Consider the following 62846-nt stretch of genomic DNA (forward strand, 5'->3'; position numbering starts at 1 on the left):
CCCGGCTTCAGGTACATAGGTGCCAACTCTCACGCATTGGCCGTGAGACACACGCATTTGATTAGTTTCACACACTCACACGCCACACCCCCGATTTTCTCACGCTGAAGTGTCAACCCGGTCGGTCAGATGCCTGAAAAATGAGTTTAGCCTATCTATAGATCTACCTGTTGAGCCACGGTTATGCTTTCAGAGACGGTGAGAGGGTTCAAGAGCACCCCCTGTCTGTGGAATTTTCTAAATTTTCTCTCATTTGCGATGCTACTTCAGAAGCCGTCCCAGGCGCATTCCCCCCGCATTTCCCCGGCTTCAGGTACATAGGTGCCAACTCTCACGCATTGGCCGTGAGACACACGCATTTGATTAGTTTCACACACTCACACGCCACACCCCCGATTTCTCACGCTGAAGTGTCAACCCGGTCGGTCAGATGCCTGAAAAATGAGTTTAGCCTATCTATAGATCTACCTGTTGAGCCACGGTTATGCTTTCAGAGACGGTGAGAGGGTTCAAGAGCACCCCCTGTCTGTGGAATTTTCTAAATTTTCTCTCATTTGCGATGCTACTTCAGAAGCCGTCCCAGGCGCATTCCCCCCGCATTTCCTCGGCTTCAGGTATGCTTTGAGTATTATTGAGTAGGCTATTTTTCACGCTGAAGTGTCAACCTGGTAGGTAGGTCAAATACCTGGCAGATGAGGTTCAACTAAACTAAACCTATATGATATCACACGTCAGGTGAACGTGTGGAATCTAAGCTTTCCAATGATATTAGCGCCAAGTTGCTGTGATAAATGGTTCGCGAGAAAATTAACATTGAACCGACGTGCAATTTAGGCTAATCATATTTGCATTTTGCACACAGTGCACACCCATTACTCTCGGTTTAATATTTCACTAACCCTTCACACAACACGTGGCAAACCCAATATCACAATAAACAGCAAACCATACTGAATACGAGGATATAAAGCATGCCTCCGTGCAATAAGTGGTTCCTGAGTAATCCGGTTTTGAAATTGCAACACATTCCTACATAGCCTCTTTGGGGCGAAATTATAATGTATTCTAATGTAAACTATTTGTCAGTAGGCCTACATACATTTTTGTAAATTGCTCAGCCATAGATTATCCCACTATGGTTCTTATATTGTCAGGTTCCAGCCAATCCCATTACAGATAAATGAATATATTTATATTGGCATGCTTCCTAGTGACATTAATGCAAAAATATGAAGAAAATCAAATAACGAGACACAAATATTGATATAAAGCCTGACATAAGCCATATGCAAACATTCACATCATGCAGATATGGGTACATCCTGAAAAAGGAATAGCATGTAGGCTATAGGCTATGGCTATTACAATGACCAATATATTATCTTAAATAAACTAGCTGAATAACACAGGTGACCACTTCTGCATAATTTCATGGAGTGCTGAAATGTACACACATTTTTGAACATTTCTGAACTGTGAAATGTAGCATATGTTTTTGTGGTTGTGAACTTATTGCAATATCACCATAACTATTCCACCTGTGTGTGCATGGTTATAATTCTGAAGTGCAAAATAGCTTAGGCTACAGCACAAATATTTCCATAAAAATAAGCAAGTCTGACCTCTGAATTTATTTTGAAAGTGCACCTGATTGATGCATTTAAAAGTTAAAATATACAAACATTTCTTAAATTCTTACAAAACACCCACCCACTTTTTAAAATTGTTAGTTTGGACCCCCTCACTTTTGCCGTGCGAAATACCAGTGCTGTTTTCAGCATCTGTTTAGTGCTTCATTGTCATTTTCATTGGATTCACGGTTTAGTTTGATATTTAATTTACTTTTGGACTGTTTGATTATATTGTTAAATGTTGGTACTGATGGGCACTGAAATCTGGGGAGGTATTTGATGATCACTATTACGTTCCATGTAGTTGAAAGAGTGTCGGGATTTCAAACAAACCATCCGCTTTCATGCGTTCATTGAACGTCTGCGGTGCTGTAATGGAAACCTTATTGCGTAGCCAAGTAGCCTATTGAGTTATTTTTAAATTATGCATGATTTACTTTTTATTAATGTTGTAGGCTGGCTTTATTTTGTTATATAGAAGTATCTAAATAACCTGTTAAAATGTACCAGAATTCAGGAAATTGCATCTAGTCCAAAACATTTTTTCTGGTGGAGGACCCCCATACCCCCCCTCTGAAATGTCCCACCCACTTTCACAATGCCTCCGACGCCCATGGTCCTAGTAGTAGGCTAGATCCCTTTGATACCAATGTTCATTTAACTCTAGGACCCTGGTCCCAGGGATGGATTACTGCACGGGCCTTCCGGGCCCAGACCCAGGGGCCCAAGGTGTCAGGGGGCCCTGAAGCCCAAGCCTTTGCATGCCTCAATATTGCCTCAATATCAACACATCAGGCTATGAATCTGATTGAATTTAGTATTGGCCATCCCCAAAATGCTAGCCTGACGAGCCAGGCCCACATTAAAATGTAGGGTCTGGGCACTCACCGTTCGCAGTGCTCAGTCCGAGGGGCGGGATAAACGGTTGTCTTTCAAATTCCCTCTGCACGCAATAGGACAGCACTGAGTCCCATGCGTTTTCCCACCAGCGGAGCTAGTTGGCTAGTTCAAACTTTTGCCATCTCAAAACAAGTTTTTTGTTCTTTGTTTTCAAGTAGCAGGGAATTCAAGCCAAACCGTTGCAACTCTGCCATCAATCATTATGTTATGCCCCCCTAACGACTCTATAGACGATTTGATTGGCCTGATAGAAGCTTAATTTTTCGAGCTCACAAGCCAACGGAGAGTTGCTAGACTAGCCCTGGAAGCAAATGTAATTTGCTGCCGCTAGGGTGTGTCTAGATTTTAAGCTACCAAAATGCACCAGAATACAGGAAATCACATCAAACAAATGAAAAAAATTCTGGGGGAGGACCCCCAAACCCCCCTTCCACATATGCGACAATTAGTGGGGAGCCCTTAATACATGTGGGCCCAGGGGCCTGAAAGTTCATAATCCGTCCATGCCTGGTATCTACACCTGAGAACCACTGATGTACGTTTTTTTTTACTGTACGGTATAATGCTGAATGAGCCAAACAAAAATTTCCGCAGCAAACTTTTGGTTGGCCCCACCAAATCTCACTCCAAGGTTTTTTGAAAAGTTGGCAGCCCTGGCATTCACAGCGCAAATTAATTTAGTCTTTTACGCAGTGGAGAAAGTGACAGCGCAAGAAAGTGCGTCCAAATTCACCCATTCTTCTCAGTTGAACTACTCACGAAGTAGCCTATTCATCACACAGACATCACAAGTATCACATGAAAGAGCTTTTCTCAGCTTTTAAACGATGTTAGCCGATAATTGCTGTGTTGAACGGTTCGCGAGAAAGTTAATAATATAATTAAATGTAATCATACATTCTACTGAAGGTTTTGCGTCCATGATCTCCGTACCCATTCATCTCGGTGGAATACTTCACGAACCCTTCTTTTAACACACGACAAACCACATATCAGAATAAACAGCAGACCTTACCGAACACAAAGGTGTAAAGCAGTCCCCTGTACAGTTAGCCGTTCCAGAGTAATCCAGTTTTGAATTTGCAGTAAATTTCGACATGCATGGATGTCTCCAAATTTGGGCTTAAGTTTTACAATGTGTTTAAATTGTTCCACATGAATTCATAATGGGCCAAATACAAAATAAATGTTACAAATATCGCCTAGATATTGGTAAATCAGAGGACAGCTGACTAAGAGTTTGTGAAAGTAGCCTTAATGATCACAAAATGCTAAGCATGCATCTAGGCTATTTGAGTTTCTAAAAGCTGAGCTGTGCTACATTTAAATTGTTCAATACATGATTTCATAGCAGGCCAAATATAAAATAAATTTTATATATAGCCTAGATATCTGTTTTTATTAGATGATCAGATGATTTACAGTTATTTGTAATATGTCATGTTTCATGTTTTTGCAATGTTTCATACAGTGGTGCAGATCTACTATAGGCTAAATACAACTTTAATCATTTTTATAGCCTACTGTATAGTTAACTTTGGCCTTTGTGCCCCCCACCAAATATGCCCAACTGAAGGCCAAGTGGCCTTGCCCCCAGAATGGTGAAATTCCAAGCCTGGTTATAGCCATTCATTCATTCAGTATTGTATCAGAAGCCTGCCCGCAGTCATTGACCATGTGTGCTAATATAGCATGAAAAAGCAGTAAAACAGTAGTGAAAACATTAGGCTGTGTACATTAGTAAAACAGTAGTAAACAGTAGTGGGCAGTCAGTACTCAAAAAAACATGGACATGTAGAGGGTGGAGAGGCAGACAGACTAAGCAGAGAGGTCTATCTCTCCTCTTCCCTTTAGTGAGGCATTGAACAGTTCAATGGCCGTAGGAACAAATGACTTCCTCAGCCTTTCAGTTGTGCATGGCAGTGAGCGAAGTCTCCAGCTGATCAAGCTCTTTTGGTTTTTGATAGTGCTGTAGGATGACATTCATTGTCCAAGATGTTGATCAGTTTGTTTAGGGTCCTTTTGTCAAATATTGAAGTGATGCACTCCAGTTCAGCTCCCACTACAGAGCCAGCCTTCCTTACCAGCCTGTCAAGTCGCCCAGCATCCTTCTTCTTTGTGCTTCCTCCCCAGCATACCACTGCATAGAAGAAGGCGCTGGCCACAACAGACTGATAGAACATCCTGAGGAGCTTGCTGCACACATTGAAGGACCGCAGCCTCCTCAGGAAGTACAGCCTGCTCTGTCCTTTCTTGTAGAGTGCATCAGTGTTGGCTGTTGACTGAGGTCGTTGTTACCTCTTTGTTCGTGGTCGCCATGTGGGGGGGCAATATCCAGTGATGGTGGGGGTGAGTGTTGCACTGGTACTGAGGTGGGGTGGGGGCTGGGGGACGGGCAATCGAACCTGTTGTAAAAGTGGTTCAGCTGGTTCGCCCTGTCCAGGTCTCCCTCCACAGCGCTGCTGCTCTTCTTAAGGCCAGTGATAGATTTCATACAGTCCCACACCTCCTTCATGTTGTTATCTTGCAGCTTCTGTTCCATCTTCCTTCTGTAGTCCTCCTTAGCCTCTTTCAGCTTATTCTTGAGTTTCCCCTGTACTCGCCTCAGCTCTGCCATGTCCCCCTCCTTAAACGCCATCTTTTTCCTATTGAGAAGGGTCTTGACATTACTGGTTATCCTAGGCTTGTTATTTGGATAGCAGCGTACAGTCCTTGTGGGAACAACAATGTCCATACAGAAGTTCAGATAGTCAGTAGTGCAATGTGTGACCTCCTCTAAGTCCTCTCCATTCAGTAGCATACTCCAGTCAGTGGACTCAAAGCAGTCTCTCAAAGCCTCATCTGCTTCCGGTGTCCACTTCCTGAAGGTGCGCATGGCAACTGGTAGCCTCTGAACTTTTGGCTTGTACATTGGCTGCAAATGAATGAGGTTATGGTCCGACTTCCCCAGTGGGGGAAGGGGGGTGGCACTGTAAGCATCCCTCACGTTTGCATACATGAGATCTATTGTCCTGTTTTTCCTAGTTGGGCAGTCAACAAACTGGTAAAAGTTTGTGAGGGTGGAATCCAGTGTAATGTGGTTGAAGTCACCAGAGATCGCAAAGAAGGCATCACTGTGTTGAGTTTGGAGCCTAGCGACTGTAGAGTGAATGACGTCACAAGCTGTGTCCGGGAGGGCTTGAGGCGGCACGTAGACACAAACAACAATGGCGTGCGAGAACTCCCTCGGCATGTAGTATGGTCGTAGACTGACCGCTAGTAACTCCACATCCTTACAGCATACAGTCTCCTTCACTGTAACATGTCCGGGATTGCACCATCTATTGTTTATGTATAGCATAGAAAGATAGAAATAGATAGAAAGATAGCTCTACTGATAGAAAGATATAGCTCTAAATAGAAAGATAGCTCTACTGGCTTTCTCCTCTCTACTGTAGACACTCTCCGTCTCACACAGCACTGTAGGATAGGCCAGGGGTTCCCAAACTTTTCCACAACAAGGCCCCCCAAATACCACTAGGTTCTGGCCAAGGACCCCCTTTATGTGTTATTAAACCTATCGACAATAGTACGGCAAATGTTAAAATACATTAACCTAATCCTACAGTAATAATTATTTTAGCCACAAGCATTTTTGCGATGGAGCATACAGTGTGTAAAAATTGCATTTGGGGCTTTCTGCTAAATGAGAGCTATCACTGTACTATTATTCCTAGTCATGATCATGGAAAATATAATGTTCAGATATGCGGCACATTATTATAATGCCATTGTATAACAGCCTCCCCTCATAGTAATAGGTATATTTTAATTTGTTCCGTTTTCATTAAGCTATTGTCTACACAGAGATCATAGGCTATAAGGCTACATCTTATTGATCAAATTCAAAGCTAATTTTAATAGCCTAGAAATCTAGACGCACCCTAGCGGCAGCAAATATGTTATTGCCTAGTCTGGCTTGTCAGGCTATAATTTTAATGTTTATCACAGTGAACTACCACCATTAGCAAGCTGTTGTCTTGCAGATTCACGTGCTGTGGCCACTGAGTGAAATGAATGCCATTGTATAACAGCCTCCCCTCATAGTAATAGGTATATTGTAATTTTTTCAAATGTATTTATTTATTGCTTTTATTTTTCTTTCCAACTTGCTGAGGCCCCCCTGACACCCCCTCGCGGCCCCCCAGGGGGCCCCGCCCCCCACTTTGAAAACCACTGGGATAGGCTACCAGCTTTGGCAGAGCTGAATCAGTGTAGGCCTACACGGGTAAAAAGTTAAGCGAGTGCAAGATGTGTGGATGATTATCATGTCTGAACTCTAAAAAATAAAACTATTCTGCGGATTTTGCAACACGCAGAAACACAGGAATGGGGCTATTCAAAACAAACATGAGGTAACACTTTACAGTAAGGGTACATGATTGTCATGAATTCATGCATGAATTAATTCATAATTTTTGTATTACTTCATTCCTTAGTATCTCATGGATCATCAGGAATTGATATGAGTTAATAGTCTGTCATTCGTGACATGCACATCACCAGTTTGTTAACTACCACAGTGACGAGTTGGGTCGCGATAGTCTGTCATTTTTAAAAAGTGGGTCCCCAGAAAAAAAGTTTGAGAAACACTGACCTAAAGCATTGGGTACAGTGGGCACCCTATTATGAATTATGATTTATTAAGCATGATCATGATTATTTATTTTTCTCACATATTCACCACTTTAGTTGAGGGGCCACAGACATGATGAATTCATGAGCAATTGACCTTAAATTCATGTTATCACGATCATGCTTACATAACTAATTAGGTTTCTGGCACCATGCTTGGGTATAAGATACTGTGAGAAAGTCTCAGAAGTAAAGGTTGCTGAGGTATTCAATTCATCACTCTGTGTAATCCTGTGTGGGTAAATAATGGAACAATATAATACTTTTTAACATGAAATTGTGAAGAATTTGTGGATCTCATCATCTACAGTACATAATATCATTAAAATATTCAGAAAATCCAAAGAAATCTTTAAAAAAATCTTTCAGATGGCACTGTTTCTGTAAAGAAAATCATTACATGGGCTCAGGAAAACTTCCAATAACCATTGTCTATGAGCGCAGTGTGATGCTCCATTCACAAATGCTATAGTGTAAACTCCCGAGCTCATTTAAGATTGAGAAGAAGTGGGAAACAGTCCTGTGGTCAGACCAATCAAAATGTGTTATTCCTTTTGGATATCATGTATCCTATGAATCCTCTGTGTGCTGAAGAGGAAAGGGACGATCCAACTTGTTATAGTGCTCAGTTCAAAACTCAATGAAATCATAGGCGAGTACAGATGCATGAAGGCTATACTCTGCTACACACACGTTTTAGTGGAATCCTGGTACTGCATATGTAACAGAGGTAGTTTTCCCTCTCCCACGTTCTCTGCGTTGTGTTGTGTGTAATGAGAGACACCACAACCGACCTGGGGCCTCATTTATAACGCGTTCTTACGCACAGATTTGATCTTAGATCGTGCGTACGCTCAAATCCATGCCAACGCTCAGATTTATAAAAACCGTCTTTGACGTGGAAAAGTGCTTATCTCCACGTCAGGTTCAAACTTGACGTACGACCACGATTATGGTAATGCCGGGGTACTGCAAGTAATCTGAGGTCTAAGTGCGATGCATTTTCAAAATTCCAATGTTAAAAGTGAATACACTTTTTTGAGAGGTGGATAAACTCTAATAAGAGGTGGGTAGGCCTAAACTCTATTTCTGAAATTTCAGGTGGATAAACTGCGTTTATTCGCGTTTAGCCTACATCCTTATTTGCGCTCATAGGCCTATTCCCAGCTTCGTAACAGAAATGTAATATTTGACTGTAAGCTATACAATGTAGGCTATAGATATATTTTATATCATATATAGCCTACACAACCAGGGACGGAAGTTATCCTCTGAAAGCAAGAAATTTAGTTTGCGTAGTGCAGATTGCGCACCTGTTTGCTTTTTTTGACTGGCAGTGCCCAAGATCAGATGACAATACGTGAGTTGAATAATGTAGGATAAAATATAAAGGTAAGCCTAAAGCAAACAATAAAGGACAATGTTTAAGCCATTGGACATAATTGAAAGAAAATGATAGCAAAGATATGCAGAATGAATGAAAAATGAACGGCGAACTAGGCTACTTTTTCAGCAAAAACATAGCCTACCCTAAAAGAAACGTTAAGCCTACATGACATATAACGCTTATAATTTAGTCCTCTGTTTTGTAGGCTAAATCAGCATATTACCCTGGGTCATGTTGGAAACGTACAGTAGCCTACTGTACCATAACGTACAGGATTATATAGGCCTAGAGGTCTTTCCTTCATAAGCTATAGGCCTACCCATTTTTTTCTACAAAGTAGGCCTAAACATACGAAATGTTGATTATTCACATTACTGCAAGCAAAAGGAATGAAAGCGAGCAGAGGACAATGGACATGGATGCATACGATCTCTTTCCAGAAAGCTTTGCTGGAAAAAAACATAATTAGTTAAGCTATTCGAACTGACGCATATAGTTAACATCAGATGGCATAGGCTAGGCCCCAGGGGCCTCATTTATAAAAGGGTTGCGTAGAAACCATCCTTCATTTGATCTTAGATAATTTCTGAAATGATCGTACGTGTGATTCAGAGAAAACGAACGTACGCACAAAAAAACGTGCGTACGCCACCCTTCCAGATGTGCCCATTATAAATCACAAATGAACGTCAACTTGTGCGCAGCCGGATGGTTTTAGGTCTCCGCCTTGTAAACACCCCCTCATCAATATCATTAGCATATGTGTTAATGAAATCAATGGCCTAAAAGCTGTAGCTTATGTAAAATTATATATTGAAAACATTGTATAGGCCTAGCCTTTGCCATCTGATGTTAACTAGCCTATATGCGTCAGTTCGAATAGCTTACCTAATTATGTTTTTTCCAGCAAAGCTTTCTGGAAAGAGATCGTATGCATCCATGTCTATTGTCCTCTGCTCGCTTTCATTCCTTTTGCTTGCAGTAATGTGAATAATCAACATTTCGTACCGTGGTAAAGTTGGTTTTATATTGGACGTTGGATATTCGACACATTCGAAAAATCTATTTAGCACTGACTACGAGGGTCGAGTTTGTGTCAAACCAACTTTAATGTGTTTAAACAAGGCCTGCCTATATTACACAAAGCTTCTTTTGTCCAAAAACCCATGTTTTGATTTTATGATTTTTTTATGCTGATAAAAGATTTCAATCTATTATGCGGCTTCACCTTTTGACTTACCCATACTAAAACACATCTCCTGAACTCGCCTTACTGCCCTTTCTAGTACACAAAGCTTCTTTTTCCCTAAAACCTACTCTTTGATTTTATACAATTTTTAATGTTAAATGTTTCAAATCTATTATGCGGCTTGCCCTTTTGACCTACCCATGTCAAAACACATCTGGTGAACTCGGATTACTGCTATATATAGTACACAAAGCTTCTTTTTCCCAAAAACCCATTCTTTGATTTTATAAATATTTTTTAATGTAAGAAAAATGCTATAAATGCTTTAAATCTATTATGCGGCTTGACCTTTTGACCTACCCATGTCAAAACACATCTGTTGTACTCAGCTAATTTCCCTTCATAGTACACAAAGCTTCTTTCTTCCAAAAACTCACTCTTTGATTTTATATTAATATTTTACTATTCAAAAATGCTATAAATCTATTATGCGGCTTCCACTTTCAACCTACCCATGTTAAAACACATCTGTTACACTCAGCTAACTGCCCTTCATAATACACAAAGCTTCTTTTTTCCAAAAACTCCCTCTTTGATTTTATATAATTTCTTTACTGTAAAAAAATGTATATAAAATCAAAGAAGGAGTTTTTGGAAAAAAGAAGCTTTGTGTACTGTGTAGGGCAGTTAGATGAGTGCAGCAGATGTGTTTTGAGATGGGTGGGTCAAAAGGGGATGGCACATAATAGATGTATAAAAAAAATTACAGTAAAAAACATTATACAAAATCAAAGAGGGAGTTTTTGGAAAAAATAAGCTTTGTGTACTGTGTAGGGCAGTTAGCTGAGTGCAACAGATGTGTTTTGACATGGGTAGGTCAAAAGGTGAAGGCACATAATAGATAATAGTAAAAAAATAATATAAAATCAAAGAGTGCGTTTTTGAAAAAAAGAAGCTTTGTGTACTATGTAGGGCAGTTAGCTGAGTGCAACAGATGTGTTTTGACATGGGTAGGTCAAAAGGTCAAGCCGTATAATAGATTTATAGCATTTTTGAATAGTAAAAAAATAATATAAAATCAAAGAGTGCGTTTTTGAAAAAAAGAAGCTTTGTGTACTATGTAGGGCAGTTAGCTGAGTGCAACAGATGTGTTTTGACATGGGTAGGTCAAAAGGTGAAGGCACATAATAGATTTATAGCATTTTTGAATAGTAAAAAATAATATAAAATCAAAGAGTGCGTTTTTGAAAAAAAGAAGCTTTGTGTACTATGTAGGGCAGTTAGCTGAGTGCAGCAGATGTGTTTTGACATGGGTAGGTCAAAAGGTCAGGTCGCATAATAGATTTATAGCATTTTTTGAATAGTAAAAAAAATTATATAAAATCAAAGAGTAAGTTTTTAGACAAAATAAGCTTTATGTATTATGTAGGGCAGTTAGCTGAGTGCAGCAGATGTGTTTTGACATGGGTAGGTCAAAAGGTCAAGCCGCATAATAGATTTAAAGCATTTATAGCATTTTTCTTACATTAAAAAATATTTATAAAATCAAAGAATGGGTTTTTGGGAAAAAGAAGCTTTGTGTACTATATATAGCAGTAATCTGAGTTCACCAGATGTGTTTTGACATGGGTAGGTCAAAAGGGCAAGCCGCATAATAGATTTGAAACATTTAACATTAAAAATTTTATAAAATCAAAGAGTAGGTTTTAGGGAAAAAGAAGCTTTGTGTACTAGAAAGGGCAGTAAGGCGAGTTCAGGAGATGTGTTTTAGTATGGGTAAGTCAAAAGGTGAAGCCGCATAATAGATTGAAATCTTTTATCAGCATAAAAAAATCATAAAATCAAAACATGGGTTTTTGGACAAAAGAAGCTTTGTGTAATATAGGCAGGCCTTGTTTAAACACATTAAAGTTGGTTTGACACAAACTCGACCCTCGTAGTCAGTGCTAAATAGATTTTTCGAATGTGTCGAATATCCAACGTCCAATATAAAACCAACTTTACCACGGTACGAAATGTTGATTATTCACATTACTGCAAGCAAAAGGAATGAAAGCGAGCAGAGGACAATAGACATGGATGCATACGATCTCTTTCCAGAAAGCTTTGCTGGAAAAAACATAATTAGGTAAGCTATTCGAACTGACGCATATAGGCTAGTTAACATCAGATGGCAAAGGCTAGGCCTATACAATGTTTTCAATATATAATTTTACATAAGCTACAGCTTTTAGGCCATTGATTTCATTAACACATATGCTAATGATATTGATGAGGGGGTGTTTACAAGGCGGAGACCTAAAACCATCCGGCTGCGCACAAGTTGACGTTCATTTGTGATTTATAATGGGCACATCTGGAAGGGTGGCATACGCACGTTTTTTTGTGCGTACGTTCGTTTTCTCTGAATCACACGTACGATCATTTCAGAAATTATCTAAGATCAAATGAAGGATGGTTTCTACGCAACCCTTTTATAAATGAGGCCCCAGAACACTATAAAGGACACCTATCCTGGTCACCCCCACCCCACGTTGCCTTCAGGCAGACGGTACAGATCAATTAACGCAAGGACAAATAGACTCAAACACAGTTTTTATCCAACTGCTAACCACCCTCAATATGAAATCGTTTTGCTTTGTTTTGTTTTTAGATGGAAAATTAACTGTATTGTAAACAATAAACATTTCTCCTGTAGCCATGAGCTGCCCTGAACACTGTTTTCCATTTTTTGATATAGTGTCTGACTGGTCAGTAGTGTTTTAATTTGGACTGCTTTGTGAGATGATCTACAGACAGTGTTTGGTTCTGAGCACAGGTAACTGCTTTGAGGCGATTGTGCAATTTTGCAGAGGTTGTCAGAGGTATTGTGAATGTAGTTTGAGATTTGGGGTTTGTGTTTATACAGTTTTGAGAAAAGGGTGGAAGGTTTAAAAAAAATGTTTTAGCAATTGTAAATAACTGTATTTTTTGACAAATAAAACATTCCATGCCATGCTTGAATTTGAACTTGTGCGCTCATTTTGATGCAGAGCATTGTGGCATCTTGAAAAGCTATGCTTATCGTAGGGTTATGTGTTTGTGTAAACTGCAAACTCTACAAAATGAACAGATACCATTGTCAGTTTAACTAATTTAAAGGAACCGTATGTAAGACATGTATTTCAATTAATCATTAAATGGCCCTGATATATCACTAGACATTAAGAAGTCATGTTCATTTTAAATACTTATATCACTGACAACAGTAGTCCGGCCAGGATATTGTCATTCAAAAAGTGAAGTTGCAGCCCTCAACTGATGTTGATGTTGTGTTTTGGCCTGATGCGCCACCCTCCACCTATCTACTAATCACAAAGTCAGTAGTGTTTCGGCATCGGGGTTGGCAACCTCGAGTCAGGGGGGAGGGTGGGGATACACCGCTCTACAGTAATTTGAAAGTGATTGCAGTACCAATTTTGGCCACAATCTTACATATGGTTCCTTTAATAATCAAATTATAACATTAGGAGGAAGCAAAGAGCATGTGGCGTGAGGTTGTATGAGCAATTGTGTGTCTCACGGTCAATGTGTAATGCTTAAGATCCCTGAACTGACAGAACAGCTTGTGCCTCTGTAAACCTCACATTCAAAATTAATGCATTCAGAGCACAAGGGTTCAATTATAGGATTTTGTGCATAGTTGAATAATATTTACCACCTTGGTAAAATAACATACCTCTCTCAAATATATAAATAGAAAGGTAAATCTGGTAAATCTTAAATTAAGCACTAAAAACTAAAGGCCTTAATGCGGACTGGATTCACTATATCATCAAATGCAGTCTCATTTTATGACTTCTATAATATTGGCCTATAAAACAAGAACATTTTCTTTCTGACTCATGGCTAGAACACTTCTTAATAATTCTAGCCTACCAGAAAGACTCAGGAGACAGAAATGTAATGAAAGAATTTAATCCTGAATAGGATATGTGAGCAATATCAGAAACATCAGTGTGTAGGCCCCTGTCCATAAATCGGCAAGCAGTGTGAAGATCTCGAATCCTGCCGACTGAGGAAGGCAGGGGTGAGGAGTCTACCCCCAGCATAAGCTCAAGACAGGGACCAACTGGTGGACGTGGGGTGGAGATGGATATGTCAAATTCAGCACGCTGAAAGGAGTAGAGAGGTGAATTAGAAGCAGAGGTAAAGAAAATGGGTGGCCTCTCTACTAGTTAGTAATAATTGAATGAATGGCGTAGGCAGTGTGATTTAGTTAACTTGCCAAATATTAGTTGTAAGACTGTTGGATAATTAAGTTTCCACCAGAGGGCGACATTTGCTTCAAAATGAAGCCAATTTTGAAAATAGAGCATGTTTTATGTTGTTAGTACAAGTCTCATTTTGAGTTATAATTATAAAAATGAGTACAAGTCTCATTTTGTCAGGGCTCAAAGTAAGCCTAAACAATAGATAGTTATGGGAAGGAAAAGCATCAATTTACTGAAACAAAAAGGGGGAAAAACTAGTATGTGAACTGAAGTCAGAGTGGCTTGAGGAAATGTGACTTCATCTTACTTTCAGATCTGCTCTTACAGTTTTTCACAATTGCTAAAACACTGAACTCCATTCTCTGAACCAAATTCTTAGTTGCCTTAACATTTCTTGAATCAATCCCCTTTTGGCAAAACAGTTTTCATATATAAAACACAATGTGCACATCCCATACACTGTTTTTGCTATAACTCTAAACACATTCTCATGCAATAAGACACATTTTGCACTGTGATGCACTTGTGATGCATAATGTTAACCACAAGTGGCAAAAGGTAAACACATACAGAGCACAGATGTCATATGTTAAACACAGAGAGAGATGCTCTGGTTAAACACAACTACTCAAAATTGATCACTCTTGTTTCAAATGATGTGACACAACCAATATAAGCTAATTCAGAGTGTAAACAGGTTGCCGAACAGTGCAGGTTCAGATCAACAATGGACAGAAACTAGTGAGGCCTACATTGTAGGCTGTAGACAAACATGTACTTCTCATTTTCAGTAGGCCTACTGAAATGCCTCTCTTTCCAGTATAGAGTTTTTTCACAATTGCTAAAACACATTTTTTACAAACCTTCCACCCCTTTCTCAAAGCTGTATGTTTACTGGATTTAGTAAATGTTGAATCCACTGAGTTATGAAATCTTTTTGTTTTGTTTTTAGAAGCAAAATGCATTTACTGTGTTGTAAACAATGAAAATGTCTCTTGGAGCTATAAGGGCTGCCCTGAACACTGTTTGCTCTTTTTTGATGTAGTGTCGATTGCTCAGTAGTGTTTTAATTTTGACTGCTTTGTGAGATGATCTGAAGACACTGTTTTGAGGCGATTGTTTAGTTTTGCAGAGGTTGGCAAAGGTTTTGGGAATGTAGTTTGAGATTTGGGATTTGTTTATAGTTTTGAGAAAAGGGTGGCAGATTTCAGGGTAGCAATTTTGAAAACCTGTGATTTAAACCAGTGACAGATGTCGCCAGATGTTACCGGTCAGCTTTAAAATCATGTAATGAAATACTGTCTGTAGTTAAGGACATCCTCAGTCTGTTTATGATAATTAATGAATCACTTTCTCTATCAAATAGATTCTGTAAAACCAGAAATTTGTGAGGATACACAGTGCACTGCTGTTTTACTGTGGTTGGCATTTGGCACTTTAGTGAGTTCAATGACAAATTTGACAATAGATCCTTTGTAATAGTTTATTCAGATCTGGCATCTTTACAGGCAACTCACAAGCTACCAGGAGCTCTACAACTGTTTCTAGCTCATTAAAATGTTCTAAGACAATGTACATAAATCTGATAAAAATCAAATCACTGACATCCTATCCCATTCTGATACAAAATTATTATTATAATCAACTATAGGCCTAAATTAAACAAATTATGCTGCTGTTAAGTTAAGTGATGCCTTACTGTGGGCTTCTAGGTGACACAAACAAGCACACACCAGATTTGACCATGGACAATAACCTATTATACAATTACTGTATTTACTATAGATTACTATTATATACAATTAGTATTTACTATAGATTACTATTTTCATATATGTGTGTGTGTGTTATCCGTAGTGCCAGCATGTTGATAGAAAAAGGTGAAGGAGCTACAAACCATGTTTAAAATGCATCTCTGTTTTGGGTGGAAATCATGAATCGTGAATAAATGCTACTACTACAAATACAAACATGAGTAGTTCTCCGCCACGCTCATTTGGTCAAATTAGCTCTCAGAGGGAAAAAAGGTTGAAGACCCCGGCTGAAGTACTCTCAGACACAGAGGTTATTTTTCCAGGGCAGAAATGTGAACAGAGATCAGTCCATGTTAAGAGACGAAACAACATGCACAAAGCCTTGGCTGGAGCAACAGTGCCAGGTTTGGCTTAATAATAATAATAATAATAAATATAACCGCAAGCGGTGATTTACGGGGTCCGAGCAAAACGAACATGAGGTAGCATAGCTTTTTAGTTTTACATATGCTTTGATTGTTTGGGCACAATTGTTCAAAAGAAATGTGATCGGATTTCGGTTATCGGATTTCAGTTACCGGATTTCGGCTATCGGATTGGATCAAATCTTGAAAATGGGTTGTTCAAAAGGAAACAAGGATCCTGAAATTGGATTAGATCACATAATCTATTCTTGGTTTTGATCTGGATAAAACCTTTGTGTTGTTCAAAACTTTTGAGTTAGATTGGAATAAATTTGATCCATAAAATTAGGATTACCCTGTGCTGTAACGTTATAGTGTGCTAACCTCCACAACCCAACAGTATTCTAACAATACTTGATTCTACAGGACTATTTATTTGTTGTGGATAAGATGAAGGGTTTGATAATGGAAGGCAGTGTTTCCCACAGAATTGAATTGCATTTGTGGTGGTGGGTTCTGTGTTGGAGTCAATAAGATAAACAGCCTATAATTATACAGTTATACTTGCCTTGCACTACAAGTCCATATTGACAAGTAGCTGTAATGCTGTAATGTTATAGTGTGCTAACCTCCACAACATTCTATTCTAGTATGCTAACCTCCACAACCCAACAGTATTTGAACACTAATGCTTCAGGTGGGATTTGAACTCTCAACCTAAGGATGACCAGTACAAGGCATTATCCCACTAAGCCACTGTCAATCCTACATCTTTGCCAGTCACATTCACATGGTGAAAATGTGTATTGGTAAACACACAAGAAAAACTCCAAGTATACATTTGACAATAAAATGAAGGGCTTTCCTGAAAGAGTACACCTGAAAACTTTTGGATATTCTGGGGCAATTAGACATTTGTAGAGAAGAAGAGTAATGGATGAAATATAAATACGATAGACTTAATGATGAAGGAAAAATAGTAAACAAAGAAGTTCCCTATATGCCATAGAGTGTGTCAGCATTCTGATTCTTGGCAACTAATGAGTGTGAATGTTAATTGCCTGATGTCATTCAGGTGCTGTTCAACGGTGTGAATCTTCAATAACCAATAGCATGTGCATCTTGAGCCTAAAGCTCTAGCAGGATTCAAACTCTCAACCTAACAAACACCAGCACTAGGCATTATCCCACTGAGCCACTGACAATCCTACATATTAGGCAGTCACATTCACATGGTGAAAATGTGTGTTGGCAAACACACAACATCAAGAAAATTCCTAGCATACATTTGACAATAGAATTAAGGGCTTTATAAAAAAAGAGTACAGATCTGAAAATGTGCACTGTTAATGGTATCCACCTAATGATGGTTGTATGGTTGTTATTCAAGAAAAAAAAAATACTCATATAGGAATATAGGTGATCTAGGAAAAAAGGCCTAAGTGGTCTAACTTTATTGGCCTATATCTCTGAAATGGACCAAAATATCAAAATTCTGAGCTACGCTGCTCGGACCCCTAATAAAACTTAAGAAGAACAATAAGTGTGCTTGCAAGCACACTTAATTATACAGTTATACTTGCCTTGCACGACAAGTCCTGACTAGTAGCTGTAACGTTATAGTGTGCCAACCTCCACAACCCAACAGTATTCTTAACAGTATTCTATTCTAGTATGCTAACCTCCACAACCCAACTGAAGGAACTGTAGGGGGCGATGTGGGTCGAGGTAGAGTGAGTGTGTGGCGAGCAGGCAGAGCCTCGGTCAGAAGGCTCAATGGTATGGAGTGATAACACGGAGATGGCAGGTTTCGGTGCAACACAAGTTAACTTTATTTGAGTTTCAATTCATCTGTTCTTTTGTTCTTTACTTGTATGTGTGCTGCATCAAAGAGGAAACAAACAGAAAATGGAGTAATCAGTGAAATGGGGTAAATCAGTACAGATCCCAACTCACAAACAAACCAATTGACATTTGAACAATAAACTGAAATCATATGGCTATATAAGGTACAACTAAACAATACTTGACATCCCAAGTCAACCAACATCACCTAATCATCTCTCACATGGGACTCCAACACACCAAACCAACAAACAAAGACCTTAACTTTACACATGATGGCAGAGCTACTCTACAAACTGATAAACATCACAAAAGTCATAGTGAGGGTGATTAAAGTGATGACTTACGTTAACTCAAAGACGCACACAGAGCCGGACACACTGGAGTGCTGGGTTGAGATGAACAAAAGAGCGAACTGAGGGCGAGCAAACAATTTATCCTGGTCTGAGCCCCTGCTCCGGAGCTACAGGGTTTCCCAGCAGGTAAACTTTGGAAAGATTTGCAAAGATTTGGAAAAGATTTTTGAAAGACTACAGTCTCAGACCCTCTCACATCTAAAGACAAGTAGTAGTTTTAAGTCACAGACTATGATTTTGCAATGACTAGGGATCTTGCAGGGTCACTATTTACAAGACTGCAACACGATTCCTTTAAATTATTACCCATTGTGCAATAGATAAACAGGAACTGAAAATTATAGCCTACTAAACTCAAAGTCGTATTTTCGTGTTTCTGCAGCATTGTTTCATGCGTGACATCCTTAACCGATATAGAGTTGTTCTGTCAAGTGGAAGAGCCGACTAAATATGTATAAGAAATAACAAATATTATAAGAATAACAAATAATTATAGGCTACAGCTTATAATTATACAGTAATACTTGCCTTGCACTACAAGTCCATATTGACAAGTAGCTGTAATGTTACAGTGTGTTAACCTCCACAACCCAACAGCATTCTATTGTAGTATGCTAACATCCACAACCCACTAATGCTTCAAGTGGGATTTGAACTCTCAACCTAAGGATCACCAGTACAAGGCATTATCCCACTGAGCCACTGTCAATCCTACATGTTGGCCAGTCACATTCACATGGTGAAAGTGTGTATTGGTAAACACACAACAAGAAAAACTCCAAACATGGAGGGGCAATTAGACATTTGTAGAGATGAACACTAATAGATGAAATATAAATATGATAGACTTAATGATGAAGGAAAAATAGTAAACAAAGAAGTTCCCCTAAATGTCAGAGTGTCTCGGCATTCTGATTCTTGGCAACTAATGACTGTGTATGTTGATTGCCTGATGTCATTCAGGTGCTGTTCAATGGTGTGAATCTTCAATAACCAATAGTATTCGAGCTAGAGCCTAAAGCACTACCGGGGATTCGAACCCTCAACCCTCAACCTAACAAACACCAGCACTAGGCATTATCCCACTGAGCCACTGACAATCCTACATATTGGGTAGTCACATTCACATGGTGAAAATGTGTGTTGGTAAACACACAAGAAAAACTCCAAGTATACATTTGACAATAAAATGAAGGGCTTTCCTGAAAAAGTACACCTGAAAACTTTTGGATATTCTGGGGCAATTAGACATTTATAGAGAAGAACAGTAATGGATGAAATATAAATATGATAGACTTAGTGATGAAGGAAAAATAGTAAACAAAGAAGTTCCCCTATATGCCATAGAGTGTGTCGGCATTCTGATTCTTGGCAACTAATGAGTGTGAATGTCAATTGCCTGATGTCATTCAGGTGCTGTTCAATGGTGTGAATCTTCAATAACCAATAGCATGTGCATCTTGAGCATAAAGCTCTTGCAGGATTCGAACTCTCAATCTAACAAACACCAGCACTAGGCATTATCCCACTCTGCCACTGACAATCATACACATTCAGCAGTCACATTCAAATGGTGAAATTGTGTGTTGGTAAACACACAAGAAAAACTCCAAGTATACATTTGACAATAAAATGAAGGGCTTTCCTGAAAGAGTACACCTGAAAACTTTTGGATATTCTGGGGCAATTAGACATTTATAGAGAAGAACAGTAATGGATGAAATATAAATATGATAGACTTAATGATGAAGGAAAAATAGTAAACAAAGAAGTTCCCCTATATGTAATAGAGTGTGTCGGCATTCTGACTCTTGGCAACTAATGAGTGTGAATGTTAATTGTCTGATGTCATTCAGGTGCTGTTCAATAGTGTGAATCTTCAATAACCAATAGCATGTGCATCTTGAGCCTAAAGCTCTAGCAGGATTCGAACTCTCAACCTAACAAACACCAGCACTAGGCATTATCCCACTCAGCCACTGACAATCATACACATTGAGCAGTCACATTCAAATGGTGAAAATGTGTGTTGGCAAACACACAACATCAAGAAAATTCCTAGCATACATTTGACAATAGAATTAAGAGCTTTATAAAAAAGAGTACAGATCTGAAAATGTGCACTGTTAATGGTATCCACCTAATGATGGTTGTATGGTTGTTATCCAAGAAAAAAAAAATTACTCATATAGGAATATAGGTGATATAGGAGAAATGGGCTGAGTGGTCGAACTTTATTGGCCTATATCTCTGAAATGGAACAACGTATCCAAATTATTTTGATAACTTTTGTGAGGCTTTGTCTAAACACAGGGATTAAAGTGAAAAAAAATCGTTTGACTGAACTTTTTTCAGGCCATAAGTCATACGTTGTTCATATCTACCTATAGAGATAGCACCCCTTTTGCGGTCGCGACCTATTGGTTTTTAATGTACAAAAAGATGCAAACAGCAAAGTAAAGGGAGTATTCGCCTTATTCACACAGCGGCCATTGTTTAAACCAAAACGAGGCTACAGGGTACACTTACTATATAATTAATGCCACCTACAGGTGAATGCATAGAACATAACAATCCTATGGTTTGTGTACCCTGTAGCCTCGTTTTAGCCGCCAATGGCCGCCATGTGAATAAGGCGAATTGAGAGTGTAATTGATTGAGATTGAGTTTTCCTGATGAACAAAAATATATTTTAGTACCATCCCTGACCATTGCTGATTAGCCATTGCTGTTCTTTTCTACTGCAGCAATATTGTAGAAAGGCTTTAACACACTCTTATTTAATTACTTCAGGCCAAAAGTGTTTAAAGGGGAGATTTTTTTCTTGTTAATATGCAATTCAACACCAAGTAAAATCTATAAAATCAAGTTTGCAAGACTTCCCATTTCCTCATCAAAGTAACAAATCAGAACATTCTAGATATTGTTCATATTTCCATTTGTTGCCTCATCCGCATTTAATGAAAACATGGTAATTTTGAGTTTTACAGACAACTCAGTTTTCCAATGAGCAGCAATACTGTGTGTGCTCATGCAGGAGGTCTGCGCATTTGTAACGACAATCTGGAGACGGCGCTTTTGTCTTCAGCAACAGATTGTATAAGGTTGACAAGAGGTTGCGATATGGTTAAGGACAGGTCGTGTTGCGCTATGAAAGAACATGCATAGCCTACTTTCTAAACGTAAAAACGGTCAGCCATAGATAAACGTAGCCTACATCTGTCGTGGTGGCTAGTTGCACCAGGTAGGGAAGATGTCCTGAAGTGCACGAACGTTAACCTTATGGCGGTCTTCTGATTGGTGGCGTGCTAAAACGTTTTCCTATTGCATCCATAAACAATTTTCTTGCAGCGAACCGCGCAAAAGCAAACTCCTGGCACTTTAATTTCTTTACACCATGGCTTGTTAGTTCTCCCCCGTTTTCATCAGCTGCCCATCTGCATTTATTTTTTAACTTTTGACACCTGCCTTCCTTTAGCAACAACGCATCCATGACAGCTAGTGGCCTTGCCAAATAGACGCACACAAATCATGACGCTAATATGCGAGGTTCTGGTAGGCCCACTGGTTATGGTTTTGTGCTATAAATTAATAATATTTTATAGCAAAGTTTTAAGTTGACTATTTTAATTGTATGGTTATTTTTTGTCAACATACACTCACAACCTATTGTCGTTAAAAGTGAGGCCTAAGCAAAATAGGCTACAAGGCTGTCTGTGCGTCACAAACACGACTGACCCCCTTACTCGACACGCTCAGTCAAAACCTTCCGTCGCAAATTGTGAAAAACATTGTTGTATGTCATAACAGACGGGATAATAAATTGCATAGGCTACGGTTTATATTGCGTCGCTTTACACATAATGTTAGTTGCATTGATTAAAAACTGTAACAATAATAGTAGCCTACATCGGGTGGCATAGCAGGCTATCTGTTCAAGTCATAGGTGACACCCAAAATGAATGACCTCCCCTGACAAGAGTTCGCGATAGTAAGTGTCTACATTGATGCACGGAAAGAACAAAGCGTCCGAATTCGCACATAGAGCTCACAATATCATATCCAAAAAAGTTAAACGGATTGGCCAACCTCATCAGCTGTCTCGATTGTGTCACTATAATCCAACTTTTAGACCGTTATAGTCCTCCATACGTGTTCTTTTTTTTAAGCAAACGCCCGAGACAAGTGTGTAGCTACAACATACAAAGCGAAACTCATGGCTGACGTAGGCCATATAGGACGTATCTTCTTGAGCGGTCACGGATTGAGACACAGAAAGTTCTCAAGAACACTATTAGGTCTTTAAACATTTACCTAATATTTGTAGTTGCCTTAAAAAAGGAAAAGCAAAGGTGACAGTCCCCCCCCCTCCTATTTTTTTTCTCATCGGATCTGCATCGATCTCAAATATGACATTTCTAAAATCAAATTGACGGAAATCCGTCCTATGACGGAGAACTTTAATCCTTGTAAACATTGTCTGTGAGAATTTTGGTGAAGATTTGATAATTTTTGAAGCCTGTGAAACTTTTTATGATGTTTGGCTTTTCTCTGAAATTGTGGCAAAAGTAAACATTTTTAGAGCATAAGACCAGGGTGAAAAAGATGCATCTGAATGTAGAGATTAATATGATGAAAGAATTTTGAGTCTAGGTCAATCTGGTAAGGAGAAATAAGCGTTTTTGACAAGAGCGCCACCTTTGGGTGCAGTACCCCAAATTTGGGTTATGGGTAGTGGGGGGTACTGGTAACAATACTTGAAAATGTCAAGTTTCTAGGACTTACGGTTTATAGGAATATAGGTGATCTAGGAAAAAAGGCCTAAGTGGTCTAACTTTATTGGCCTATATCTCTAAAATGGAACAAAATATCAAAATTCTGAGCGATAACTTTTGTGAGGCTTGGTCTAAACATTGTCTGTGAGAATTTTGGTGAAGATTCGATTATTTTTGAAGAGTGTGAAACTTTTTATAATGTTTGGCTTTTCCATGAAATTGTGGAAAAAGTAAACATTTGTAGACCATAAGACCAGGGCCAAAAAGATGCATCTGAGTTTAGAGATTAATATTCTGAAAGAATTTTGAGTCTAGGTGAATCTGGTAAGGAGAAATAAGCATAATTAACTTTTTTTTTCAATAGCGCCACCTTTGGGTGCAGTACCCCAAATTTTGGGTTATGGGGTAGAGGGGGGTACTGGTAACCATACCTGAAAATTTCAAGAGTTTTGGAGTTACGGTTTAGGCTGCAGTATGACTTTTACAGAATTTTGGCCAAAAAATGAACGGTACAGAAACAATAGGGTTCCTGCAGCTACGCTGCTCGGACCCCTAATAATAATCTTTATTTATAGAGCTCTTTTGTGTTACAAAGCACTTTACAAAGGCAGTACATTAATAGAATTCATATATCACAGACATTCATAAATTCATCAGTTAAAAGAAAACAAGTAAAGGGCAATTCCACGCAAAACTGTCACATCCATAACGGCAACACAATGCCATGGTATTTAGTTGCCGTTATGGACGTGACAGTTTTGTGTGGAATTGCCCTAAAACAATCCGGCATTTAAATGGAGAAAAAGGTTATATATATACATACAGTGTGTGTATATATGTATATATATATATGTATATATATATATATATATATATATATATATATATATATATAATAAAAAAAATCTAAAAAGAAATAAAAGACAGTTTATAGGAAATTATAACTCAAGCAAAATCAAAACAGGCTCTTTCATGAAAGCATGTTTTAACAGCAAACCAGTAGAAATTTAATCACAGACAGTCGCAAATCAGTGTCAAAATTAGGATATCTACTGCAGTGTCATCGAGAACAGTGTTTCTTAACTGGTGGGTCGGGACCCAAAAGTGGGTCATTGTACTGTTCTGGGTGGGTCGTGGGGCTTGTGTTCAAAAAGAAGAAATCGCCCATTTAAAATGCTAAATTATCAGATCTAATATTGGACCTTTATTTTGATAGACTTTATTCGTATGTCAGTCATTGCCATGGACATAGACAATGTTTATGTGACATCATTTTAGCGGTAAACACAAGCTACGACCCTGAATATTTAAAGTAGGATATGGATTCACTTAAATTGAGGGCAAATGGGACAGAAACCCCAGTGTGTGGTGTGCAGTGAATTGCAGGCACATGAGAGCATGAAACCTTCAAAATGTCACATGGAAACCAAGCACCCCTGTCAAGTAGCCTACTTTGAAAGGTGACATCAGGAGTTGAAGACTTCACAAATGTAATGGCAAACATCAGCATGTTCCAAACAAATAGGCCTACAGGCACTTTGCGTGTCTTAGCATGTAGCTCACCATATCTGTTGTGTTGAACGCAAAAAAAATAATATATGGGTCGCGACTTGATGAACATGGGAAATTGTGGGTCCTAAAGCCAGACCAGTTTAAGAACCACTGACTCAGTGACGTCTATATAACAAGGGACTAGGTTGTCTCTTCGTGGCATCTTTGGTTTAACAGTGCTAATTTTACCCATGGAATCCAGTACTCCCTTAAGCAGTCAATGACTCATTTTAAAACCAGTGGACGTATACACTCACACACAACATTTCAATCACAATTGAAAAGGCAAGTTCAAACAACATAATACATTCAGACACACATTTAAGATTGGCAAGATAGGCCAGAAATAGAAAAGGTGGGGCCGAACGTACCAACATTATAACATCTGTTTCAGATGTTATTTCTTCGCCATGTGCACCTTAAAACATGACATCGTATATACAAACAGACCTCACATCACTTTTGAGTCATTGGTTGACTCAATTCAACTGTATTTGTGATTGATTAACGTTCAGTTGAGAGCAGCACAAATTACATTAGAGGGTGATGACGTGCAGTACTGAGTGTTGTTTACCGGATGCAGTGAAAGCTTAGTAAATTCCACATATACAGCGGGGAAAATAAGTATTGAACACGTCAACATTTTTTTCAGTAAATATACTTCCAGTGAGGCTATTCACATGAAATTTTCACCGGACATTAGTATTAACTTAGGTAATCCACACATGTATAAAAATCCAAACATTAATGTCTAAAAGTAGAGTTATGAGTAAAAAAGTGGAATGGCACAGGGAAAAAGTATTGAACACGCTAAGAAAAAGCAGTACACAAAGGTAAGGAATGGCAAGGAACAAACTGGAATTTATAAGTAATTAGAGAAATTATCCCTCCTATCTGTGCAAATTGATATAAGGTGGGTTAGTACATACTGGTGGGCTATAAAAAGGTTTTTTGTTACCAAGGTGTCACACAAGAAACATGTCATGATGCGTAAAAGCAAAGAGCTCTTCCAAGACCTTTGCAACCTTATTGTTGCAAAACATATCAATGGAACTGGTTACAGATACACTTCAAAACTTCAGAATCATCCAGCAAGCAGTATTGGAGCCATTATCTGCAAGTGGAAGGAACATCACTGCATCATCAACTGGCCATGCACAAGATTTCTGACCAGGAAGTCAGAAGGACAGTCAGAAGAGTAGCCCAAGAGCAAGGGCCACTCTGAGAAAGCTCCAGAAAGACTTGGCGGCAGCAGGTACAATTGTTACAGAGAAAATCATAGGTAATGCACTCCACCGCCATGGCCTCTATGCACGCTCATCCCGCATGACTCTATTGCTGAAGAAAAACATGTCAAAGCTTGTTGAAAGTTTGCTACACAGCATTTGGACAACCCTATGAAATGCTGAGAGAATGTATTCTGGTCAGGCAAGAGCAAATATTGATATTTTTGGATGTCATACTACACACCATATTTGGAGGAGAAATGGCACTGTGCAACACCCTAAAAATATCCTATCAACAGTGAGGTTTGGAGGTGGTGGCATCATGGTGTGGGCTGTTTTTCATCTCATGGTACTAACAGACTTCATACAGTTGAAGGAATGATGCATGGAGTCATTTTGTTCCGGGAGAATCTTTACATCCACCAGGATGATGAGGATGAGACATGGCTAGACCTTCCAGCAGGACAAGTATCCAAACCATTCAGCAAAGGAAACTCTCAATTGTTTTCAGAGAAAGGAAATCGAGGCCCTGACTTCAATCCAATTGAACAGTTTTGTAAGTTCAGGATTCACAAGAGGGACCCCTGGAATCTTCAATATTAAATGACTATCTGTTTAAAATAATGGGCCAAACACACACCAGAATACTGTGACTGATTAGTTTCGTCATACAGGAAATGCCTTGAAGCTGTCATTACGAATAAAGGCTTTTCCACAAAGTATTTAAGAAATTTCAGCAGGCGTGTTCAATACTTTTTTCCTGTATCATTCCACTTTATTACACATAACTCTACCTATGGACTTTAATGTTTGGATTTTTTATATGGGTGGATTATCTGAGTTAATACTAATGTCTGGTGAAAATTTCATGCAAATAGCCTCATTGGAAGTATACTTACTGAAAAAAATGTTGACGTGTTCAATATTTATTTCCCCCGCTGTATAGCAAGGCACAGCGTGCAGTTTCTGAGGACTGACACAGGAGGCGCTGGCTTCGTACATCTGCTCCATAGTCTCCAAAAGTAACCATAATGCATGAGCATCATCTCTACAGAGTTTGTTCAGCTAAACTCTACACCTACCAAGCGCATACCATGCCCAAATTAGATCCTATTAAGATTTAAGAAGTTCCATGATTGTCTTATTTGGAGATGTGATGGGTGACCCAACGGAGAGTGTGGTGATTGCATTGGCGCCTGCCATTGACTGATGGAGTAAATAAATACCAAAGGTGACCTGGGAACAAAAGTATTAGTAAGAATATTACTGTGGGCTCAAAGAAAACTGTGCCAAGTAAAAAGAGTGGAATATTTCTCATGGCTGCAGGTAATTGAGCCATTAGTTCTCAAACCATATAGCTTTCAGGCAAATGAATAGATACAAGATATTCTGATAACACATTTTTTTCAAACTGAAGGGGAATAATGGAACAAAACAATATCAATCCAAATGGAAAAAGCAGAGACACTCAGGGACAGAGATGTCTTCTGAAACTCACAGGAGTCACAGCTCTACAGCCGGGCAGACACTGCCATTCTGGCCCGATTTTAGCCCAGATTCAATCGGTCATAACTAACTTTAGAATTGGGCCGACTTACAATCCGATTAGTCGAGCAGTTTGAGCAGGCTCATGTAACATCACAATTAATGTTCCATCTTAAGGCTGATCCTATTAGATTTCTGCCATATCAAAAAATGAAGTTGACCGTCTTTAAGTGTGAGTCGTTTAAACAAAATAGTACAGTGTCTGCCTGGTCTAAGGTGTAAAAAGTCGGTCTGATACATCAGAAATCAAGTGAAGTTTCACACGTCATTCCTGACCATCAGTGCACCTACCTTCCCCTGGCGAAAGTCAGAGAGGGACTTCAGAGGTTCCTGGCTTCTGGCGCTGGTTTCCTGATCAATGCCGATCATCTGGCACCGACCACATCTGCCTGCCACCTAGGAAAACACTGCCCATCAGAGCAAGAAGGAAACTAGGCCCCCTCAATACTCACTTCCCGCAGCAACGACAGATGTAGGGTGTGATTTAGTGATAAACAATCTCACCTGAAATGTGGTGTTTCCAATCATTAAACTGGACCAGTCATCTTCCTCGAACGGATTGGTTGCCGACACAACCAAATTGGCACGGAAGCGGGCTATGAGCTGCTGCATGCTGATTGCCTGGGGGGTGCTGGGATCGTCCAGTCTTTTCCCCGATGATTGGCCAACCATCAGGGGGGAGACAGAAGTTGTAATTATAGTGTTCTACATGCACAACTGTGTCTATGCATGAATGGCATGTTGGAATACCTGCCACTGATTTGCTCCTGCAGCATGGCCACGCTGTCTCTGTTGATGAGTAGGTACTGGGCCTCATTCACTAAGGATAGGGCAGCAGGACCATCCCCCACTACAGGACATTGAAATCATGGAGTCATTGTTCCGAATTATCTATTGATAACCTAACTGATTATTTTAAAGCATAAGGTACTGTATATCTTGTTTAAACTAAAGCCAACTTCACAAAATAAATGGAGTTTTGTATTAGTGAAAACTGGATATACTGTTTGTTGTCTATTGTCCAACATTCTATATTAAAATTTCTCTCTCCCAGTATTTGACAAAACTGACAAGTACATATACCATTTTCTGAAGAAGTTTTCATCTTGCGAATAAACTCAGAGTTTTGTTTGATCAGGCGACAAGGCTTTCCAAGGAACTCCGAGAACCAGGATGCAGCTTCATCTCCACAATCTACTGTCTGCACCCTGGAGAAGGAGCGCAAAAAAACAGGTTTGACAGGTTTGCCTTACACTGTACATACTGATTTAGTCTCGCTGAGGAAGAAAAAAAATCATGAATGCATGTTGAGTCATCATACCTGTCACCACACACTTTACTTTGACAAGCCTTCTGACTGTGCTTCCGCTCCTTCAAGTCCCCAAGTGGCACAGTGATGCTGCTCATCCCTATGACAGAGATTTCACCACATTCACAGCAACAAATAGTTGTCATATTTGAACAACTGTGTAAACATAATGCATGTTTCTATAAAGGCAGGAGAAATGTAGTTATTTGTATTGTGTCTCAGCAGTGGAAATCGCTATTATTCATCCCGGGCACAACAGTGTGGTGCTTTGCTGCTGCACCTGGGGCCTTGATGTGGAGTGCATTGGAGGCCAGGGAGACTTGGGGCTGGACCTGACACAGCGTGGGCTCCCTCTTCTGGCTTAGGCACACGCCGTGCTCGTTCACCACCATCCACGTGCGGTCATACAGCAGGCCCACAGGCCCCACACCCCACTCCTTCACCTTGACAAGGCAGCAGCAGCAGCAACAGCAGCAACAGCAGCAGCAACAACACGCTTTACCAATCATACCTCGTAAGCCTTCTGCACAAGTACACATCCATGCGTTGTATCTTTTCTCACATGGCATTGAGGCATGACATCATTATCATTACCCTTAAGAGCCTAATGATCCAAATTATCCTAACAGTAGGCAAGATTGTAGGTTAACCCATGTAAGAGGACATACTCACTGAACTGCACTGCACATTATTCAAGTGTAATGTCTTATTATACAGTACTTTCATACTTCTTTTATTTTTTCCGTTATACTTAAAACGGCAATTTAGCACAGTTGCATACCTCAGGTATGCAAGGTAACATACCTCAAATGCTGCACAGGACTTGATGGGGTAAATAAATATGTTGGTCAATGTCTGGAAGCTATTTTTCTCTTCACGTCTCTTGGGCGTTCGGATCATAATCTCTCCTCCATTTGTGCTTGAGATTAAAGAGGGAGCTGTCTCCCCCTGGTCTGCCTGGTGACCAAGCTGTCCATTAGATGGTAAGGAATTGAAGTGCCCCACAGTGTTCTCAACAGGGACAGCTAATTTTAGCCTAGCCAGCCTTTCCTTGTCCACTCTCAACGGCTTATCTGTGAAGCAGTTCACAATGAAACTCAGGAATTTCTGGCAGTCTTCAAACGTGGACATGTATCCAAAAGAGATGCGCACTGATCCAGTCGGTCGGCCGTCCACAAGGTCAATATTGTCTCCACATATGTGGCCAGCCTTGGCAGATGAAACCAACATGGGGAAAAAAAACAGTGGTGTCATTTCTGGAGCCAATCTTATCATGTTTGCTGTGAACACTCTGAACATAGTGACATACCTCCAAGTTCTCTTTCACCTCCTGATCACTGATGCCCAGAAACGACTGGCAGGCCCCTGTGTTACAGAAACAGCCTGTGCGTACATGGATATTAAAGAGACTGGCAAGTTTGTCCACCTAGGCACAAGAGAGAAAGAGAGCTCCGTAATGTCACATGCTGTTATGGGGGGATTTGGGGGCATTTTAGATTTCTTTAACCTAAAACTAGTCCGCTAACCTGCTAGAAACAGACCTGCTTTGCAAACACCTTTGACACAGCACAGCACTGATTAAAGCAAGCTAGCTTCTTGGCAACTATAAATTCTGACAATATATTTTGCGACAATGTGCTGTAAACGCCGTTCTTCCGATTTCACAGGATTCCCCACCCAGAGCAAAAAAACACCACCACCAGCACAGCGTCATCTGGGTGGCTAGAGGGAATGATGGGGTATTTCATCTCTCCTTCACACAACTACTACAATCAAAATGCCAACATAAACACAACTTCAAAGGGTAAAAAAAACTACATAGGTTACTTTATTTTACAGCACTTGGCTATCGTGTTGGAGAGAGCACACCTGAGAGTAGCCGACCGCTCTGCCGTGGCAGTCCAGCACGTTAAAGTTGAGAATGGCTCCCTGGGAGGCCGGGTCCTGGAACTCATTAGCACAGTAGATGTGGGCCACCGGCCTGCCGTTGCTATGCAGCAGGCTGGAGAGCATTACGTAGGTGTAGCGCGCCAGACCGAATGTATGCTGCTGGATCTTGACCATGCCTCCTGCAGACCAAATAAAGCTGTCATTCCCAGGGAAGCGCGCAAGCTGACAGCACAAGCACACACATGCTGAACGCTGCACACACTTGCATTATCACATGGCACTCCCGAGGCTTTTAGAAGCGGCGTGTTTTTTAATGAGCTAGGCTGGAGGAGAGAGTCTGCCGTTATGACACATTCACCACCACCTCCACAGGTGGCAGGGCGCTGCATTACTCATCAAATAATGGGGGAAATATTAATAGCGTTTCGTGGGGTGTGCAGAAATAAAAGAAAAGCCCTCGAACTGAGGGTTAGGGTTGTGAAAGTTCAGTGTCTGTTTAATACCTGTTAACCTCTGAAGAGCCTCAAAGCCATGATGGACAGAAATGATGTCCAGAAAAGAGATGGTGCCATCCTCAAACCTAAAAATCATGATACAACCCTTCATTAAAAAAATAACTAAATTTATATAATTTAAGGACAACTATACTGAAAACAAAAGCTACATAAGAATCAACGATGACATTCAGAATGAGTTGGATATTCTAAGCGCTGACTGCGTGGGAAGAATCTTAATGTGCTAGCGGAGTGGGAAGAAAGCGGCAGAACACTTTTAATTAGACGGCTGTTTGGCCTGTACCTGCTGGACACACTTGACTTGGGCACAAAATAATCCTCTCCTGCGAGGTAAGCTGCTGCCGTGCCCCCGCCGAAGTAGCCCTTCCGCAAGAGCGGCGCTGCCTCGTTCCGCACTAGTAGCGCGCCTAATCCTGTTGGAAAGCCGAACATCTTGTAGAAAGAGATGGGGATAAAATCGGCGGGGCATTCCCGCAGATCCAGGCCTGAGCAGCCCACCAGGCCGGCGGCATCCAGGAGGACGAGCCATCGACCTGGCCGCTCACACGCCGGATACAGGCGCCCCGTCTGCATGCCCCTTGCAAAGCTCAGAGGGTACTTCCTGCCTGAGAAGTTGCTCTGAGCTGGGTAACAGAAGAGGTGAGGGGTCAGGGACTCGTTTGCGTTCGTCGCCTGCGGCGGCTGTCTGGCTCGGCCCTCCACCTCGTGTGGCGAGACGGGGAGGGAGGTCACGCCGAGCTGGCTGCTCACCCCTCGGATGCCCACCACTGAAGTGTGGTTGTCGGTCAAGTAGCAAAAGTGGCTCGCTGGCTCTCCGCCACAGGCAGACCTCCAGGGAAAGCAGTCAGCCACAAGCCTGAGTGCTGCAGTGCTGCCTGAGGTGAAGATGACTGTGTACTCCTCTGGACTAGCGTTAAAGTGTTCCAGTATCCTGCAGGAGGAATTAACAACACCTTCAGATACAACAGGAACTCATTTTCAAAAATGTGCCATCGGCATCGTCTTAATTATTGCATTAGCTTCTACTGTGTGTTTTCCAGTACCCTACTAGACAAATAAACAGGTTTGGTTTTCAGTACATTAGGACAAAACAACTACAAAAGAAAGGATATATTCAGAATGTGCAGCTGTATACAGCAGGCGTTATATAAGATATGATCCAAATGTAAGGATATAGAGTATAGGCCTATCCAATGGGACGGAAATGGAATTAGTCTTTGCTTGTGTTCTGATTTATGCCATTTAAGAGAAGGCAGACTGGGGCAGGGGGATTAGTGAAGCCTTTTACCTGTATCTGACATGTTCCACGGTATCATGTGTCAGTCGACTGCTCAGATTGTGGCTATGGGGATTGCCTGAAATAGAACAAGCCTGTACATTCACATGGGTTTCTGAGGACTTTGTAGGTCAGTTTTCATATAACATCAAATAATATGATTTGATAGATTAATATATCACATCACAGACATACTGTGATATTAATTAATCATTAATTCAGGTATGATAGGTGACCATTTAATTTAAAGGTTATTTACCATAGACATTTCCCGTGAGATCTTGGTAGAAGGCTTTTATCTGTGATTCAGAAAAGAGCGTTGTTCCAGCATGATCAAGGTAAGTGATACCTATTCGAGAGAAAGGACATGAAAATGTTTGATCTTGAACTCGTCACCCCGCCTCCAAAAGCTATCCTGTATCAAATTAATATCATAGCAGTTTCTCTGAGAAAGACCGTTGCCTTTAATGCAATGTAATTAAAAGTCAAAAGAGGGCGCCCACTTGCCTCAAAGGAGATCAACTTTGAGAACGCAACGTAAACTGCAAATCATTACGAAACTTCAAAGTTGATAAATATGAAGACAAAATTATGTTCCAACGCACGGACTTGGAAAATGTTTACAAAAGGTCAGATCAAGAACAACACAGGAAGAGTCAGGTATGAATAGCAGCTACGTTAAATGACACAACACGATTGTAGAAATCAACGTAAGTTATTGATAAATTAATCCAATTCCAAATCCAACCCAAGGCTGTAAAACTACATATGACAGACCTTTCATTCTGCTGAATTCCTTTTCAATCATCTCTGGCAAATCAATGTCATATCCGTAAGACCCCCAGATATCCTGGTAACTCTGGAGTGTAAACATGTGTTCAAGCTCCATACTGGCATTAACGTGAACGTTACCTCCATATCTTTGAAAGTGACTGCATTAAGTTAGCCTTATTGCAACTTTAACCTCACAACTGTCACGTGTAGCCTAGCCAACAGGTTAGTCATGGTGAAACGCCAGAAACTCTCGGAGTTCAAAGTCCCTAACACAAAGACAAAACAGTGCTGTTGACAACCTTTTCAGAAATGTGTTTAAAATCAATCTCCACAGTGACAGGACAATTCGTGTTAGTTCCTTGTGATATCACAGATGAAGGACAAGCCCAGTAGCCTAAGTAAAGTAGTCGTTTTATGCACTTCGATAGATTCCACACTCTAAAAGGTAAATCTTTCGGGTTGGACACGCAGTGTGGATGGTCATTTAGGTGTTTCGGGAATAGATACGGCTACATACAGCCAGCAGTAAGTGGATGTTTCTATTGTACTCCTAATGGCCAACCTGTCAACTTCATTCAACTTTAAACAGCAGGGCAGTATATTGGCAGATCTTTGCTTGTGGCTTAGCAGATGGCCAAAGATTGACCCGGCTGATGACGGGTCACAACTAACACCAGTGCTAGAGGGAGTTTCTTCTTTTAGACTTAAAACAAATCCGAAAAGTATGAAGAATCAATACAAATCTGTGCAAGTCCCTCTTGACGGCTTGAAATGTCTGTCATCTGGTGAGAAAAGTAATGGAATATGTGAAGAAGAAGAAAATTAACAATGCACTAGGTTGTTGTACTTAATCCAGCCAGACACTATTATTGAAGCTGGGGTGTGATGCACATCTCTGCTGTGGTAAAAGCTATAGTGCCTCTACAGAACAGAGAAAAAAGCTGCTAAATTTGTGTCTCAGATACTTTGTTGCTGTTAAGTGCCCACGCATACTCTCTCTCTCACACACACACATCTGAAAGACATGGTTTCATAGAGATGACCAGTTACGCACGGTGGAGATAGAGTGATATGAGGTCCAGAGAACCCTTTGTGTGTTCCCATCCCAAGCAGCAGGCAGTAATTAAATATGCCACTTCTGCCTGACTGACTCATTTAGTTCATAATTTCACTGCTGTGCTGAATGCATCTCGCTCTGTTAAAAAGGACCACATTGTATTCGCAGGGCTGTGGCCTCATTAGTAGGGGCATTTGGTTTGGCGTGGGGGAGGGGGAAACTGTCCACAGAAACGTTGTGTCTCTTCATCACCATGATTCCCCAAGATCCGAAAGCTAGGATCCGCATAACTTTTGTGGAATTCCATTTTATCTCAATCTATCATTTCAGATTATTGCTGGAATGGTGTTGATGATTTGCACAACACACATCTTATATTATGCCTGATCATTTAAAAATAACTGAACTGTTACTTCTAAGCACCTCTCCATGGTGAGCCTCCAAAGCATAATTCAGATGATTACAGTAAATTATATTGTGGCGTTATACGTCACAGTATGATCAGACTTTGCCCAGTTTGAGATCTCGTTTCCATACTCCAAGACTTTCGATAGGAGCCAGCCAACTTTTTGTACAGTGGAGCAAACTGTAAGTGTTAAACACAACGAAGGACTGTAAGTTCACTTCCCCTAGTGCAGGGCTTATCAGAGGCTAAGCCAGGGGATGAAAAAAACAGCAAAGCCAGTCTCCCTCTAGCACGACTGCGGGCATAAGGCCATCTGTCCATTCTCTGAATACAACTGACAACAAAAGGGGGGGGGGGACTCTTCCCTCTCTCTCTCTCTCTCTCTCTCTCTCTGGAGCACTCCGACAGACACTGGACATACTCTCTCTCTGAGGGGGACGAGAAGGACGAGAGGAAAAAAGCAACCTACCGAAGTCTTCTGAAACGGCCCAGCAGGTCAGTTATGCTGAACTCTCCATGATAAACTAAATCCTTTTGACAGACTTACTTTGCAGGCCTCCAACAGCCTTAATGAGGCTTTCGGCCCACTCTGTGTTCCGCTAGAGAGTTCTTGTCCCGTCAAAAAAATCCTTAAAAAGGCTGAATTCATATATATGTACAAATAGAAGGTTGAGAAGTGTTTGCTGTCTGTTACTTGATTGCTTAAAAAAACATGACTTGAGTTGCTACTGTATCTGATCTTGCCTACTGAAGTGGAATATGACACATGATGGACAAACAAAGACGCTTTTGAAGTATTACTTTTTGGTCTCATATTAGCATTCAATTTATTTCATCTCTTTATGTAGAAATCATTGTTAGTGCTCAACAACTCTCCTTTCATTAAAGAAACAAGACAGCTTGAGAATTGCTCCAAGTCATGGATTTAGGATTTGTGTGGTGCTTGGAATTTTTCTGATTCCTTTGCAAGATTTTGTACCTTGTTTAATGTCGATGACTGTTTTAATCCTGAGGCAAATATACAAAAATGACAAGGGGAAAAATGATGTATGTTTGTTATCAGCATTCTATCTGTATTCATTAGTGTTATATTATATGGGTGCTGTGTTTTCAAAGTGGCGAGTGGGTGCTGACATGCTGGAGGAGACAGAAGTGGGTCAAAAGGGTTTTAGCATTAGCCAAACAAATCCTGGCCTATAGGATTAGGCCCTCGGGTTGCGTTGGGTTTGATGCATTTACCTGATAGAACTACACAGAGAGAGAGGAAGGCCACACAATGAAATGGGTTCCTCCCAATATGCCTAGCTTTTATTTATGTTGACCAAAGATTAATGCATTTGGCATACATTGAGGGTAGCCATGGAAGGAAGCATAGGTATGATGTATTACTAATGGATTATATTAGTGTTCGCGCTTGGTCATAAGCCTTTGGCCTGTTGTGGGCTGCAGTGCTGATTGATTGATTTTCAAGATAAATTCTGATAGCCTATATCTTTTTGAAAATTTTTAATTCATCATATGTTGAGAGGATTATAACTGAGATGAGTCTCTATTCCAGATATGCCATGGAGATAGAGCATACAGCACGTCTTGGGATCTATGTGAGTATCATATGAGCAATCTAAAGGCAAAAAGGATGTTTTCCGTTTTTGAGAGAAATGTTTTAAAAATGAACACACTGATTGATGGACGGCCCATAGTGGCTACAGAACATGCACACTGAACACCCCTGTGTTCAGCTTCAGCTAAGCGTTGGTGAAGCTCAGACATGTGAATTATCACCAGTGCAGACAGCAAAGAGAACGCTTGTGAAACGAGAACAGTGCGACATTGTGCTCTTTTGGTGCCATATTAGCAGCATCTTATTAGATATGGTCACACTGGCATCACTTGATCCCAAGACCCAGCAGGAGACAAACAGCCCCCTTTGTGTCATGTGTAAGCACATGTTGTCACACTAGTTCTATTTATCTGGAACCAATGGAAGGATCTCGTGTGTGGATTGAATCAGGGGCAGACCCTCGCTCACTCCCATTTCCAACTAAGAAGTCAGTATCATGACCAGCAACTTATGGCAACTGTATGTATGTGGATTATTCTTCCCTTCCATGTTAAACAGGCTTAGAAAATGACATCAAGTGAGACAGAATGATGCGGTAACAATGTAGTTTGTGTTTGTGCATGACGCTGTGCTTCTGGATTGTTCTGTCATGTATTTTATTCCTCTCTCTCTTTCTCTCTCTCCCTGTCTGTCTGTCGGTTGTTCTCTGTGTGTGTGTGTGTGTGTGTGTGTGTCTTTGTGTGTAATGTTTGTGAGTGAGTAGTGTGTATCTTTGTGAGGCTGTGAGAGGAGCAACTTCGTTGTCGTTGAACATGAATATTAACGATCCTGAGGGTGGAGCCTTGGATGGCGGATTGAACGTGACCCTAACGATACGTCTGCTGATGCACGGCAAGGTGAGACCACGGAACTTGCTTTTGCCCTCTTAAACTCCAGCATGAGAAGTATAGCCAGCCCTGGTTCTCCTGCTGAGAGGATATGTGCCCTCAGAAAGAGAAGAGCTGTGACCAGACAATCATGTGACGTTTCCCATGTGGTCTGTTATTATAGAATAATTGTCTGATCATGACATTACTTTAGATTCAGTCATGTTATGACACATCAGATTCATGCCATAACTTGCAACCTGGATCAACCGTATCAAGTGCTAATGGAGCTGCTCAGCCACGTTTACAAGATATCAGCTTTTGACCTGCATGGTGCCGGGTATATTGTTAAAGTAGCGCTACGCTATCAGCTTACATACCACGCAGCATACCACATGCCATTAGAACAAGTGTGTGTGTGCTCATTGTTAGTCTTAGGCTTGTGACAGTGCCTGTCATTTGTAGGACTAGTTAATATTCAGAGAGGTCCAACATGTGAGACACCTCTCCTCGGCGTGATCATGGCACCCTATTAGCAGCTCCTGAGGATGTTTGTTATGTGTCACTGGAGCTAAATTAGTTTCGTTTAATCATCCTTAAAATATTAGCATAGCAAATCACAGTGGAGGGGAGAACGTTATGTGCCTTGGGGCCCCATGGTTCCAATGTATTAGCTGTCAAAGAGGGCAATTCCAACCTTTCAGGAAAAGAACTCATGTAAGAGGCTCAATGGAGTGAGTTCAGAGTGATTGGCGCCAGAGGTGTGTTCATAAGTCCCTCAGTCAGAGTCTCTAAGTAGTCATCATTTCCTTCTTTTCATTTTCAGGAGGTTGGTAGCATCATTGGAAAGGTATGTACAAGACCTTGTTTGAGGCAGTCATATGTTCACATCCATTAGATATAAATAAATGTTATTTATTAACTCTATTTATTACAGTTATTTTTTGTTTTCTTGTATCTTATATTGCTTTCCCCATGTTTGCTCTTTCAGAAAGGAGAAACCGTGAAAAAGATGAGAGAAGAGGTACATTTCAAATTATTTTAGTTATGTGTTGTGACAGAAAAAAGGCCTTTGTAATTCACATAACACAGAGGTAACTCTTTCTCATGTATATGCGATAGCTTTAGGCTAAGCTCATGAAATAATAAAGACGAAAGGGTTGAACCTCAGCAATTAGGCTGGCAGTCTGCGAATGCTCTACGGCTGTATAAATTTGTGCCTCTGTTGTCAGAGTGGAGCTCGGATTAATATATCTGACGGCTCCAGCCCCGAGAGGATTGTCACCATCACAGGAGCTTCAGAGGTCATCTTCAAAGCTTTCGCCATGATCGCCGAGAAGTTTGAAGAGGTAGGTCATATTCTTTATCAATTTTTCCCACTTTTTGTCCCATTTGTCCCCGGTGTCATATCATGTGCATATAATGTGCAGGTATGTTAGTAGGGTTTTGCATGTACTCCTTTGAACTGAATGGCTCGGAGGGGAAGAGCTCCCCACTTGTTCTGGGGAGTGTTTTTGGCACGCTCATGTTTCATTGTCTCATTACTGTTATTTTAGGACATAAACGCCTGCATGATAAACAGCACGGTGACCAGCAAACCTCCTGTGACGCTGCGTCTGGTCTTCCCAGCCAGCCAGTGTGGATCGCTCATAGGCAAAGGGGGCTCCAAGATTAAAGAGATCAGAGAGGTAAGCACAGTATAGATCTGTTGTTTTGCATCGAGTCATTAATTGAATCCAAAATAGAGCGCTTCTTTTGACCCTGCTATCCCGCAGGGGTTAAAAACAACCTGGGCCTCTTGTTCTCCTATTTAAGGACTGCTTCGTCCTTGAGCTGGACAGCTACTGCTCTAGCTATTCCTACCAAATAATCTGCTCACAGTCTTAATGGATGTTTAATGACTAGAATTGGATACAGACACCCCACTTTGTCTCACTTAAATTCATTGGACCATGTGCATTGAAGACCAATGTACAGTAAGGACCTTTCAGCCACTTCATTTTTTTTGTTTGGTTCAAATTGGTCCTATTTATTTCAGGATATGAGCGAAATAGTTGACTTAATGCCAGCCTAGAATGCCTGCCTAGGACACTGTGACCCAGGAGGGCAGAAATAGATGAATATATAAATAGCTGAATGGACCACGGTATGAACTGCCAAGCAGAATGTCCTGAATAGTTGCATGTCTTATTGTGGTTTAAAGCCACAGCATGTTTAAATGAACAGTTGTGGAAGGCCTGCCATATGGGCATTGTTTGGGGGCTATAAATAGACGGTGCTATAAAAATTCTGAGCGGTGGCTAGGATCACTCAACAGTGGGGTCTCAACTGGCTCCTCAGAGTCCTGGTTTCACGTTCCTGTCTGTGCTGTCTTGCAGACCACTGGTGCCCAGGTCCAGGTGGCCGGCGACTTGTTGCCAGACTCCACGGAGAGGGCCGTGACCGTGTCTGGGACTCCCCATGCCATCACTCAGTGCGTGCGCCACATCTGCACTGTCATGCTGGAGGTAAGGGAGGCCGGGCACTCCTCAAATGAAAGCCAACACGCCTGGTGCTCTCCCCCCGCTGCCTTTGATGTGTCCTCGGAGCTTGAGTGGCACGGACAGGCTTGCATGAGCCAATCCTCCACACTAAACAAAGTGGAACCCTGAAATAGCCAAATAGCTGCCCAGGTTGGCGTCACCAAGGGACTGAGCACAGGGTTGATGATCGGCCCCACTGGGACTGCTACTTATTAACTATGTGGGCAGTTCATTCAAATTGTCCACGTGAGGGAATGCATGAATTGTTAATGTTTGTTTTTGCTGCGTGGCTCTTGTTGTTGTCCAGTCCCCACCCAAAGGAGCAACGATTCCGTACCGGCCCAAGCCATCGCCTGCAGGGCCTCACACTGTGATAGCGCAGCCACATGCATCTGCAGTGAGTATCCTCATACTTTATTCAGGCACATTTCAATATTTATTTAGAATTGTGCATCTCATTTGAATAAGAATGTGTTTTCTGAACTAGCAGACCAGGTCCTGGTTCATTTCGACAGCCATTTTTGTACACAAAAACACATGAGTCTCTCCTGACACTGACAAATGTAAATAGGATTTGGGTTTAGGGTAAGGTGCTAGTTAGGATTAGTGCTAGGTTTTGTCGATTAGGTCATCCTCAAACCATCAGTCTTAAAGCCGCTAGTTTTCACTGGCCAGTGTTGTGCTGTGATAATTATAGTCATGAGGTCAGTTCGGTTGTGTTATTTACAATGGCATGTATGAACTCACTAGACAGATGGTTGAGTCACGTATTGGAAAAGCCACGGCAAATAGGCTAATTATGTTCAGGAACAAGTATGTTTTCCTGTGACGGGAATGATAAATGTCTGGCTGGGTTTGGAAAGGTTAGTGGTGTGATGAAGCATAGATGCAGAATGCTGCTGATTATAGTTTTCTTTGTCCCTGCAGAAAAAGGCAAATGGAAGCTTATGCAACCTCTCCTCTTTGACGTGACATAATACAGCTATTTCTCTGTTGGGAGAATAACTCACATCCATGTTTATGTCCAGGGGACTTTTTTGTGTATTTTCTGGGGAAGAGAGAGGGCAATTGTAACCTTTAGACTAACTGCTAGGACTCAGAGGTTAATGTGGTGCAAAGGGGGGAAATGCCCACTAGGAGAAGAGCTGTTTCCTATAGCCATGTGTAATGATTTACATGTTCATTTCTCTGTATGCTCTCATATGCATATCACAGTTTCAGAGTGACAGGTCCTCTTTAGGGATACGTCAGGGTAGGCAAATAGCCCATTTGTTGTGAGTGACACCTGGTGGTAGTGGTAAAAGTGGTCAGCACAAACCAGCTTAGAATCATTTTCACATCTGTGTGTCTTCTGGATAACGTCTGGATAAGCCTTGTGTCCCAACATTCTAGTCACTAAAAAATGAAATTCTGTTAATTAAACCCACTGTCCCATTGTATCATTGTGATCAACATTATGTCTTTTTGTTCCTCCGCAGGCCTTCGCAATGCCAGGGCAGTATGCCATTCCACATCAAGATGTGAGTGCAGTCCCCATGGCACTCCTAGTGCCCTCTGACATCCCACTCCAAAGTGTCACCAACCCCAAGCCCCAGCCAATTCCTCTCCCAAACAGCCACCACCATTACCACCACCACTTCCCCATGGCATCCTGCATGGAGTTCCACCCACAATGCTACTGCCAATGCCCCCAGCCCTGACCTTACTGACCACATGTAACTCTATAGCTTCTTCTGTTCAGCCAGAATTGGCCCAGAGAAGATTTCCCTCCCAGCCAAACATGCCCACCGAACTAACACCATACAGTCCTAGCACTCGACACTCTGTACTAACACCCACCCTCTTCATGTCATGTTTAGAGCCCGTCCTTGTTTTAACAGAATCAGATGTGGATACTGTTTCTATGGCAGACTCTGTTGGGGAGGAGGAGGCCGAAATGGGACTAACACTGTACAACCAAAAGATTCTGTTCTGTAGCTTTCAGTGTCCACTGGGATAATTCCATTTGATTGGTTAGTTTCTAACATCCCTTCCTGCCCCTGCAGTTGACCAAGCTTCACCAGTTGGCTATGCAGCATATTCCCCTTACCTCCCTTGGGCAGAACAACCCTACCTTCCCTGGTACGTACCCAAAGCTCCCTGGGGAAGTCCATATCTCCCTCTCTGTCTTTCCCTTTGTCTCCTCTGTCTCCCTCTCTCTCTCCCTCTGTCTCCTTGTCTTCACTCTGTCTGTCTGTCCACGTCAAACAAATCAATCATTTATTTGAGCTCTGGAGCTCAGGGCTTTAGCCAGAGGGCATCATGTAGGCTAATCAGGATTGTCAAAAAGATGTACTTTGTGACAACATCATGGACACAGAATTCATACAGTCCATTTGGTTGATATTTGGAGTGGTTGATATTTGCATTTCATAGTGAATAGCGATATTCTTTTGCATTATTAGTAAAACAAGTCTAAAGAGAAAACTTTACTGCCACCGTTTTACCACTTAGTCATTACTATGCATGCCCTATATTAACACATTCTAGATTTATGCACAGCAGGCAACAAAGGCATCAGCATGAAAACTGTTTTTAAAGTTCCCTTTTATGTCATGTCCTCCAAAGCAACCCTAACTTATTCCACCCCATATCCTCTACCTCTTCAACAACTCTCACAGAAATGCATAATGTCCTGGTTTTTTTCTTTTTCTGGGAAAAAATGTTCTGGGAAAATATAGATATGTATGTTTCTACAGAGGTTTTTAAGAAGGCCAGTTTTACTGAAGCTGTAATTCTGTTATTCTGGTGTAATGTAGCTTAAACTTGTGTATATATTGGCTATAGCTATTACATGCAGATATATGTATGTATTGCAGCTATTACATTAGTTCCATGTATTGACATGTATGACAGAAGGAATCATCCCATACATGACTGTGATGTGTTTATTGACTGTGTGCTTTGCCATGTATTACTGTTTGCATGTCTCTCCTTACATAGGTATGGAAGCTGCCATGCCTACGAGTTCTCATGAGCTGACCATTCCGAATGATGTAAGCTACTATCTGCATATGTTCATGCTTGAAAATATCTGTCAAATATGAATCATTACTGCCTTGTGTGTCCAGTTTCATTATTTTGTAAATCATTGAAGTGGGTCACCATCATCACTAATTCGTTTAAATCTTGTCTTTTTGAGTTGAATTGTGATCATCGTCCAAAAAATGTGTCAGCCTCTTCATCTCTCATCACATTTGCTCTCTTCTTTTCACTTTGCTGTCTATTCTGTCAGTTCATTGGCTGCATAATCGGCAGACAAGGAAGCAAAATCAACGAAATTCGCCAGATGTCGGGTGCTCAGATCAAGATCGCGGGGGCCACAGATGGCTCAGCTGTGCGCCATGTCACCATCACAGGCTCGCCTGCCAACATCAGTGTGGCACAGTACCTCATCAACGCCAGGTAGGGGCTTTGCGCGATCCAAATCTAGCTTGGGGAAGACAGTCATGCTCTGCAAGACTTGCTTCAGCTACTTAGAACAAACAGTCTGTGTAAGGTTGCTGGAAATTAATTGTTAGACCCATACTGATTTTGCTTGGTTATTACACGCATATGAGTGGTAAATGTAATGCATAAATCATTTTTGGGGTGAGACACTGGGTCCTGCATCATAGATATAGACTAGAGATCTGCTCAAAGATTCTCACCCATTTCTGTGCTCCTCAGCCTATTAATACTCATCATGGCATGTGAAACCCTTTTTTTATGAGTTTTCCTTGTAACACATAACATTCCCGTGTTGATTCTTCTTTTTTTCATTTCTCTCACCCCTTTCTCCCAATCTATCCCCCCCTTTTTTCCTCCTCTCTCCCTTTGGAATTCATCTTCTTTTTCTCCATAACCTGTTCTGTTAACCCTCCTCTTCTCTCCCCCTCTCCTCACCTCCCTCCCTCCCTCTCTCCTGATCTCCCCCCTCCCCTCCCCTCCCTCATCTGTGTCTGTTTGCAGCTTAGAGATGGCTAAACTCAGCATCCAGGCCGCTTCCTCCTCCACCACTCCCGTTGACCTGAACATGGGCTTCTCCCAGTCCGCCTCTCCCACCCCCACCTCCATGGCTGTCCTGGCTGCCTCAGCCGGGGCGGCCTCCCACGCCCTTAACGTGCACTCCCCCTCCACTCTCTCCACCATCCCCAGTGCCCACTACGCCGTCCCCGTCTCCAGCCTGCTTGGCATGAAAACCATGCCCCTGCTGGCCGTGCACGCTGCAGCCTCCTCTGGTCTGCCTCCAGGCCTCAATCCTTACACCACAAAGATCCCCACCGCCGGCTTCAAAAAATCCGACCGCCAGAAGTTTGCTCCCTATTAATGAGCACACACACACAAACACACACACACACACACACACACGCATCCTCAGTCGCTAGTTCCCTGTGGTACTGTGTTTGATTTTGCACCAATCCTAACTTGAAGTTCTCACCAATCTATGCAGTATAATGCAATGAGAGAGGATGGAGATGAATCAGGGGAACAGCATGCTAGGCTCTTTTAATCATCCTCTGCACTCCCTCTTTGTGTCTCACTTTTGAAGTGTCAGGTCTCCATATTTTGTTCTACTACACTGTATGAGTGCACACAAGTGTGTATGTATGTTTCCTTGTGCATACTGGTGTGTGGGTTTGCATGCACTGGAGCTATGTTACCTTGAATGTCCAAAATCTTTAATCTTTTCAGTGTGACATCTCATCAGCAGGGTTGCTGCCAGTTTCTAACATTGTCATAACGTTGTAATGCTCTCATTTCCAGGCGCATTTAATACGCATGCCATGGTAACGTGGGTTGTGTTGTGGTTCAATTGTGTGTGTGTGTGTGTGTGTGTGTGTGTGTGTGTGTGTGTCTGTGTGTGTGTGTGTGTGTGTGTGTGTGTGTGTGTGTGTGTGAGTGTGTATGGAGAATCGGTTTGGACGTATGTGAGGGGGCGTGTCTTCATCTGAAAAAAAAAAAGTGTCTCAAACTACTGAAACTCTGACCTTTGGAGCTGTGATGATTATGATGATGTACTGCAACATTCATGGTAGACTTCAGCAGACCATCTGGATTGAACGGCATTCTGCTCTTCTGTCCCTCTCTGATCTCCCCCTCTCCCCCGTAGGCTGTCCTCTGTGGTAGCTGGCCTGGGTGTGCTTTAGTTGTACAGCACACACAGTTACACATTAATCTCCTGACTGGATTAGCCCACAGCCAATTGGGATTCTTACGGACTTGAGACTTCTCACGAATGTCTAGCAAACAAACATGTGCATTCCTGAACTGATTTGAGAGAAACGGAAAAAAAAAGAAAAAAGAAAATACATCTGTCAATGTCCTGTTTTCTTTTCTTTCAGTACTCGAGTATTTGTGATGTGTAGAGGGTACAAAATGGAGACAGGCTTGTTTTACTAGTTTTGATTTTAAGCCATTCTTGTTAATATTGTCATGTTTATATTGTACTGTAAAAGTGTGCTCTTGCTTGTTGTTATAGTATTGAACACAGGTTACTGAATTAAACTGTGGCAGCTTTTTATGAGAACAAAAACATTGTCTTGTCATCTTGTTTTGAACAGAGGTTTTAGACATTTAACTAATACTGCCTCTTTGGCAATTCATGTTATTAGTTGAGAGCATCTGAATGTTTTGTATTTGATGTTGAGCTCTGCTAACTGATGTCATCTAAGTGGGGGTGTCTGGGGTGGGGGTGAGGGGATTAGGTATTTGTCTCAATAGGATTTGTGCTGATGGTGCACACGGACTTCTGCATTGCTGCATTCCTCATGAATTATTCATCAGGTGCAAAAGTCTATTTTAGGGAAAGCAAGCACTTTTTTTAGGAACTGGGCTCTTATTTGTGCACTAGTTTGTGCTGGCGAGGGAGTGCATGATGATCATTTCACTGAGACTGCCTGTCTGTCACCTTAACTTCAGTGCATAAGGCAACATTGTAATCCATCCTAGTCAAAGTATAAGTAGGGATTTTTAAAGTCGAAATCAATCACAACAAAAGTCATCCACAGATCTTTGACAAGACCGATACTTAGTAGCCACTGGGGGACTTAGGTGATTATAAGATTATTAAATTACAAAGTACTCATCCTTATCAAATCTTGGTTCTGCATCTCTGCCTCTGAAAAATATTACAATCGCTAATGGATTTTTTTTTCTTTTTTGATCAGGATTCACCTGTTGATGTAATTCATTTACATTGCAATGCTTTCCTAGATGACATTACACCATAGTGGGCCCATGCTGAGTGTCCTAGAATGAGCTGTCCATGTCCAGCTCACGGACTTGCCTCTAAAACATTTATCAGTTCCTCAACCCAGCAACTTTTTACAGAGCCAGGTGATGCAGGACTGCAAGGCCCTGAAAAATCGCCTTGCACAAATCCACTGGAAACACCAATGAACTTTGCTTCACCTTCCACTCCAAAATATCCCCCACAGGTGCCACATTTTTTTTTGTCTAGATGTTCACTGGAGCATGCTTCCAGGAAAAGCTATTAGCATGGCCATCTCCTCAGAGCTCTGCTCCCAAGTCCAACTGGGCTCAAGATGCAGAGGACCAGGACTTTTTGAAATGCATCCTGGCAGACAGACAATAATAAATAACAAGACCGTGACCCTAGACCTGCAGTGGGTACATGGCTACTACAGATTATGTATGTTTGCCCAGTGCATTGCCGGATTACTGTTGGGATTAATCAATAGTTAATAAGCGTAGAGGTGCAAAAAAGGAAGGGGGCCGGACAGCAACGCCATGTCAGAGAGGGAGGGAATATTGTCTCAGCAGTAGACCTACCGTAACATTGCCATCACCCCCTGACTTTTTTTGTTGTTGATGTTGAATTAATGATTTCTCCTCTCACCCCATCAGAGGGAGATGATGGAAATGGCCATGACCAGTTTTGAATAATCAATTGTATTAATGCAGCTGGGAGCTGGAAATAAAGAGCATGTCTTTAAAAGCATGTAATCACCTCCCCCCAGGCTAGGCACTCTTTGCTTTGAGAGAGTGTGTTTGACATTGTGGACATACACACACGCGCGCGCGCACACACACACACAAACACACACACACACACACACACATACACACACACACCACTTAGTGTTTGGCTGGCTAGACATTGTGTGGAGCCTACAAAGGATATTGATTCACCGATTATAATATATAATATTATTTATTATTATATAATATATTAATATTATATTATATCGTTGGGTGGTGATACTGATGGATCATGCAATTTTATATTAATGCTATACCCCAAAGAGGCACAAAGATAGCCTAAAATAAGTTGCCTAAGCTTGAGCTAATAAAAAAGGCTGATATCAAAGTTTCTTTAGAAAAACAAGTGTTAGAATGTGCCACCTGGTGGCCGAAATCATTGTCGTTTATCCTCATGAAACTACAATGTGACGTAAGGCTGATGTTTTCGTGCCACCATAACCAAAGTGAACACTCCAGTAGAAGGAGCGCGACCAGCCACCGCTCACTACCCTTGCATCTGACAACGGTATTCTTTCGCCGGTATCAGAGAACATAAAACGGGTCCTACATGCGATAGAAAACCCTTTGGATTTATCAGGAAGAAGGACACGAATAATGAGTCGTTCTATAAAGTATGTTCCTTTCAACAAAATAATTTATATAGCCCAGTTTTTCTAACTATTAATTTCAGGGGCTTAACGCACCAAATCGACTTTTCTCATCACCTGTCAGCATTTGGCAAACTGAACCGAGGACTACTTGGACACAGTCGCGAGCTCACCGGTAAGGTTCAATAACGCACGATTAGTTTTATCGATTGAAAGACAACTTCCCGCAGCATCTCATTGATAGTCGGGCATGCAACAACATCATCCGTAACATGATGTCAATAATTAGGCGAAATTAGAAAGATAAATAATGCGATATAAATAGCATTTAAAAATCCGATGTCGTTACATTTAGCATCCTTTATTTGTAGGTAAACCGACTGACAAATTCTGTAGGCTACTCATATCTACCGACCAGTCACCATCACGCCCACTTTACACAGCTGCTATATCAGAAGCGCGATCGCTGGTTCAGTAAGACATGGAGGCACATATGGTATTTTTAAAAATCAAATCATAATAATACCATCGGAAATAATCAGTTGTTTTACTTTTAAATAGTAGCCTACATATCCTGTAGAGTTCCGAACATATGCATCCACCTCAGATGTGTGTCATAGCGACGTTTTTCCTAATTAGGTCTACATTGCTATGCAGAACAAAAGTAACCAATCACCTTCTCGTGCGCATGTATAACTTCTCTCTCTGCTACTGCTGCTATGAGAATTTCATGTCCATTTCTTATTAATCACGGATGTTGCGCGAATGATTGTTTTTCTCAGCCATTTCTAACACATTTGATTGGAGAAGCAACAGTTACCCGTTAAGAACTGCTCTGTATACTAATGAAAATGCAGTTTCAGTTCCACACAACGTGCCAGTCTGGAGTTCTGGAGTCTGATTCAGCTGTAGCCTATCAAACGCTGTCGCTGTCTGTGTGGATCATACAGTACGGCAGGCTATAAGCAACCTAAATGAAAGCAGCTGAAAACAAGTCTTAAGGCCACTCAAAATTCAGCATTACACCTTATAGAATACCTAATAGACATTAGCCTAATTGAAATGTCTTAAAACATTCGTGAATTGCTTGAGCCTCACGCTATTTGTTTCTCTTTTCCATCTCCATTTGGAAAGGCTGGGACCCATCTCCTGATTAACCTCTTGCCACTCTGCTCAGCCGATTAGATTGAATGAATTGATTTGTCCCTCAGTGGTTACCTGAGAGGAGGGGGTGTGAGGGATAGAGTTAGTGAGAGGGGTCGTTGATGAACAGATGGTTCAAGTCTTTGATTCTGTAAAGCAATTTACTTTCATGCCCATCACTTCAGTGGAAATTGATGTATGGAGGTGTTGGTTGGAGATTGGTGTGGCTGAGGCTCTCTAGACTTGTGACTGCACCTTCTTACACCTTTAAAACTTGTGAAGCCTGTCTGTTCCCAGATGGAGAGAGACAGCCACGCAAAAATAGGTTCCCTTGTTGTTGTGCTTGTTGAAGCTGAAACATCCTTCCGCAACCACCTGGAAAAAAAAGAGAATCAATTCGTTGAAACCAAATTCAGTTGCAAAGCATCGATTGGAACGGGGGGGGGGGGGGGGTGGCGCTGTTTTGTGTGTTTTTCAGACTGTTTTCATACCAAAACTAATCTTGAAAGTGTGCTGTGTCTGTGCTCTCTGGCGTTTGCTTGATTGTCCTCAGCAGTCTTTCCTGCTCTTGAGGCTTTTTTCAGGCCTGCCTGATTGCCTTTGTCCTGTTTTTCAGATGGACTGGGCTGCACCTCGAATGTGATGCGTGTTATGTGACGCGAGGTCTCAGCCCACCTCACAGGTGGTCGGGAGGGTCGGAGAGAGATGCTGTGCTCCGTTGCCATGGTGACAGGACTGGTCCTGACTACGTGGTGGCTGATGACGGGCGCCCGCGGTAACCCCGTGGTGCCCCTGCCCGAAGGCGGAGAGCGTGAGCGCCTGGAGCGCGCCTTGACCCAGGCCAAGGAGGGCGCCCTGAGCCCCAGTGCCCAGCAGCGGCTGGAGGAGATCAGTCTCACGGGCGGGCTGGATGCCGGCCGCGGCTCCAACAAGACCACCGGGGGGAGGGCCCGGCCTGGCTGGACCCCCCCGAGACGCGGGCCCAAGCCCCAGGGCGCCAGCCAGGAGCAACCCTGGGGCGCGCGCGACTCCCTGAAGCAGGGTGACGACGGCCCCACCGGCGAGCCCAACGACGTCTCCATGGACCCCATCGACGAGTACGCCTACCCTGACTACCGGGGCAAGGGCTGTATGGACGAGACGGGCTTCGTGTTCGCCATCGGGGAGACATTCACCCCTGGCCCCTCCACGTGCCCGTGCGTCTGCACGGACGAGGGACCCCTGTGTGCCAAGCCGGAGTGCCCTAAGCTCCACCCGCGCTGCCTGCGCGTGGACACCAGCCAGTGCTGCCCACAGTGCAAGGAGAAGAAGAACTACTGTGAATTCCGGGGGAAGATGTACTCATCACTGGAGGAGTTCAAGGTTAGATAAGTCTTTACCAGCGACGGCTCTTTCTAGACTCCAATTAATCACTGCCTTGATCTCTGCATAAATTCATTTTTGTGATAAGATAAAGGGCCAGGTGGATTTTCACTGAGCCACTGGAGGTGAGGATATCGTTCTCCAACACCTGTCTGAGCTCATCTCTCTGCTCAGATGGAATTTTTTGGTTGAGTGGAGAGTCCTGTCTCATTGAAATGCTTTAATGGCCAGGCCATACATACCTTGATTCAGTATTGATTCTGTTGGACCGAAAATGACTTCAGAGATTTTGAGCCCTTTTTTGACGGTACCTTTAACAGTGTCTCTCAGTGTTTCAGTCATTACCCTCACATGGGAATGAGGTCTATATTAAAAAATATGATATGAATATTTTATGTGCGGCTTTCTCTCTGAAAGCACCAGTTTGATGTGGCATGTGCCCAGGCTTGCAGGGAAGACTTGATATTATTTGCTCTATTAATGTCTAAGTACACTTCAAGCAATCCGCTGAGCCCACCATTTCGACTCTGTGTTAAAGTTGCTTGTAGAATAAACCAATTTACAAATCGTCTCACAGGGATCAGTGCAACAATACTAATTATCTGAAAAGGCCAAGAATATTTATTCAGGACAGTGGTTTATTGATTAGCAGAAGTCTTAGAAGTCTTGTCAGTTGTCAAGACCTAACAGGTCTCCACATTTTGCTCTCAAGGCCTTGTGTTTTAATCCGAGATGCTATCTTCTACCCCTTGCTTGCTTGTTTGTTTAAACAGTCGCATTTCACCTCAGTTTTATTTTCTTGTTTACTGCATTGTCGTTCCATTACAGTTGAGCTCTGTGGCTTGCAAGCACTTTTATTACTGCAGCAGTCAGCATTAATGTTAGTCACAGAAGACTGGCAAAGACCAGGGGCTCTGTGGAGAGCCCCATCCTAACAGGACCAACTGCACATGCATAATATAATCTTTAAACAGTTAGAGCCTCAGCAAAATGAGGTAACTTTTGCATAATATCTGATCTGATCCTTGGAGCTTGTGTCTTAGGGGGGAACTGTAGGGTAAGACATGATTAATTAATGTGAGAATTTACACCATGCGGAGCCACACAATCATGCATTTATAAGCTGGCTTTTTTTTTTCCGCGAGTGCTCAAACCTGTTGTCGAGCAGCGGAACGACACAAGGTTCCCTCAGCAGTCATTCATTATGTGTAGGGATTTGGGTTTTATGGCTGTAAAACATTGGACGGCGTTTTTCGCCTGCCTTCTCCATGACTGCTCAGCTCTCCAGGGAGGCGAGGAGAGCCGCGTGTGGCTGTTGTGCAGAAAAGCCCGATTTCCTTCAGTGGAGATCGCTCATGAGCCGCACGCCATCTCGCCTGGAGACTACAAACAAAGCAGTGAGCGTAACCGTATGTGCGTTACAGTATGTTTTTTGGGGCGTTAAGTCGCGGCACTGTGCCACACGAATGCTTCGGCCCTGCATGCTAGAGAGGACGGAGAGAGAGACAGAGAGAGAGAGAGAGAGAGAGCAGAGGGTGAGGGAGAGAAAGGGAGAGAGAGAGATAATAGTAGAGCAAGAGAAAGCAGATTCTCTACAACAGCAGAAGCTGTACAAAGTCTCTTTCACATAGGCCCTTTCATTTACTGATGCACTGAACCTTAAAATTACTCCTGAAATGCTCTCTGAATTTGAAACCCCTATTTAGCCAATTATGTCATTATGTCAACAGGACCTTCTGTTCCTCTGACACTATATCATAACATCCCAGTTGTCTTCTCACAGACAGCGGGGCTAAAAGGTGTAAGCAATTATTTTACTGTAAGCGCATAGACAGGCTGCATGTGTTCTTCTCTGTGTTTATTTGAGATTGTGGTAATATTTGCCTGTCTGTGTGTCTGTCTGTGATTTGTCTGTCGGTGTGTCTGTGTGAATCCCTCCATGCGTCCATGGTATTTGTGTATGTGTGTGTGAGGTTGTGTGGTGAAATGCTTACATGATTTCGTGTGAGTGTTCACCTATGTGCGTGTATGTGTCCATCTTCAATCATGCAAGTGTGTGTGTGTGTGTGTGTGTGTGTGTGTGTGTGTGTGTGTGTGTGTGTGTGTGTGTGTGTGTCTATGTCTGTCTATGTGCAATCATTTCCATGCCTACATCCATGTTTTTGAGTGCCTATGTATCTGTGTGCGTGTGTGTCTGTGTTTGGCTGTGTGTCTATGTCCAATCGTTACCATGTCCATGTCCATGCCTTCGGGCATGTTGGTTTGAGTGTGTGTATGTGCGCATGTGTGTGTGTGTGTGTGCATACGTGTGTCTGTGTGTGTGCATATGTGCGTGTGTGTGTGTGAGTGTGTGTGTGTGTGAGTGCATGCGTGTGTACATGTGCGTGTGCGTGTGTGTGTGTGTGTGTGTGTATGTGCGCATGTGTGTGTGTGTGTGTGCATACGTGTGTCTGTGTGTGTGCATATGTGCGTGTGTGTGTGTGAGTGTGTGTGTGTGTGAGTGCATGCGTGTGTACATGTGCGTGTGCGTCTGTGTGTCTGTGTGAGTGTGTGTGTGTGTGAGTGTGTGTGTGTGTGTGTGTGTGTGTGTGTGTCCAGGTGTCCCCCTGTGAGAAGTGTCGCTGTGAGCCCAGTGGTGAGGTGCTGTGCTCTGTAGCTGCCTGCCCCCAGACAGAGTGTGTGGACCCTGAGTATGAGCCAGATCAGTGCTGCCCTGTCTGCAAGAGTGGTGAGTAATGTGCCCTTTCTCCCTCTCTCCCTCCCTCACCCCCCTCTTTCTTTCTTTCTTTCTTTCTGTCTGTCTTTTTCTCTCTCCAGAATTAGGTCCTCTCTCGCTGGCACTGCCTGCTGCAAACAAACAGCCAGTCAGGTGAAACAGGAGCACCTAACAGATGACTGAGTTCCTATTGCGGTGGGAGGAAAGGGCTGACATTGCAGTAGCCTCCACTGCCACATGAGAACCTTTTCTCTGAGTGATCTGCAATTGATTGGTCTGTCCTGGTCTTCTTTATGAGGAGTCTGAAAGTTATTGCGAGTGTTTTACGACCATCTCTCAGATGTTGAGACATCACACGTGAGAGCCTGGGAATGCAGGGACTTGGCACCCCCATAATGTAATTTGCCCTCATCTTGTTTCCATTATAGATGTAGAAGGATTTAATATTCAGTAGTTTAGAGTTTATGTCCAAGTCATTAAGTCAGTAATGTGCTTCTGTCTTGCAGATGGTATCCTTGAAGAAACTGTGTTGGTAATTAAACCGTTTCTCTCCTTAATTCGCTGTGACAAGCAGAGATGGAAAAAGGTTTCTCTCAACACCCTTGATTCTTAATCACTGAAGTGATGTTTAATCACACAGTATCCTTTAAAAAGGAGAAATATTAAGTCTTTATTTTACATTGAGATTTAGTGCTTGGTGTGGTGGTGAAAAGGAAGGCATGTGTAAGCATTCCAGTCATGTGCCGATGTGTGTTGTGGCTGTGGTCTGTTATGTACGCTGGAAGCTCTTGGGATAGTGTGTGAGGGCTTCTATATTGGAACACATTATGCTGTCTTAGGAGACATTCTCTGGATCAGGCTTGATTATCTAGAGCTCTCTCCAATGACTTCCGACAGCACGTCCTACATTGTGGCCCCTTGTTTGCTTAGCATGACTCTAATGCAACATGGCACTGCCAGCGACGTTGCCTCCTTCAGCGAAAAGGGATGTTGACTGGGGACATCTATCTCAGCTGAGGCAGTTTAGACTTTGCCCCCTGACTATTGACAAACAAACAAGGGATCACAGCCATGATAGAAGATAGAATTTCTAAATGAGTTTACCTAGCGGCATAGGAAATATCACCCCCAGTATGACGCTTACATTTTTCAACAAAAAAGTCCATGAGATAAGTCAGTCTGATTTTGTGAAGCAGTGGAGCACGGTTTGAGAATATTCAGAGGGCGCAACAGAAGTGCGAGGTCAGCCGTGCATGATGGATTTGTGGTTTTAGGATGGATTGGAGGCATTCAGGACATGCTCCCTCAGCCACACATTTCCATAGCTGCTGTTTGACGAGTTTTTTAGCACACAACTGAGCACCAGGAAATTCAAGGCAGCTCTCACCAGGTGGCCAGCACTCCGCATGCGAGCTTGCTCCATATCTGAGGCCTGCGGTGAGTCAGACGCACCAGTTCTGGGAAGCGACCCCTTTTTTTCCCCTCGCGCTGTTGTTTCCCCTCCGCTTTTTTTTGCGCCTGAGCCCTTCGTAATCGCTGTTTTCTTGTGCGAGCCGAGCGCTGGCGTTTTCAAACCCCGGCGTACGCTGATGCCGCCGGCGGTAGCAGTAGAGCGGGTTCAGCGGCGCCTCCGAGTCACGGGGGATGCAGGTGTCTGCCGAGTTACAAAGGCCCAGATGCCGAAACTCGACAGATGCTGCGACCTCCTGAGACTGCCGCGAATCTGATGGCTCTGAAGTGAAGACTTCAAAGCCTTGCGACTCACTGACACCGTTTCCCAAGAGCGGGCTAAGTGTCAGACGAGAGGCTGAAGTTATTATGCGTAGTGAATAATTGCCACATGGATTGCACCTGTTCCACCCAAAGTTGACAAAAATATTGGAGATGTGGAGTTGTGTGTGAGGTGAGGCTCAGTCAGGACGCCTGAGGAAGTGGGAGCAGCAGTAGAATGATGGATTCATTGAGATAATAAGGATCCCATCAGCAGTTGATTAACTAATACTTGTCCTCCTCTTTCTATAAATGGGACCTTTTTGACAGGAACATGAAGAGGAAAAAAGTTGCTTGGGCAATAGGATGAAAATGTCTGATATCAAAAAGAGAAAATTGAAGCAGTGGACTTCATTAAGGGGTTTTGGGTGATCATGAAATAGTGAGATCACTTGTCGCATGGGTTTATAAATAGACACTTTTCTATTCTCCTTTTATCTGGCCTAGTTTGTACTTATCACAAAAATGCCTCCTGGTGCAGAAAGCCTTTTCTTGTTATCTCAGCTAAAGTGTGATCAAGCTGCCTAATTTGTCCAGACCATATATCTTTTGAATATTTGAAACCATCCCAGTGCCAAGATATACTTCAGATATGGAAATGCAGATGCAATATTAAGGCACCATAAATCACGCAGTAAAAGATCGGCGTCTCCTGTCACTTCTGTTCGCTTGCTTCTGCCTCACCTTTGCCGTTGTCATCTGAAGTGACTGTCAAGACACGGGGAGAAAGAGTCCCAAAATAAGGGGAAAAAAGCTGGGGTTTGACATCTCCATTCTGGGCTTATTAAAGAGAGAGAGGGGGATAGAGAGAGACAGAGAGAGGGGGGTGGTGAAGGGAGAGGTAGAGAGAAAGAGAGAGAGCGAGAGACAGCTCAAGCCCATTCATAGGCGGTGAATGGAGCATTATGTTGGGGCGCGGCGCGGTTGCAGGGACGTGTTGCTGGCGCTCTATGCAGAGAGACACTTGAGGAAGTGCCATGGGGAGAGATGAAAGTGAGTGCTATTGCTAACATCCACCACAGGCAGTTGTTCATGAATATCAAAGAACATCTGTGTGAGGAGTCTTTGGGAATGGCAGGGAGAGGGGGAAAAGGAGTTTCATATTCACTTTAAACACACAGCTCCTCCACCCCGCACACACACACATACACACACACACACACACACAAACACAGACACTTCTCAGGGTCTGCCTTGGAGCTGTCAATGTTTATGCGTTCTGCATGGAATAGATGGGCTATTTAATGCTCCACTTTAAAAATCCCCCCAAACTGCCTGTGTGCTATAAGGGGAAGGAGCCTGTGCTGTCAAATCGACTTCAGACTCTGCTTTTGGCCATGAATGGCAAAGGTAGTCTGGATTGACTTTCCGGGGCTCATATTTTCTGTTGAACTGGCAACCCTTGTCAGGACCACAGTGGCCAGTCCGGCGAGTGCACATACACATTTCCTCCCTGTACTTACTCAGAGACCACCTTGTTTAGCGTCACAGCGTGCCGGTTCAAGCTGAGGGGCCTCGCCGATAGAGCTGTGCTGCTTATGATCTTGCCTCTCACCATCACACTCTCTTTCTTCCTCTCCCTCTCTTCCCCCCCTCTCTCTCCCCGTCGCTCTCCTCCTCGACCCTGGCTCTGGCTGGCCATCGCCTTGGCAACGTGCAGGAAAACAAGCCTCCCTTCTGAAGCCTCAGACATCAGGGTCGCGGCTAATCTGGGGAGGTTGTGATAAACAGCCTGAGCCCGAGCCAAAAGCACTTCAAATCATGTGGCAGGTCAGCTAAGGAGCCCGCCAATGCTGGGAAGGAGATGCCTAATATTCATTTTCAGTGTGGGGGGTCGGGGGGTGGGGGAGTTGGCAGCTGGGAGAGGGGAACAAGAGGGAGAATATTCATGGCAGCTCGGGCAAGGCTGCGGAAATAGAATTTGAGTACCTAAAACTGCCTTTGACCAGGAGCTGGAAAGCAGCACAGGACGGATGCATATTAGCATAGATGTATTCATCCCTTTTGTTAGAGCACTTGATTCTCTCTGATAATAGAGGAAAGAGATGAATGCAGATGAATTTGGTGCCGGCCACAGCCGAGCCCAGACCACTGCCCGCCTGCCCCTGTCATATCGCCGTGTTCCTCCCTTCACTCCTCTGCGTATAAGGTCAGCGTGCTCGGAGTAGATACGATCTGTGGTCACTTTTAGAATATTAAGGGGATGTGATGAATAATTATCAGATTACGTAACAAGCGTTTTTGGTGTCACACATCAGCATCAGTGGTAGGATGCTGTCTTTAATACTGCAGAATGAGCAAACTGTTTAGACAGCTACACAGGAGAAACATTCAAACACTGCAACCCTCCCACCACCAAAGCTAATAGACGTGAAAGGGGATGAATATTTAATGCCTGGCAGAAATCACTGCTCCAAATATCTCCAGTCCCTAATAACCAACTTGTGTAGTATTTCCACAAAAAGCCTGTGTGCTGAAGAATCTTGGGCTCGTGGGAACTATTTTCCTGCATTCTCAGACCTGTGCCCATTACTGCCTGTTTTACACGCTTTAACAGTGGAGCTGCTCTAATGAGAGGTGAGGGAGTTCTCCCTTTCCTGGATGTATGCCCTCGCTCCCTGGGCCATCACAATTAGACCCGAACCTCAGGGAGCTCAAGGAATCTTTGAATGGACAGAAGGGGATTTTCCCCCCAATCACATTCCCATCCTTGTAACCTTTGTAGCTCTGCTTTGATTTTTTTAGGAGGATAAAAAAGCTTGACATAGGGCTTAAGAATAGAGCACAGACTTGTGTGTTCTCTCTCTCTCTCTCTCTCTCTCTCTCTTGTGCACCCTCTCTCTCTCTCGTTCTCTCTTCTCTCCTTTACTTCTGCTTTATGTGGCTGTGTGGTCATTAGCATTGCGGACTCCAGAACATATCTACATATTCACACAACTCCCCTCCCATATCATCTCTGTATCAGTAAACAAACACACATGTCAGTCACAGTAACAGACACACTTCAACTAATCTGGGATAAAGACGTGCTTGATGAATGCACTGTGACAGAGGTGTTTATTTGCAGTGACTTGATATTCATGTGGGGCTCGAAGTGTTCACTGAAACCATTATAAATGCAAGAGTTCTGACGGTTTGACAGCCTCAGCCAAATATTCATGTTGATTGATGTGGCAGAATGCAGGAGTGGAGCCCTTCCCCTCTGTGATGTTGTCCTCTCGCTCCGAGCTCTCTGGCTGTGATTCATCAGCATTTCGAAGCAGCTTTTTAGATGGTGTCCACGCGGCCATTATTTAAATGTAGGAGCAGTAAACAGAGGCTGTCTTGTGTGCCCTTTTGTGGGCCAGTTTTGTGTGCAGACAGCGATCTTGACTGATTACGCAGCTGAGGAGGCCATGGAAGGTTTATTTTTTTCCGCAAGTGTCCACTGTACTCGGAGGAGATGACCTTGATTCTTCCCATCCTCCGCCAGTGGCCGGGAGAGCAGGAAGGTGTCCTTTGTGTCTCTTAGCTACCCGCATCGCTGTGATATTTCACAGGATTTCACAATATCGTGAAACTTTTATATTATGGTAAATGACCAGTCTTTATGGGAAATGTCTAGAGCAGTGTGACCCAAGACTATAAATGGGGAAACAAGCAAGGTACATTACAAGTTGTCTCTCCAAGGGCAGCCATTGTCTTGGAGCCTGTATTACCCACACTGTGTGAGAGAAGTAGATGAGTTGTGACCGGAATGGAGTGCAGGCAGTAGGAGGCCATACACAGTGTATTTTCTCTCCATCATTCATTAATTTTTCTCGCCCTCCTGAGAATGAAGTATCCTGTCCTCTCTCATGATACCCCCACATGGGTTCGAGGACATTTGCTCAAATGTCAGGGAACCTCCTGTGATCAGATTTAATAATGTGTCATTAGTGTTTTTATTGTACTCGCTGACATTTCCCAGATGCTTTTCTCTGTATTTGATTGAGAACCATTTGAGTGTAGGGCTGCTCCGCCCAAGTGTGCCGCTGGTTCTGCTATTCTTCAGGAAAGGGCTTTCATGTCGGGTTCATTTATGTATGATTTAAGGTGTCTTGAAAAACTTGAGACACAAAGAGAATAAAAAATAAATGCAAGGTAAGTACTCTGTATGTACGCCTATGGACAGGGAGCCCACCCGCTGAAATGAATCTGCAATAAGTCCTCACGGCGAACACCCCTGAAGAGAGAGCTACTGGGCTCTCAGAGTGCTTAGGAGACATTTGCTGGCCATAAGTAGCCTAATGGCATGAATCCAATTCGGCTCTTCCACCAAAGAAATGAGCATTTCGCACGCACCCTTTCACAGCCGCACAACCTGTCATTAGCTGCAGCCTGGAGCAGGAGAAATGAGTTGTGAAAAGCTCTCGGCCTCTTTTCCTCTTACACCTCTCTCCCCTCCTCACCCCTCCGCTCCTCTCCTCTCCTTTCCTCCCTCTCCTCTCCTCTCCTCTCGCGCCTCTCAGGCGCAGCCGCTGCCTGTCTGCTTTTTTGTGCCATCCTCCGGGAGCGGCCATTAGTTCTGCCGACACTTGTGTGTGAGAGGGATTTGAACCCCCCGGCTGGCTGGAAGGCTCTCGGCTCGGAGGCTGGAAAGAGTCCAAAGCCCGGAGCCCATTTTCCCCTGACTCACAGTGCAGAGAGGCTCGGACTCTGGGATTAGAATGAAACGCGATAGATGTTGAACGTGGCAGTTGGACGCTGGAGAACCTAGAGAGGTAGAGGATGTCCTCAAGCACGTGTGTCCGAGAAACTGACACTCTGTCCACGCTTCATTTAAAGATATCTGTCAAGACTGACACTCTCCTGCACACTGAGATTGCTTCACACCACATCCTGTTTGTTTTAAGCAGAATGGATGTAGTACTGCCATGGAGCTCAGATGATGCTGCTGTTACTGCTGTTGTCCACTATCATGCATCATGTTTGTCTGTCACTGTTTTGTTATTTTTGTTTTGTTTTTCTCCCAGGACCCAACTGCTATGCGGATACTGCAGTGATTCCAGCCGGCCGTGAGGTAAAGATTGACGAGTGCACCATCTGCTACTGCACGTACGAGGAGGGCACATGGCGCATCGAGCGGCAAGCCACCTGCAGTAAGAACGAGTGTTGACGCAGATAAAGCCGAGAGCATGGCATGGGTGACAAGCTGCCCATCATGCATACATACATAACAAACCACTCACACACATACACACTCAGACAGACATGGAAACAAACACACACACACACACACACACACACATACACACTCAGACAGACATGGAAACAAACAAGCACACACACAGACACACAGACACACACACACACACACACACACACACACACACTCAGACAGACATGGAAACAAACACACACACAGACACACACACTCACACACATACACACTCAGACAGACATGGAAACAAACAAACACACACACACACACACACACACACACACACACACACACACACACACACACACACACACACACACACACACAGACAGATACACTCACACACCAATACACACAGCATTCTCTGCTGTCGGCATGGGCACACAGAGGTTGAGGCCAGCGTCGTGGCAACAGGCGACCTCTGTGTCTCTAAGCACCTCCATCACAACTCCACCGGTCCTGACACCTTCTGATACAAAGCCAGTGTTGACGCGGTCCCCCGCCGTCCCCTCACGGAGCCGTGACGAGGATCGAGGGCAGCGGAGAGAAAAGCTCTGAATTAGACTAGTGCGCGTCCTGCCAGACTGCTTCACCTTGCATGCTTGATGTACAGAGGAAGTCTTGTTCGAAGCTGACATGCTGTTAAGTGTGGTGATGCTGCCGATGTTGCGTCGGCTTATGGACAGTATGCTCCACGAGCCCCACTGTGGGCTTTGTATCAGACCGCATGATGCCGAGAGTCTCCTGAAATACATTATTATATAAACTTTCTATGACGATTTGTAACCCATAAAATGATATTTATTTATTTATACATTATATGAATTGGTTCATTTTATGGAACATTATGGATGAAAAAAAATATTTAGGGCTTAAAACAGATATTTTTTATAGTTATGTATTTTGATATACTGAGATGTACTATACAGGGTCAGGTTTCCACCCAACATCGAGGAATGTATCGTGCCAACTGTTACAGTAGAGTAAAGAGGAATTTCTCTGTGATGTAATGACAAGCAGGAGTGAAGACTACAGTATAAGGCCTGTAACAAAGTTGATGACCTCCAATACTGAAGAAAAATCAACTGCTTGTTGTATTTATTGTAGGTCTTTGTTTTTGTTCTCAGCAGTAAGTGCATTTTTTGTAAAGAAAAAAAGTATATCTGTCTTGTGTATAATTGTTACAAATAAATCAAGTCACACTGTGCATTTTAGGATGCTGTTGTTGATGCTGATGCTTGCCATTTAAGCAACCGTCGGCTTTTTTCTTCAAAAGCTGTTTTCGGTGTTTGAAGCACAAGGACCAAAGTAAAAAAAATAGTCTGGCCTTACCTCCTGAATAACAAAATACCCAGAAGTCAAAACTCACAGAAGCACTCTGAGACCGTGTCAGAGTTTAGGCTACCTGAAGCTAAAGGATGTTATAATATTTCAGCAAAAATCATTGGAGCAAGGTTAGCTCGATTTCATAATGTCAGAGCAAACATTTGGCTGTCAATAACTGAAACAATAAAATGCAGGTTAGAATCTCAAACTGCATTTCCATTTTCTGTATAAATGGTGCTAAGGGATACGGCATTTACCCTCTAGCTGGGATAAGAAAAGATCAACTTCCAGTCACTGGCTAGTGTAATTCATCTCAGCTTGTCGATAACATGTTTGGCAGGAATGGCCGTGTGCCTGAAAAGTTTTGAGATATCAAAGGATAAGCTGCCTTTTAGAAATGCCATGATTTAATCAAACCAATTTCCCATGTGTCTGTAAAGAGGCCCTGATATCACAAATCAAAACAGTATAATATTATTCATGCAGAGCATGCAACCGGTGCATAGCAAATGCTTCCCTCCAACAAGGAACTGTTAATTCACTTTAACAAAGCAAATCCGCCACCTTGATGCCAGCACACTATCACGTACAGAGATAGTAGAACCATTGATAACTTCAGTCCTTATTTAGATTACTGCCTCCATCCAGACCTGGTGGGAGATGTTCTCTCTCTTTCTCTGGGCACTATGTGCGCCTGGTTTTATCAGTGTGTGGGAGATGTTCTCTCTCTTTCTCTGGGCACTATGTGCGCCTGGTTTTATCAGTGTGTGGGAGATGTTCTCTCTCTTTCTCTGGGCACTATGTGCGCCTGGTTTTATCAGTGTGTGGGAGATGTTCTCTCTCTTTCTCTGGGCACTATGTGCGCCTGGTTTTATCAGTGTGTTGGAGATGTTCTCTCTCTTTCTCTAGGCACTATGTGCGCCTGGTTTTATCAGTGTGTGGGAGATGTTCTCTCTCTTTCTCTGGGCACTATGTGCGCCTGGTTTTATCAGTGTGTGGGAGATGTTCTCTCTCTTTCTCTGGGCACTATGTGCGCCTGGTTTTATCAGTGTGTGGGAGATGTTCTCTCTCTTTCTCTGGGCACTATGTGCGCCTGGTTTTATCAGTGTGTGGGAGATGTTCTCTCTCTTTCTCTGGGCACTATGTGCGCCTGGTTTTATCAGTGTGTTGGAGATGTTCTCTCTCTTTCTCTGGGCACTATGTGCGCCTGGTTTTATCAGTGTGTGGGAGATGTTCTCTCTCTTTCTCTGGGCACTATGTGCGCCTGGTTTTATCAGTGTGTGGGAGATGTTCTCTCTCTTTCTCTGGGCACTATGTGCGCCTGGTTTTATCAGTGTGTGGGAGATGTTCTCTCTCTTTCTCTGGGCACTATGTGCGCCTGGTTTTATCAGTGTGTGGGAGATGTTCTCTCTCTTTCTCTGGGCACTATGTGCGCCTGGTTTTATCAGTGTGTGGGAGATGTTCTCTCTCTTTCTCTGGGCACTATGTGCGCCTGGTTTTATCAGTGTGTGGGAGATGTTCTCTCTCTTTCTCTGGGCACTATGTGCGCCTGGTTTTATCAGTGTGTGGGAGATGTTCTCTCTCTTTCTCTGGGCACTATGTGCGCCTGGTTTTATCAGTGTGTGGGAGATGTTCTCTCTCTTTCTCTGGGCACTATGTGCGCCTGGTTTTATCAGTGTGTGGGAGATGTTCTCTCTGTTTCTCTGGGCACTATGTGCGCCTGGTTTTATCAGTGTGTGGGAGATGTTCTCTCTCTTTCTCTGGGCACTATCTGCGCCTGGTTTTATCAGTGTGTGGGAGATGTTCTCTCTCTTTCTCTGGGCACTATGTGCGCCTGGTTTTATCAGTGTGTGGCCCATTAATGTGTGGGGCACACACAGGGGGGGTCTTTGACAGCGGTGAGTCTCCAGCGGAGGGGAGACGTGCTCGCGGGCTCAGCGCGGGGATTGTGGGAGATGAGCCCAGCTGTGTGCGCATACATGACAGACTCGGAGCGAGACGATGGTGTGTGTGTGTGTGTGGGGGGGGGGGGGGGCGATCCTCGTCCTCACCATTTAGAGCCCTTTGT

General features: G+C 42.6%; 3 protein-coding genes across 6 annotated transcripts; 2 read left to right on the top strand and 1 right to left on the bottom strand.

The window, feature by feature from the left end:
* Positions 1–26848: 26848 nt before the first annotated feature.
* mocos (molybdenum cofactor sulfurase) lies at positions 26849–33497 on the bottom strand. Its single transcript, XM_076286156.1, has 15 exons — positions 33258–33497; positions 32740–32829; positions 32493–32559; positions 31488–32135; positions 31193–31269; positions 30669–30868; positions 30109–30225; positions 29604–30008; positions 29080–29242; positions 28812–28899; positions 28574–28698; positions 28241–28340; positions 27995–28136; positions 27782–27886; positions 26849–27181 (listed from the first exon to the last, which is right to left on the bottom strand). Exons 1-15 carry the CDS (start codon positions 33367–33369, stop codon positions 27059–27061), a joined length of 2562 nt encoding a protein of 853 aa, XP_076142271.1. The 5' UTR covers positions 33370–33497; the 3' UTR covers positions 26849–27058.
* On the top strand, positions 33493–45214 carry LOC143124543 (poly(rC)-binding protein 3). Of its 4 annotated transcripts, none has more exons than XM_076286159.1 (14): positions 33493–35212; positions 36276–36318; positions 37042–37174; positions 37971–37994; positions 38136–38168; positions 38377–38493; positions 38701–38832; positions 39523–39651; positions 39974–40063; positions 41145–41186; positions 41712–41787; positions 42649–42701; positions 42941–43110; positions 44798–45214. In XM_076286159.1, the coding sequence occupies exons 3-14, from the start codon at positions 37091–37093 to the stop codon at positions 44832–44834; spliced, it is 987 nt and encodes a 328-aa protein (XP_076142274.1). In that variant the 5' UTR covers positions 33493–35212; positions 36276–36318; positions 37042–37090; the 3' UTR covers positions 44835–45214. The 4 variants fall into 4 exon arrangements, with proteins under 4 accessions (XP_076142274.1, XP_076142273.1, XP_076142272.1 ...); XM_076286158.1 differs by lacking the exon at positions 44798–45214 and adding an exon at positions 43657–44791 and having other exon boundaries at positions 37035–37174; XM_076286157.1 differs by lacking the exon at positions 44798–45214 and adding an exon at positions 43657–44791.
* Positions 45215–47208: 1994 nt separating this feature from the next.
* On the top strand, positions 47209–60641 carry vwc2 (von Willebrand factor C domain containing 2). Its single transcript, XM_076285121.1, has 4 exons — positions 47209–47454; positions 49039–49784; positions 52383–52512; positions 59265–60641. The coding sequence occupies exons 2-4, from the start codon at positions 49128–49130 to the stop codon at positions 59405–59407; spliced, it is 930 nt and encodes a 309-aa protein (XP_076141236.1). The 5' UTR covers positions 47209–47454; positions 49039–49127; the 3' UTR covers positions 59408–60641.
* Positions 60642–62846: the final 2205 nt, after the last annotated feature.

Source organism: Alosa pseudoharengus, unplaced genomic scaffold (genome assembly GCF_046254945.1).
Source record: "Alosa pseudoharengus isolate Yale_2024_CS ecotype anadromous, Long Island Sound unplaced genomic scaffold, YU_APseudo_1.1 YU_APseudo_1.1_scf_15, whole genome shotgun sequence".
In the NCBI taxonomy this organism is placed as follows: Eukaryota; Metazoa; Chordata; class Actinopteri; order Clupeiformes; family Clupeidae; genus Alosa; species Alosa pseudoharengus.

Coding starts and splice junctions, on each gene's coding strand:
- mocos (XM_076286156.1), bottom strand. CDS start 33,369: ATGGAGCTTGAACACATGTTTACACTCCAGAGTTACCAGGATATCTGG. Junction 31,270..31,487: donor AAGTCAAGTGTGTCCAGCAG/GTACAGGCCAAA, acceptor CATGATTTTTAG/GTTTGAGGATGGCACCATCT. Junction 28,900..29,079: donor ACTCCACATCAAGGCCCCAG/GTGCAGCAGCAA, acceptor TCTCTGTCATAG/GGATGAGCAGCATCACTGTG.
- vwc2 (XM_076285121.1), top strand. CDS start 49,128: ATGCTGTGCTCCGTTGCCATGGTGACAGGACTGGTCCTGACTACGTGG. Junction 49,785..52,382: donor CATCACTGGAGGAGTTCAAG/GTTAGATAAGTC, acceptor GTGTGTGTCCAG/GTGTCCCCCTGTGAGAAGTG. Junction 52,513..59,264: donor CTGCCCTGTCTGCAAGAGTG/GTGAGTAATGTG, acceptor TTTTTCTCCCAG/GACCCAACTGCTATGCGGAT.
- LOC143124543 (XM_076286158.1), top strand. CDS start 37,091: ATGAATATTAACGATCCTGAGGGTGGAGCCTTGGATGGCGGATTGAAC. Junction 37,175..37,970: donor GTCTGCTGATGCACGGCAAG/GTGAGACCACGG, acceptor TTTCATTTTCAG/GAGGTTGGTAGCATCATTGG. Junction 41,788..42,648: donor GAACAACCCTACCTTCCCTG/GTACGTACCCAA, acceptor CTCCTTACATAG/GTATGGAAGCTGCCATGCCT.